Here is a 72,089-nt window from a genome sequence, read left to right as displayed (position 1 = left end):
TATAAACCACTGTGAATCATTATCTTCATCCTCCTGGTCAATGAGCACCCCACATCCTTCTCCAGAAGCACCTACCTCATGTGAACAGACATTTTCCAGAAGAATGGAATGGGAAAGGGTCAGGCAATACATTATTCATTACATGAGACTTATACAATTATTTTTTTATATATCATATATACACATTATATAATAATATAATTATATAATTATATATATACACATTATATAATAATGTGTATATAAGCCTATTATTATCTTTGCTCCTTCCTATCTAAAGATAATCTCTCTAGCAGATTGCATTTTAGCTTATTCACTTGAGGGAAATTGCTCTACCAATTTCCTTTTCTCTTTCTATATCGCCAATTTTCTCTTTATGGGATTTTTTCCCATCAGCCCACATACATGCTATTATTCTTCCATCTCAAAAATAAAACTTTCTTTTGATCCCATATTCCCCTTCAGCTATTGTCCTTCCTTGCTACCCTTCAAGATGAAATTTCTTGAAACAATTATCTTTACTCCGACTTCAATTTATCTGATTCTGTTCCCCCTTAAGCCCACTCTACTTAGGCTTCTGTCCTTCACCATTTTACCACTATAGCATTTACCAATTTTTCCAATGACCTTCCCATTGACAAACTCAGGGACCATTTCTTAGACCTCATTTTATTTGACCAATCAGCAATGTTTACGGCATAGGTCTCTCTCTCCTTCTTGCTACTTCTTATTTTTGTTTTGTGTTTTTTTTAACAACATTGAATTTTCTTCTTATAATCCTTCATCAGTTTTCTTTGATAGTTTCTGTTTATCATTGATTACTGACTGTTGGGGTGCTCAGTGGCTCCAACCTTGGACCTCTTTTTCATTTCTACTTAATCTTACTCCCTTCATGGTCTCAAGTCTTATGGCTTTAAACTCCACTTGCTGACAATACTAAAATTTCTATCTTTAGCTAGTATCTCTTCCCCAAATTCTAGGCTCATGTTTCATAAAGTCTATTCAACATCTCTATGTAGATGTCCAAAATATCTTAAATTAACATATACTTAATTAAACTCCTAATCTTCCGTCCCCAAACTTACTTACTTATTTTGGGCCCAATTGTGCCCCCTCCCCACCCCCCTTTTATATGTGGAAGTATTAAATTCCAATACCTTAAAATATGATTGTATTTGGAGACAGGGCCTTTAAAGAGGTAATCAAGGTAAAATGAGGTCATATTGGTGGGCTTCAATCCAATCTGGCTGGTGTCCTTATAAGAAAGGAGTATCACACACAGAGAGACATCAGACATGTGTGCACAAGGAAAGACCACAGGAACACGCAGAAAGAATGTGGCTTTCTGCAAGCCAAAGGGAGATACCCCAGAAGAAACCAAACTTGCTGGCATCCAGATCTCAGAATTTTAGCCACCAGAACTGTGAGAAAACAAATTTTCTGTGGTGAAATTTGGGTGAAATAGGCGTGCCACACATTGTGTGGTGTTCTGTTATGGTTATGTATTAGCCTAGTAGGCTAATACACCCACAGTCCTCCCTAAATCAGTTTATAAAAACTCCATTCTTTCAGCACATACCAAAAACTTTGGGGTTTTCTTAGACTCTTCTTATTCCTTCTTCTCACATTCTATGTTTTATCCATCCAGAATTCCTGTTAGCTCTAAATTCAGAATAAAATCTGACTGCTTCTCACCAGCTTTTACACTACCACCAGGGTCCAGATTACCATCAGTTTTTGTATTGATTACTGCAGTGGCCTTTTAATTGCTTATCCTGCCCAGTTTATTCTTTACTCTTCAGCTGGACTGAATGCTCCAGCCTACATTATTCAGAGTGAATGTTCTTTCTACCACCTGTACTACCAAACCTTCCTAATCCATTTGCCCCTTTTCATCTAACATATTTTATATTTTTTTAACATATAATATTTTAGGGGTTCCTGGGTTGGTCAGTCACTTAAGCATCTGACTCTTGATTTTGGCTCAGGTTATGATCTCATAGCTCGTGAGATCAAGCCCTGTGTCAGGCTCTGCACTGACAGTGTGGGGCCTGCTTGGTATTCTCTATCTCCCTCGCTCTGCCCTGCCCAACTCACACACTCCTTCTCTCTCAAATTAAATAAACTAAACTAAATGAACTCCACAAAGGCAATAATCATTCATGTTTGTCCACAGATGTACCAATTGCCTTGAACAGTGTCTGTCTCATAGTAGATCATTAACAAATCCTTGCAGAGTAAAGAAACAAATTGAACACAAGGTATAAACAGATGTGAACAACACCCAGCCTGAGAAATAAAACATTACTAAAATTTGAAGCCCTCTATGAATTCCTCACACTCATCTTTCCTCTCTATTTCCAAGGTTCAACACAGCAGAGTTTTGTATTTATCATTCCTTTGAACATCTTCATAGTATATACATATAGAAACATGCCTAGTCTATGATACATTTTTTTTTTGGTTTCCATGATTTTTAAATTGAAAATATGTACCTGTACTTACTCTTTTGTTCAACATTATGTTTGTGAAATTCATCTGTGTTGATAGTGATGCTGTAGTTAATTCATTCCTAATGCTATAGTTTTCTCTCAAATTAAGTTTACCACTTGTTTTAAAAATCCTAGACACTATTTATACATGACTTCTGGAACATGTATGCAATACAAGCATTTCTCTAGGCTATAGGGTTGGGAGTGAGATTGACTGGCCCAAAATTTTCCTATGAGCCCATTTAGCCACAAAATGGATTTTTTTTTAATTCCACACTTTTATTGAGGGGATAGCACTGAGAGATCTGGCTTTTTCTGTGGTCTAAGCTTAGGTTCCCCACCTTGTATGGGTGAAAGGTCATTTTGTTTTCTGATGTGGACAAATGATCCCATTTCTGTTTTCCATTGTGTTTCCCCATGGGTTTCAGTTCTCTCTTCATTTTAGCCCAGGAAGATTTAGCTTACTTTCTTTTAAGCCCCGCAATGCATTATCAGTGTGTTTTGTTGAACCTTCTCCAGAATTTCTACATATTTTAAATGGAGTGTTATTTCAGAATACCTTGTCTGCCATATTGCAAGAAGCAGCAGGAAACCTAAACTTTTATACTTAATTTTAAACCTGTCACATATTGGTGGTTTTAGTGTTGTTATTTAGGATAGGGTAAACGTTATATAATAACAACTGTGTTTTGGAATATTAATATGACAATAGCAGCTGGCGTCAAGGAGCTACTGATAATGAAAGATGACTTTATGTATCTAGTACTATATTAAAAATTATCAGATCATCTGGGACAAAGTTGGATGTTTTAATAAATGGTATTGTGACAAATGAACAGCCATTTGCATAAAGATAAAATTTGGCTCAGGCCTCACACCATACACAAAAATAAACTCTGAATGCATAGGAGATCTAATTATAAAAAATAAAAGCATACAAGTAGAAAAAGTAGACAAGCTCTTGTAGAGCCTGATAGATTTGAGAGAAAAGCTTTCTAACAATGACTTAAAATCCAATTATTCTATAATTAAATATTGATACATTTATGTATTTAAAAATAATTTTCTTAATGGCAAAACTCACCATAGGCAAATAAGAGACAAATAATACACTGGGAGAAAACATTTGCAATGTAAGTCACAAATGAAAGGCTAATATTCCTAATATATAAAGAACTCTTTAAAAATTAAGAAAGTAAAACATAAAATTAACCGAAAAGATATAAAAATAGCCTCTGAACATATGGAAAGATTTTCAACTTTACTCAAAATAAGAGAGCTGCAAATTAAAACTAGTAAGATGCCATTTTTACCCATCATTTGTAGGAAAATTCCAAAGTTTGACCATGCACTTTGTTGTCAAGGTTGTGAAGAAACTGACACTCATGTATTACAGATAGAAATGCAAAGTGGTATAATACCTACAAAATAGAATTTGGTAATATCTAATAAAACTACTGCACTACTTTTGTCCAGCAAACCTTAGGTATTCACCCCAAGGATACATTGCCATTCATGCAAAAAAATTGTACAATGTATTTATTACAGCATTGTACTAACATTGCTTTATATATAACTGCAAAATTTCAGAAAACAACCCTGTGTAGAAAAAAATAACTTCTCCTTTGTTTGTCCTTTACTCTCACATTACTACATTGCTCACAATACTTCTGACACCAGATATAGGTTTGTTTGTTTTTCCCACACCAAGCAATTCTGGGACACCAGGTTGGATATCCTACAATTTAACTCAATTCTGACACTATACCTGGAGATAGCATCAGCTCCCATGGGTTAAGGGCTCAGTCCCACAAGATTTCCCTTGACCTCTTCAGATGCCAATCACAAGGCCAGGTTGTTACCTGCTGCTTGATCAGCTATATATCAGAGGATCTCACAACCCTCCTGGCAGGTTCCATTAATTTGCTAGAGTTGCCCATAGAATTCAGGAAAACAGTTTACTTAGTATTTACCAGTTTATTAAAAAAGAATACGATAAAGGATACAGATGAATATTCAGATGGAATAGATGCATAGAGTAAGGTATGGGGGAAGCATGGAGCTTCCATTCCCTCTTCAGACATGCCACTCTCTCAGCACCTCCAGGTGTGCACCAAACTGGAAACTCTTCAACCCAATACTTTTGGGACTTTTATGGAGGTGTCATCATAACCAACATGATAGATCATTAGCTCAGTTTCCAGCCCCTCACCTTGCTATGGACAATCGGAGGTGGAGTTGAAAATTCCAACTTTCTAATTATGGCTTGGTCTTTCTGATGACCAGCCCCCACCCAGGAGCCCATAAAGTGTCACTTCATTAGAACAAAGGACACTGCTATTATTCAGGAAATTCCAAAGGATTTAAGAATTCTATGTCAGGAACTGGAATAAAAAAACAAATATTAGAACAAAAATGCTTCCAGTACTCTTATCAATGATGGAATTACCAGGGTTTTAGGAACGCTGTGCCAGGAACCAGGAAAGAGACCTTTATATGTGTTTTCTATTATCTCATAAACCCAAATACCCATATATATGAGATTGGTTGAATAAACTATGTACATCTACCTAATGGCATAGAATGAGAAAGATCTCTAGAAAACAATATGGAGTAATTTTCAGAATATAGTTTTAAATTAGAAAATCAACATGCAAAAGAGTATTAATAGTATGCTACTTGTTATGTAAAAAAGAAGAAATAAGATTGTGTGTGCAATGCTTGTCATTACCAAAAGAAACAGAAGCATACAGTAAAGATAAACCTTAAAGATAAACCAAAAACTGATGAAACTGATGATCTACAAGGGTTAGACAGGGATGAGATAGAAGGGATAAAAGCGAGAGCTATACTTCTCTTGGTATACCCTCTTTTATACTTTTCACATTTGAAACCACATTTATGTTCTACAGATTCAAAACATTTAAATTAACCAAGATAGATGAAACCTCCTAAAAATGAATACCAACAGAAACAAATGAACCTTACTCTATATAAAGTGGATAAAGATAACCAGAAAGAAAAGAATTATCCAAGCAACTTTTGAAGACAGTACTTTGTATACTGTCAGTGTAAAGTCACAAAGAACTATTCAAACAACAACAAAACCATACTGAGATATCACCTCATGCCAGTCAGAGTGGTTAAAATGACCAAATCAGGAGACTATAGATGCTGGCGAGGATGTGGAGAAATGGGAACCCTGTTCCACTGTTGGTGGGAATGTAAACTCGTGCAGCCACTCTGGAAAGCAGTGTGGAGGTTCCTCAAAAATATTAAAAATAGATCTACCCTATGACTCAGCAATAGCACTGCTAGGAATTTACCCAAGGGATACAGGAGTGCTGATGCATAGGGGCACTTGTACCCCAGTGTTTATAGCAGCACTCTCAACAATAGCCAAATTATGGAAAGAGCCTAAATGTCCATCAACTGATGAATGGATAAAAAAATTGTGGTTTATATACACAACGGAGTACTATGTGGCAATGAGAAAGAATGAAATATGGCCCTTTGTAGCAACGTGGATGGAACTGGAGAGTGTGATGCTAAGTGAAATAAGCCATACAGAGAAAGACAGATACCATATGTCTTCACTCTTATGTGAATCCTGAGAAGCTTAACAGAAGACCATGGAAAGAGATGAGGGAGCCAAAGCATAAGAGACTCTTAAAAACTGAGAATAAACTGAGGGTTGATGGGGGGTGGGAGGGAGGGGAGGTTGGGTGATGGGCATTGAGGAGGGCAAATTTTGGGATGATCACTGGGTGTTGTATGGAAACCAATTTGACAATAAATTTCATATTTAAAAAAAAGAATAAAAAAAACAAAATTTTGACTTTCCTTAGTAGGTTAGTTATTATTAGTGGTTATGGTATAGCAATTCTGAAATTATTTTTATGACTAGTGGAACTCAGGAAATGAGTAAATATGCTGGTATTGTTAACAGCTAGGTCTCTCACTATGGATGAAGGAAGACATAGTAAGGGATTGGGGAATGCATGGAAGAATCTGGTGGTGTTGGACTGGAATTATGGTTAGTAATATAAACCCATGATATACATTCATCTTACATATCATATCTTTATATTTCATGGTTTATATGTAAATCCTGATATTTATGTATATATGTATGCAACTCACTATATATAGTTTAGTTCTGGCCATTGAAATGTTCTGGTAACAATGATATCCCAGTAGCAAAGAGCTCACTTATTACCTAAATCTTGGTTCCTAATTACCCTTACCTACTAAAAAGAATAAGGGAAACTTACAGAAATGGCTGATTACAGAGCTAAGTAAAAGAAAGGGCAAATTGAGCCTGAAATACTTTATTGTACCACTAAGCAAAAAAAATGCTCAGACATTAAGGGAAAGCATATTAAAAGAACATAGGAGCAGTTTGATGGGACTCCCACTGGCCAAATTTCGGTCAGTTTGAGTAGCAAACAAAATGAATAAAGTCAGTAATGAATTGTTACACACTGATTTTTAAAAGAATCTAATCACAGTAGGATGGAGGAGAAAGATAACTGTGAAAGCTTTCCTGAGATAGAAAGTCAACCAACACTTGCCTGAAGGAATGACAGTTAGGAAATCAGTGTTTATAACCACAGAATAATTGATTCAAGAGAAATTATCAGTGCATGCTAAAGCAGTGGGCAGATGACTTTTGGGGAAGAGAATATTTTTAGGCAGTATCAACTCTTTGTCAACTAATATTTACTAATTTCAAAAAAGAAATAAATGTACCTTTAATGTACCAAATTTCACATCAACAATGATAGGACAAAGGGACATGTTGTGACTTCTGAAGTGATGTCTTCTTTTTTTAAGTTTATTTATTTATTTCGAGACAGAGAGAATGAGTAGAGGAGAGGCACACAGAGAGGGAGAGAGAGAATGCCAAGTAGTGTCCAGGCTGTCAGTGCAGAGCCCAATGTGGGGCTCAATCCCAGAAACTGTGAGATCATGACCTCATGACCTAAATCAAGAGTTGGACACTCAGCTGACTGAGCCTCCCAGGAGCTCCGGAGGTGATGTCTTGAGAAGGCATATAACATCAACATCACTCATGTAGAATTTCTTCCCAAAATACATGGCCTGAATCTAATCATGAGCAGTCAGATAAACCCAAATTGTGTGATACTTTATATCACTGTTATGTCACTGTTATATCACTTTATGTCACTGTTGTAAAAGAAAAAGGAGAGGAAGTATAATTTGTGAAGGAATTACTGTTATATGTAGGACTTCAGACATGTCTTAGGGTGTATGATTAATTTCACTTCAGGTAAAGTTTACTTCAAATGGACTCATCTCTTCAGAAACTGTAACAAGGAAAACTAATGCATGGTTATATCACTCAGAGCAGGGACTTGACAGGAAATACTTCTTTGTTCTTCTTTCTCATCTTCTTTCATATCTTCCCTTTTATTTATCTTGGAATGTTCGAGTAATTACAGTGCTAATGTCAGCCAACTTAATAAATGGTTAATAATAAATAAATGGAACTAATAAATAGGCAGTTCGTGGCAAAGTTTGAATCCCCAAGCTGCTTCACCTCTATGTGTCTTAGTTTTCTTATATATAGAAGGGGTATAATAATAACACTTGCAAAGGTTACAAGGATTAGATAAGTCAAACATATTTATTTTTTTTTTCAATGTTTATTTATTTTTGGGACAGAGAGAGACAGAGCATGAACGGGGGAGGGGCAGAGAGAGAGGGAGACACAGAATTGGAAACAGGCTCCAGGCTCTGAGCCATCAGCCCAGAGCCTGACGCGGGGCTCGAACTCACGGACCTCGAGATCGTGACCTGGCTGAAGTTGGACGCTTAACCGACTGTGCCACCCAGGCGCCCCAAGTCAAACATACTTAAGAAACCACTAGTGACATAGTGTAAGTATTCAACAAGTTGTGGCTATTAAAGAATAGAATAATTTATTGCCCAAACCAAGGCACTGTTGAGGGTGGAAGAGGACAACATGAGTAATTATTCTGGGAGAAACAGTATGAATAAAGATTCTTTTAGGACAACCAGGGTATATGGTGTATTTGTGAGGATTCTCTGAGAAACAAAACAAAGAGGATATATATAGATAAATATGAGGAAATTCATTATGGGAATTGGCTCACACAATTATGGAGGCCAAGGAAGTCCCATGATCTGCTCTCTGCAAATTGGAGAACCAGGAAAACTGGTGGTATAATTCAGTGAGTCCAAACACCTGAGAATAAGGGGAGCCAATGGTTTCAGTCCTAGTCCTGGTTTGCAGGCCCAGGAATTACAGGGCCAATAATGTAAGTCCCCATCTGAATCCAAAGGCCTGAGAACCAGACCACTGACGTCTTTGGCCAGGAAAAGATGGATGCCTCAACTCAAGCAGAGAGCACATTTGTCTTCCTCTGCCTTTTTGTTCTATCCAAGCCCTCGAGATATTGATTAGATGACACCCACCGATGCTGGTGAGGGAGATCTTTGCTCAGTGTACAGCTTCAACATTCTAATCTTTTCTGGAAATATCCTCACAAATGCACCCTGAGATAATGTTTTACCATCTATCTAGGGATCCCTTAGCTGTGTCAAATTGACGTGTCAAATTAACAATCATATATGGCCACTTCAGCTACTACTATTACCTCAAGGTAATTATTATGTCTATTTCATGAGAAGTTAGTATATTTCTGGCACTTACTAAGAATATTATGCTTTTCTTTAATGCTATTAAGATATATTTAGGGAAATGTTTATTATTCATATGTTTTTGATAGAGAAACCAAGTGAACAGAAGTTTTAACTGATTTTCTGTGGTCACACATCTAGAAAGGGCTAAACAGGGATTAAAAGAGGTTGTCTCTGATTTCAAGGTCAATGCTCTTAGTGAATGTTCTATGTCTTTGCCCCATTCACATGAATCCATAATCTCTCATCACACTCATGCATGGAGTAGATGAAGGCCTCCAGACTCCAGACCATCAACTTATTCTTGGTATTCAGAAACATGTGGTGTATTCCATAAATGTTTGATCCCTGCCTCCATCTGCCCATAGTACCCTCTAGTAAGTAATGGTATCTGATTTAGCATGGAGTTATATGCTGTAGTATTTTAAAAACACTATGATCAGTAGGCAGTGTAACATAGTGGTTCTGGGCCAGACAGCCTGGAAGAAAATCCTCGTTCCACACTTACTGTCCATCTAATCTTGGGCTTGGCACTATCTCAGTGCATGTGTTCAGCTTTAAGGAGATAAAGAGAAGATGATAGGCATCAGGAGTGTCAAGTTCAGGATATAGAGCCCTTATCAATCAAACCACCATCATCTCTGAATATGTTTACTGGAGCAACCTGCAAGTCAGCACAGCAATTCTAGAAGCTGCCCTCTGCCTCCTCACCAGGTTTGGATCTTCCAGAACCAAGCGCCCTGTGTGCAGTACTGCTCCCTCTCGCGCTTCTTCCTTCACCAATCTATTTTTAAAAACCATTCTAAAAGTTCATTTTTACTTCTGTACCCTATTTGCTCCCACCAAATCTCTCATACCATGCTATGCATGCTTCCACTATGAGTAACACATCAAATACCAAAATAATGGGTGATTTCACTAATATCCTATAATGCAATACCCATTAGTGCAATACAAAATAATATTATGAGATTTTATTAGCTCATATTAGTAAACACAGATTGCATTAAAAGCTGTTCTTGTTTTATTTTTGAAATGCTTGGATACGATAGACTAATATAAAATGCCCAAATTATGCTGTTCTGAAACTGTAAAGTTGAGTTTCCTGCTGAGCAGGTTATGTTAAATCTTTCCCTTTTTCTTTATTCTTATGAAAGATAAGGAACTGGTGGCTACAGGGTTTCTCTTTGTTCACCTTCCCTGCTGCATAGGAAACAGTTTAAGAGCACTTCCCAGGAAACTGTTTCTGACCTCCTGTCCCTTGCTTTCCACCAGATACTAGTAACAACATCAAATGCCACTTCTTAGCATTAAAAATCAGATATTATCTAACATTAGAGTCTACATACCACAAGGTAAAGGAGCTTTTTGGCAGATAGCCAGGTAATTAGCTCAATGCAGACCAAACAAGACCATTCGAAGCCTCATTGGAGAGTCCTGGCTCTGCTTCCAAAGTCTCTCGCTCTCATTCTTGCTATAGGAAAACCTGTCAAAGGATGAATTTAGTATTTCCACTTTAAGTATTCCCTTTTGAATTTTTACCACCCCCTACAAGTATGCCAGCTCTTTCATTTAACAAAGCCATTATCACACCAAGGTGAAGGCTACATAGGAAAAAAAAAAGTCTCACTCAAAATAATAATGCCACTTCTATATTTTCCTGTGCTAATAATTTTGAGGATAAGAATAGAGTGACACCAAATGACCACCTCTGAAGTCCATTAGTCAATATGCTTTTCTTCTATTAGGCAAGGGAAAGGATTGTGTGTTGGTAATAGAATCAAATTTGGTAAATCTAACTGGAATACTACAATTTTTACTCTGAGAGTAATGGATTTTTAATGTCCATAAGTAGGGTATGGAAAGTTTTAAAGGTTTGTTTGCTTAAATGACCGTGAATACCTCAGTGATACTCATAGATTATAGATCATAGAAAAACATTTTAAAACAACGGTAGGCTACATCTTGAGCATAACCAGAGTTATTTTTATCAGAAACATTAAGTAATCCATAAAGTATAAAAGGAGCATCCACTGATAACACGCAAGCTGTATATAAAATTTTCTGGTAAGCGTCTTGTTATCATGTCTTTCTGCTATGCTGAGTCCTTTGCATTGCTGCCTGCCCTCTCTCTTTGGCAATACGTTTCTCAGGAAAAGTTTTATAGTTATTGCCTCAGTGTACTCACCTTCTAAATTCTTCTCGGTCCATTGAAATCTAAATTTTACCCATGGCCTTTCCAAAACCATTCTTCTTAAGTTTGTTTATGACCACCTAATATAGGTGAATACTGTTTGGGTTGTGATGAGGGCAGGGAAGGAAGGATTACAATACTTTCCTGGTCAGTGGTTCATCTTGCTGGACGGCCTCGGTGCTGTGGCTCAGAACTCCCCTCTGGCCTCTTTTGGCAACTCCTGACCAAGTGAAGGAAACACTAGTTAGATACACCCAACTAGATGAAAGAAATGGATAAAGAGGGGCAAACAGTTGGAGATGTGTGCCCAGCACAGAGACTCTCCAGGGAAAAAGAAAAGTTTTTACATATTTTCAGTCATTGCAATTACTGACGAAGAAAGCATAACTGACCACATTGCTTATTTGTGATGTTTTTAAAACTTCTATCATTTTTCCAATAGTTTTCCTTTCAAAAAATTGCAGACATGACTCCTCCTCCCCGGTGATTATGTTCTTAACATTGGAATGTAATACTTTCCCTTGGTCTTCGTTTTCATCAGCCACCCTTCATCTTTAAACATTGATGACTCTCTTTCCTCTTTGGATGACTTTCCAACTTTTGCTCTGCTTTCCCTAGTATAGAGAACCATAATGGTTTTTCTTCCTCTTCATCTTTCATGTCTTCCTCTTTTCCATATTATGATTTTACAGTTTCTTCTGACTCTGCCATTGGAAAAACGTTACTTTCAGTGTAAGTACAACACCAACAACAAAAGAATCTTAATGAACTTTTGGATACTTTTTTAAAAAAACATGTTTATTTTTGAGAGAGAGAGAGAGAGAGAGAACGAGCAGGAGATGTGCAAAGAGAGAGGGGGACTGAGGATCCAGAGTGGGCTTTTCACTGACAGCAGAGAGCCCAATGCAGGGCTCGAACTCATGAACCATGAGGTCATGACCTGAGCTGAAGTCTGAGACTCAATCAACTGAGCCACCCAGGCACTCCACTCATGGATATTTTTCATATCACCTGATTAAATACCTCTCTAACTAGAACAGTGACACATTTTACTTTTAATATTTCATGTCCATATTGCTTAAGCTAAACAGAGTAAAGACAATCCAAGAGAGGGCACAAGGCTATTAAACTATTCAATCTCCAAGCCCCTTTATATCCAAATAGAACACACTGTATCATATTTCTATAATAAGTATGAGGATAGAGGAGAACAGTCCCAATTTTCCTAAAATAGAAGGTAGCAGCTTTAAAAAAAAAAAAAAATTAACAAAAAAAGGTGGGGGCGGGAGGTGCCTGGGTGGTTCAGTCGGTTGAGCGTCCGGCTTCAGCTCAGGTCATGATCACACGGTTTGTGATTTCCAGCCCTGGGTCAGGCTCTGTGCTGACAGCTCAGAGCCCGGAGCCTGCTTCAGATTCTGTGTCTCCCTCTCTCTTTGCCCCTCCCATGCTCGTGCTCTGTCTCTCTCTATCTGTCAATAATAAATAAACGTTAAAAAAAAAAGATTTTAGAAGGTAGCAGCAGAAAATAGGAGACCTTTGTATTTTTAAAGAGAATGAAGACGTGTACAAAGAAATCATTACTGATATGCATATTATTGATTTAATTATGTGAAATGAAAGTACTGGATTTTAAGGATGACATCCTGGGTGGCAATTATTAGGTAGCTTTTGGTGTCATAAAATCAGACTATCGGGTTGCTGGGGTTTGATCAAAAGTGGTTTTCTTGTGTTCTATGAACTTCAATTTCCTATTTAATTTTTTTAAATGTTTACTTATTTTTTTTTTTTTTTAATTTTTTTTTTTTTTAACGTTTATTTATTTTTGGGACAGAGAGAGACAGAGCATGAACGGGGGAGGGGCAGAGAGAGAGGGAGACACAGAATCGGAAACAGGCTCCAGGCTCTGAGCCATCAGCCCAGAGCCTGACACGGGGCTCGAACTCACGGACCGCAAGATCGTGACCTGGCTGAAGTCGGACGCTTAACCGACTGCGCCACCCAGGCGCCCCAAATGTTTACTTATTTTTGAGAGAGAGAGAGACAGAGCACGAGTGGAGGAGGAGCAGAGAGAGAGGGAGACACAGAATCTGAAACAGGCTCCAGGCTCTGAGCTGTCAGCACAAAGCCGGAGGCGGGGCTTGAACTCACAAACCATTAAATCATGACCTGAGCCAAAGCAGGACGCTCAACCGACTGAGCTACCCAGACGCCCCAAACTTCAATTTCCTATTTAAAATGAATTGCAGCTTTTTCTCTCAAGTTCAATCTGTCCATGAATAATTGAGGGAGGAATTTTTAGATTTTAAAACAATTTTTATTTACCTACATATTTCACCATTATTGAAAAAAAAGTTCTTGTAGCTGTGTCTTGTTACAAGGGAGAAAAATCCCTGAGAAAGAGAATATGTGTAACAATTGAATGAGGATTTCCATACTCCTAAAAGACATCTCAATTGAAATATGATGATCTTACTGCTCAGTGATCATGCTTTCCCACAGAACCATATTTCAACAGCTAATAACTGGCTCCTCTTGGGGAGCTATTTTACCCGGTGGTGTAAATGACAAGCTTTCCTTTTGTTGCAATTGATCACACTGCCTCAAACTGTGTTTCATTTTATGGAAACATACTTGTGCAAGAGGAATACTTTTGATTCTATAGCCTATGGAATGTGACAGCTAGCATCCAGTCATTCAATTTATTAAAACATGGCCATTCCTAATTCTGAAGTCATACATTTATGGGATTTCACAACATACAAGTAAATTTTTTTTTTCTTTGCTGGAACTTTGCTCACAAATGGATAGTTTTGTTTGTTTGTTTTTGAAAAGTCAGAGAGCACAGTACTTGATAAAGCTCCTTGATTCTTTAACAGCAAAATTGGATGCCAAAAGTTGCATCTCTATGGAGAAAAGCTACAGTGTTCAACAAGGAGGCATAGACAATGGCATTATGCACTTCTTTCTTACATTTTTTGGTAATATTTTCCTTAAACTGTTCACTTATTATTTTAATTGAAAGCATTATTCCTTCTCAAAGCTGAGGTTGTTGCAAATGAATCAGAGCAGCTTAACTTGTCAAAACATTTAGGGATCTGGATAAAATAATTAAAAATTGTATGAAAGACTACTACATGAGCAAATGCCAAACAGTGTCACACAGAGATATTGTGATCAAAAAGCAAGCAAATAAAGGCCCGATGTGTCAATACAATTCTGTAATTGATGTTTTGGTACCAAAAGAGGGAAATGCTATATAGACACAAAAAGACAATATTACCATGGGAATTTGTAAGAAAAAAAAATGTTAATGTAATCCATAGAAAGTTGTAAACAGAACAATTTCCGACTGAAGAGATGGCGTGTCTGGGAATTCAACAAAGCAGGGATTTCATGACTGACCTGCACTTGATCTCTTTCCGATGAATCGGACTTGTCTGCTTCTGTAACCTTGAGCTCTGTCAGTTAAGGTACAAAATAAAAGGTGAAAATATTTGGCATGTGAGCTGGCCCTTTATGTGGACCATGATGTGAACAATCCCACCTCAGTGTTCTCAAAGGAATCACATGTCAAAGTATCTATCTAGGGCATCAACAAAAGGAATTAACTTGAATTTTGCTTTACTTTTAATTTTCTCTATACATTTCTTCCTGATTGATGACTTTTTAGATGGACTCTCATCTAATCCCATTCTACCCAATAACAAAAATAATCAACACGTGTCCCTACTCAACATTTTAAATACCTTTACTCACATACAACAGAACAAAACAAAAACAAACAAAAAAACAAAGACAAAAAAGCTCATGAAGACAATCTTGCATGATCATGGATCTCTGTATTTGATCATAGGAAGATAAACCAGGTACAAGCAGTCAGAAGCAACTTGGCAAACATGAATCTTGAGTCCTAACAAAGCAAACAGATGCATCATTTTGACCCTGAGGTTGTTTTCAGTGATATTTTTTCCATCACTATCACAGCTGCAGAGTTGAGAATCAAAGCAAAGATCCTGATCTTTTCACCTTCCTGCATTGCCTTAATCTTACCTATCTATAAGAGATCATTGAAAATTAATTCCCCCTTATTCAAGATGCAGACATTTTTCATTCCTGCAATCTGGAAAGGACACTTTTGAGGTAGAAGCAGAGGCTAACAGGTCTGCTTTCAGTTAAGATTAGAACATCAACCTCTGAACTCTCTCTAAAACACAGAACATATTCCTTGAAATTATGATCCAACTTATTCATAAAACCAACATTCATACTTTGGAGTGCATATCTTAAACACTCATGTGGTATAATGACCCCTACATATATAGGGGGTTGTAAATTTTTCAGGCTGCCAACATATGACCTGAAAATTTAAAAATATTTATGGACTATTTCAGACAAAATAAAGAAGGAATAATATATTAAACAACTTTGCAGACATGAAGCTTGACATCAGTCCTAGAGTTGTAGTGTTTGTGTGCCCTTCACCAATGTCATTCAATGCCACGCCCCAAGGAAAGCATAATCCTGAATTTTGTGTATCAATTGCATAGATTTCATTTCATACATACATATATATATATTTATATTTCATATATAAATTTCATTTCATATATATTCATATATGTGAATTCATATATATATATATGAATATATATATTACCAAGTAAAGTATACAATTATTTTGCATTATTTAAAATTTCATTTGATTTTTCAACTGGCATATATTTTCTAATATTTGATTTCCACAATATATTAACCGCTCTACCCTTGGTGGATTTGAGTTGTTTCCAGATTTTTGCTATGTCATGCAGTACTATGTTCTTGTCCATGCTCCCTGGTGCCCGAGTTTGTAGGGGTTTCTTCAGAATATAAAACAATGGTGGAAAGGCAGTGCATCTTTAATTTGACTTATTAATATTGAATTGTTTTCCCAAATTGTGCTAACTTGTATTTCTACCAGCAACATATGGATATTCTAGTAGCTTCATATCTTTGCCAAAACTTGATTTTACCGGGATTTTTATTTTTTGGCCAATTTGGTAGGTGAGCAGCATTTTCTAGTTGTGATTGTAAATTGTAATTCCAAGATCAGTCATAAGGTTGCATATGTTTAGCATATTATAATTTTGGTTTGTTTATTGAGTTATAATTTACATGCAGTAAAGTACACTCTTTTTAGTTTTTTACAATTTTCATGGTGACTTGAGTCATTTCTTTTCTTTTTTTTTTTAATGTTTATTTCTGAGACAGAGAGACAGAGCATGAGTGGGGGAGGGGCAGAGAGAGAGGGAGACACAGAATCTGAAACAGGCTCCAGGCTCTGAGCTGTCAGCACAGAGCCTGATGCAGGGCTCGAACTCACAGACCTCGTGATCATGACCTGAGCTGAAGCTGGACGCTCAACCGACTGAGCCACACAGCCGCCCTGGGTCATTTCTTTTCTACTGTGTGTGATCATAAGTTTGCACACCCCCCCACGCCCCCACTTTTTTCTTCCTATTGAGTGAAACTGTCTTTTTCTTAAAGCTTCGTAGTTCTTAATAAATTTGGAAATTTTTAGTAGACCATCATGAAGAAGATCTCCTATAAGTTCTTGTAAACCTTTTTAGCTTCACTTTTCACAATTAAGTCTACTCCTTTTGGAATTGATGATTGTATGTGTGTGAAGTGTATGTCCACTTTTATTTATTTTCTATTATGAACAGCTAATTGCACAGCAATATACATTGAAAATGTTCTTTCTTAACTAATCTGCAGTGGGATCAAGATTATATTACATTTTTTTCATATTCTTGTGGCTCTGTTTCCTGCTTTTTTATCGTTTCTTTTGGTGAATTTGTTAATCTCTGCTCCAATACCACACAGACTAAGCTATTGTCCCTTCAAAATAATTTTTGATATATGAAGGAGAAAGCTTCCACCTTGTTCTTAATGAGTACCACCAAAAAAGATTGTTGGGATTTTGATGGAATTGCATTGAATCTCAGTTTTCATTCATCTTTTTATTTATTTTATTTTTTTAATGTTTATTTATTTTTGAGAGAGAGAGAGAGAGCGAGCAAGCAGGGGAGGGGCAGAGAGAGAGGGAGACACAGAATCCTAAGCAGGCTCCAGGCTCTGAGCTGTCAACACAGAGGCCCACCGGGGCTCTAGCCCACGGACCATGAGATCATAACATGAGCCAAAGTTGGACGCTTAACAGATGGAGTCACCCGGGCACCCCATTCTTTCATCTTTTTAAATGTGACTTGGGAAATTTTAGAAATTTCTCCATGGAGATTATTCTAGTTATCTATTGCTCGTGTAATACATTATCCCAAACATAGTGCTTTAAAGACAACAAAAATCATGTTACTACCTCTTATGGTTTCTGTGGTCAGGGTTTTGAGAAGGAAAGGGCTTATCTCAGCTGATCTAGCTCAAGATCTTTCCTGTTGTTGCAGAAAGTTGGTGACTGAAGATGGAATAGGGTAAAGGCCATGAAAAGGGGGCATCTGTGTAGCTAGGAGATAGAGATAGTTCTGTATCTTCTTCATATAGTCTCTGAGCCTCTGCATATAGTCTCTCCAAAAGGACCAGTTAAGCAGAGCACCTCTCAGCAAGGTGACCAAGTCCTAAGGGCCACCATTCTCAGAGATAAGAAATGGATTTAAGACTTGTGTCTGGAAAAAGGCACAGTGTCACTTCTACTAGATTTTATTGGTCAAGGAGTTACAAAACGCAGATTTCAGGGATGGGGCATAAATCCCACTTTGTGATGGAAGACTTGTCAAAGAATTTTGGGATCGTGTTTTAAAATTGTGCAACTTTTGTTAAGCCGATTGTGAAGACTGTTCTATTTTTTAATGTTACTGCAAATGGTGTCTCTTTTTTTAAAAAAGATTACATTTTCTAATGGTTGGTTGCTGATGTATAGAAATGGGCATTAAATTTTATATTTAGCAACATGGGCAAACTCTCTCTAAATTCTTCTGATGGATCTTTTGATTCTTCTGCATTTCTATGTAAAAAGTCTTATCATCCCTATATAATGACAATTTTATTTCTTTTTTTCTATCTGGTTTCTTTTATTTACTGTTCTTGCCTCACTGCAGTGCCTAGACCTCTAATCGAATTGAAAAAAAGCAAGAGCACTTGTCCCCAAGTTCAAAAGAATGATTTCACTCTTTTGCAATGAAATGAGATGATTGTTATATGTTATGTGTAGATATTCTTTTCCAGGTTAAAGAATTCCTTTCTATTTCTAGTTTGCTAAGATTAAAAACAAATAATGAATAGCTGTTGTATTATGTCTGCTGTTTCCCGCCCACCCCCCCCCCCCCCCGCCTCTCCCACCCTGCATCTGAGTTGATCATATGACTTTTCTCCTTTAGTCTGGTGAATTTCTAAGTCAATGTTACATTCCCAGGATATGACTGATTTGGTCATGACATACTGTCTTTTTATTCATTGCTATATTTGATTTGTTAATTTTTTTAGCATTTTTTCTTTCATCCATAATTGTTTATCAGTTGGAACCATACTCTTTCTTTCTCATATTGTCTTTGTCTGGATTTACTGTTAAGCTTATGTTAGGCTTCTCAAATGAGATAGGGATTATGCACTTTTTCTATACTCCAGTATAGGTTATAGTATGGATCAGAATAATCCATCCCTTGATTGTGTAGTAGAATTCATCCTTGCAAATTATCTGGGCCTGGTATTTTTCTCTTTTCTTTTGTGGCAAGATATTTTATTTTTAATTTATTGTATTTAATATTTATAAGTCCTTTTGGGATTTTCTATCTTTTCTTGAAATAGTTTTGGTAAGCTATTTTCTTTTTTCTTTCTCTCCCTTTCTTTCTACTGATGTTAAAAAACAAATGAACAAAAAAGTAATTTCTTGATTCCTCTTAAATGGTTACTGGTCTTTTTAAATTTTTTAAATCACATTGAGCTTTCTTTTGAATAATATTTTGGTTCTAAAAAGCAAATAATTTCAGAAAAATTATTATATTCATTATCATTATTAGTTTCTTTTTATTCTCATCCCCCTTCTTTCCATCCTCTTTTCTTCTCTCCCTCCCTCTCTCCTCTTCCTTTCCTTCTTCTCATAAGCAATCACCAAGAACTATGCCCTGGGCATTATTTCAGAACAGGGATATAGCACAAAACTTTACTGTCATATGGTGCTTACATTGTAGTAGCAAGGGACTGACAACCAAAAACAAACAATTACGTATTTTGGCAGATAATAAATGCTATGGAATAAAAAGAGAGCAAGGTAAAGGGAATAAGCATTTGATATCTATATTCATTTCTTATTGTTGCTATAACAAATTACATAAATTTGGGGTCTTAAAATAACAGAAATGAATTTTCATAATTCTGGAGGATGCAAGTCCAAAATCATGGTGTTAGCAGGCCTGCACATACACCAGTAGCTTTGGTGGAAAATCTGTTTCTTGCCGCTTTTAGCTTCTGGTGGCTACTGGCATTCCTCGGCTTGAGGCCCCATTGTTCCAATTTTTGCTCCCATCTTCACATTATCTTCTCCTCTGTGTATGTTTCATCTAACCCTGACTCCCTTTTATGAGAACACCCGTGACAGCATTTAAGGCCCACTGAGATAATCCAGGACAATCTCCTCAAATCCAGATCCTTAACTTAATTACACCTGCAAAGACCTTTTTCCAAATAAGGTAACAATCACAAACTCCAGAGAGAATTAAGAGAGGAACTGACTCATGAAAATGTTTTTGGGAAGAGCATCCTAGGCAGAAGAAACTCAATGCAAAGGCCCTGAAGTAAAGATCAGTTTATCAGGCTTGTTAGAGGAACCACAGAAAGGCTGCAGTGACTGGAGCAGAGGGAGAGAGAAGAAGAGTATCAGGTGATGAATAAGATAGACAGCAGGAGTGGGGCACCTGGGTGGCTTAGTTGAACATCTGACTTCGGCTCAGGTCATCATCTTGTGGTCAGTCCATGGGTTTGAGCCCCGCATCAGGGTCTGTGCTGACAGCTCAGAGCCTGGAGCCAGCTTCAGATTGTATATCTCCCTCTCTCTCTGTGCCCCCTGCCCCTGCATTCTGTCTCTTTCTCTCTTAAAAATGAATAAACATTAAAAAAAAAAAAAAGATAGACAACAGGAGACTCAGCTTGTAAATGCTCTCACTGACCATCATAAGGACCTTGGCTGTTACTCTGAATGAGAGGAAAGACATGAGGATTCTAATCAGCATAATGAAAAGGTATGACTATGAGTTAAAGAATCATTCTGGATCTTATTTGGGGTAGAGACTGAAGAGGTCAATAGTGGAGGTGGAAAGAAGTCCTGAGACTATTGTAATAATTTATGTGAGAAGTGATGATAGCTTGACCCACCTTTGATAAGCCTTCTACTTAGTAAATGTTTCTCTTCCCTTATTACATCCGCACCAAACAGTATTATATAATTCTTTACCTTTCTTCCCATTGCACAAGAACTATGACCAATTCATCTTTAATACTTCCTTCAGTAAGAAATCTTTTCATTTCACTTCAATCAAAGTGTACTTCTTTTTGGGGCGCCTGGGTGGCGCAGTCGGTTAAGCGTCCGACTTCAGCCAGGTCACGATCTCGCGGTCCGAGAGTTCGAGCCCCGCGTCGGGCTCTGGGCTGATGGCTCGGAGCCTGGAGCCTGTTTCCGATGCTGTGTCTCCCTCTCTCTCTGCCCCTCCCCCGTTCATGCTCTGTCTCTCTCTGTCCTAAAAATAAATAAATGTTGAAAAAAAAATTTAAAAAAAAAAAGTGTACTTCTTTTTTAAAAAATGCTTATTGATTTTTGAAAGAGAGAGAGCACAAGTGGGGAAGGGGCAGAGAGAGAGGAAGACACAGAATCTGAAGCAGGCTCCAGACTCTGAGCTGTCAGCCCAGAGCCTGACCCAGGGCTCGAATCCACAACCTGCGAGATCATAACCTGAGCCAAAGTTGGACACTTAACTGAGTCACCCAGGAGCAGCACTTTTCATAATTAATGAATTATGATTATTATGATTATCTTAATTAATTACTCAAGGCTCTCCTGCCTCTAGCCTCTAACTTTTGTTCACTTCTTCAACTTTTGTAACTCTTCCCTCTTCTATGCTCCTTCCCTCCCCTCAGCCCCATTAGCCATTTTCAGCCATACTAGGTGAACCTTAGTCACTAAATCTGCAGATTTTTCTTACCTTAGTGAGTTTGGCCCACCTATTGGAAATGAATCCCTTTCTTTCTGTACTGACCACACTTCCTTTTTTAATTGAAAAAATGTTTTTAGGTTTATTTATTTATTTTTAGAGAGACACAGAGACAGTGTGAGTGAGGGAGTGGCAGAGACAGAAGGAGACAGAGAATCCCAGGCAGTCTCTGCACTATCAGCGTGGAACTGGATGCAGGGGGCTCAAACTCACAAAACAGTGAGATCATGACTTGAGCCAAAACCAAGAGTCAGACACTTAAGCAACTGAGCCACCCAGGTGCTCCTGACCACACTTCCATTTATGTATGTATGTATGTATGTATGTTTATTCATTTCTGAGAGACAGAAAGAGACAGAGCACGAGTGGTGGAGGGGCAGAGAGAGAGGGACACACAGAATCCGAAGCAGGCTCCAGGCCCTGAGCTGTCAGCACAGAAATGATGAACCGTGAGATCTGACCTGAGCTGAAGTCAGACACTTAACCAACTAAGCCACCCAGGCACCCGGTCCCTGACCACAATTCTACTTGTCCTTGGAGTTTAAATTTAGACATCATTTACTTTGTCAGATATTAAACACACCCTAGGTGTCAAGGAAGACAATGGTATACAAAATAGGTGCGGTCCTGGTCTCTTGGAGCCTCATATCTAATTGAGGAAACTGAACAGAAAACCTCCCAAATAGACACTATGTTTCAAGCTGTAAAATCTAGTCTCAAGGAAAGATGAAGAGTGTGCCCGTATCTGAGTGAGGTACGTCGTGTGGTCTAGAAAAGTATCCAGAGGAAGTGATCTCTTCAACAAAAATCCTTCCCCGACCCTTCAAAAGTTAGTTGGGTGCCCTTCTTTATGTTCTTATAACACACAGTGCTGAACGACATCATAGCTTTATGGCTTCTGGCTTATCACTGTGGTTTTTAAATTGTCCATGTATTTGGGAACTATGGACAATGCTTATTCATTATTGTATTGCAGGAATTATCGCAGGTCCTATTCCATAGTAGATGGTTTCTCCATAAATGTGTGCTGAGAAATATTGAATAAATGACAACCCATAACTTTTCAAAAATATAACAACAATTTCTAGAATGAATGATTGAGCACAGTACTCCACATATAGGCTTGAGGATCACGTAGAGTGGGATTCATTTGCATACAGTGGACCCTCTGATGCTAATGTCACCTGAGAATATACTAGCTTTTCTTAGGAGCCATGTCACACTATAGTGATAAAGTCATAAACAGGGGGAAAAAATCATGTTACCATCTTGCAACACTTACATCAAAATTTATAGTAACATGTATTTATGTCATGTAAGTATGAATAATCTTGCCTTCCACTTTCAAAGCATAATTTGGATCATAGGAGATGCTGAACCTCACTTAAAATTTCTTAGAATTTCCTGTTTTATATATCAACTTTTATATTGTTTAAAATTTTTTTTCATGCTTAATTTGCTTCTTCATTTGGATAATGCTAATGGACTGTTGTTGACTAGTGTCTCCAGTTCAGCTCATCGCACACTGGGCAGTATTCATAAAATGCTCCTTATATGCCAGCTGAAATTGGTAGTGGTTTGAAGGCAGAGAGCCAAATTCATCAAAAGGATAATGGCTAAATATATTTTGTTTTGTTTTCTGAATTTTAATGACTGAATGGAAGACTTATTCATTATTTATCTATTTTTGAATTTTATCAAATAGTTCTAGTGGTAATTACCCTATCTCTGTATTTATAGAAAAGTGGCACATTATCAAGATAATAGCCTGATTCCATATTTATGAAGTATCTGTTAAAATTATAAATATAGATTCATGGAACTATGTGATTAATGCCAAAGAAAGCCACTTGTAGGTTAAAAATGGGGGGAAAACTACAACTAGCTAGCACCTTTGGCGAAATTAGTATTCTGTATTTGATTTCCGTGTGGAAAAAATCATTCTCCTTTAAAGTGCAATTTATTTTAAAGGGAAATGTTCACTTATCCTTATTAAACAACAATATAAAAGTAAAAAATATATATACAATAGATATTTCATTGTAGTCTACATTGCAGATTAAATTACATAGGACCTCAATTTCTTTTCATTTGGTATAAAAAACACTAAATGAAACTGTGAGTATGGACATAAGTGACTTCATAGATCTACACTTTTAGTTGTCCTATTTCTGAAAGCTCATATCAATGTTTATCTCTTTAAAGAGAAACATCAAGAGTACTCCATTTTTATAGAGAAAGAATTTGAAAATGAAAACAAAAAGGCAAATCAACTTAAATTTTTTTTTTACGTTTATTTATTTATTTTGAGAGAGAGAGAGAGAGCACATACACAGGGGAGGGGCAGAGAGACAGAGAGAGGGAGAATCCCAAGCTGGCTCCACACTGCCAGGACAGAGTCCAAAGCAGGATCTGAGCTCAGGAACTGGTAGATCATGACCTGAGCCGAAACTGAGTTGGACGCTTAACCAACTGAGCCACCCAGGCGGCCCAAGGCAAATCAACGTTTAAAGAACAATTTATTATTAATAAATTTCTAAGATATCTGGATTTTCTGTATTAGAAATAAAATTATATAAAATTATTACTTTTAATTGGTGAAATGTTTGCAAATTAGAAATTTGCAAAATGATCTATTTTGATTTTCTGACTTAAATTTGACAGATTTAGGTAACTCAAGAGTCTCTCAACTCCTTTTCTTCTGAATATATAGAACAGTAAATATATATAGAAGTGTATATATGAATGTGTGTATTGCATTTTTCCACTGATTAAAAGTAGACTGAGTTAGAAGTGAATTGCTTTTTCTCCCCCAAAATGAATGGAATTGCACTTCATTTAAACTCCACATAGGTTTCATGAATAAGGCAGACTGGGATTCCACCAAATTCAATGGCTTGAGCTCCTGACAATAATTATCCCTACTAAGAGACCATTCTGTGAAGGCACACACCCAGTTGCTCACCAGAAAAACAAAGATCCCTGAATCTCTGCAATTTGACATCTTCTAAATACAGCATGTAAAAAATTCAGCAAAAGGAATAAATTGAGAAGAATAAATCTACACTATTAAAAAATTTTAACAGTTTATTTAACTATATTCTTATAGGACAAATACCAGTAACTATAAACCCCTGTCCATTAGAATATCAGTAGGAAAAACAAAAACAAAAACAAAAAAACATGCTTAGCTCAGAGCACCCTGACTTGTGTCTGTTGGAATTCTGATTTAGGCCCTCTCTTTGCTTTGTTTCCTCATGCTCTGATCTGATTCTGTGTCCTACAATAGGTCCATCCTAAGCTCTTGATAACCCTGTGTCAGAGTTGACAGAGTAATTACAGAGGTGATTGTAATAAAAACTTCACTTTAAAATATTTCATTGAAGTTTGAAAGGCTCGGAAACTTGCAAAAATTACAAATATAATGCAAAGATGATTTCTTTTTTTCCAAAACCACTGAAGAGTAAGATGTTGATCTAAGCCCCATTATCTTTGAATACTTCTGTGTGTGTTTCCTACAAAGGCCACTCTGCTAGGTAACCGCAGTATAACCATCAAAATCAGGAAATTAACACGGATGCATTGATGCCAGACCCCATTCAAAATTTGACAGTTATCCCAGTAATGTCCTTTATAACAAAAGGATTTAACCCAGAATCTCCAGTTGCATTTATTTGTCACGTCTCTTTAGCTCTTTCATGCTAAAACATTCCGTCTTAAGTTTCATGCCCTTGATACGTTTGAATATGAAAGGCCAGATAGACTTTTTCTTAAACTGAATTTGTCTGATGTTCCTCATGATTAGAAATGGATTATATATTTTTGACAAGTGACAAAACTAATGCTATGTTTTTATTACAGCCTATTGTGCATGATTTTGATGGGTCCACTATTGATGTTGCTCATTTAGGTCACTTTTTTGAGGTGGTGCCTGCCAGTTTTCTGTTACTTTAAAATTACTTTTCCCCTTTTCACTTTTTTTTTTTTTTAATTTTTTTTTTTTCAACGTTTATTTTTGGGACAGAGAGAGACAGAGCATGAACGGGGGAGGGGCAGAGAGAGAGGGAGACACAGAATCGGAAACAGGCTCCAGGCTCTGAGCCATCAGCCCAGAGCCTGACGCGGGGCTCGAACTCACGGACCGCGAGATCGTGACCTGGCTGAAGTCGGACGCTTAACCGGCTGCGCCACCCAGGCGCCCCTCCCCTTTTCACTTTTAAGTATTTTTGTGACTACGTACTTTGAAGCTATGTAGATAGCTCATTCCCTGTTAAATTTTAAATTTATTCATTTATATAATTTCAACTTATTCATTAACTTTGAACTGTTTGGATTCACGGTTTGCAATTTTATTTGTTGAGTTAACAATTAGTTACAAGCATTGCTTATTTTGATGTCAAATTGTCCCAGATTTGATCAAGAGTAGCCCCTTCGAACTGCCTTCCATGTCTTTTGACATGTCTCTGTGATTCTTTGAGTAGTTACTTGATTTCTGGCACAAGATGTTCCAGACCTATCCTGTATTTCCTTTATTACAGCCCTAGAATAAACCATTTCTTCAAAAATCCTTGGTCCACTTAGTGGGAATGGTATTTAGAAGCCAAGATCTGGGATATAAATGTATTCATTGCTATTGAGATGTGCTACTCCCTCATCCTCCCAGCCAAAAAAGATACAGAGATAGATATTGTATCTATATTGTGTGTGTATATATAAGTATGTGTGTGTATATATATGTATGTATGTGTACATATATATATACACACATACACATATACACACACATATATATACATACATACATATATATGTATATGTATATATGTATATATTTGTGGGTATAACACATTATCTATCCATACATCCATCTATTCATCTATTTACCCATCCCATGTTTTCACACAGATCTTTCCAATTCTAATCTGAAAACACAGGGTTTATTCTATTATCTCACTTTCAATATTTGTAACACTCTTTTCTAACAATGAGAAACCCATTATCATTCACATATTTACTTTTTTGGTCAACCCCCTGTATTTAACCAATCCCCTCTCTCTGCTGCTAGACCTGCCCCTGTATGCTTGCTCTCCTCACTATGTGCTAGGCTAGGATGTGTGGAGTGGACACCTTTCTCACTTTACTTGATTTCGTGCCAGGCCAGTCCCATGCATAAATGTTTTCTTCATCCTGCCTGGTGTCCAACATGCATTAGACCACTCCTCACTACAAGGAAGCCCTCTTCACCTTATTTGGGCTCAAACATTGCAATCTGGTCTACCCAGGCTCCCTTATCTCTATTGCCCCAGGACATCTACCTTGTTCTGACATGTCTTTAGGGTTGACCTAATCAGTAAGGGAAGAAAACAGGGCAAGATATAATAAAAAACTTTAAAGTGCAGAGAATTTACTCCTTGTACTTTATAAACTTCTAAATTGAAATAGGTCTTATTTGAGCCTGAACAAAGCAGGGTAGATAAGGTTATTGCAGAGGAAGGCATTTTCTCCAAAGTGAAATTGGTCACAAAATGGCCTTAGTAAACTATTTGCTATTTGACTATCAACTACTTGCATATTCTCTTCTGGAATAAAGTAGAAGTTAAACCTTTCTTACTTTATAGGAGAAAGGCACAGCTTATGGTCTGAGGCCTACTTAGAAAATTGCCTTCAATTATTCGGAAGTATTCCCTTTTATTCTGTTTTCTTTTCTTTTCTTTTCTTTTCTTTTCTTTTCTTTTTTTCTTCGCTTCGCTTCGCTTCTCTTCTCTTCCTTCCTTCCTTTTTTTGACAAAGAGACAGAGAGGAAGCCATGCAGACTGGGGAGGGACAGAGGGAGAGGAAAAGAGAGAATCTTAAGCAGACTTCATGCCCAGAGCAGAGCCCAAAGTGGGACATGTGGGTCTTGTGGCTGGATGAGGGGCTGGGCTCAGGGCTCCATCTCATGACTGCGAGATCAACACCTGAGCCGAAATCAAGAATTGGACACTTAACCAAATGTGCCACCCAGACACCCCTACTCTGTTTCTTATGTTGCATCCTCACGACTCCTGAAACAGAATGCCATGGACATCAGTGACAGTCACAACAAAGTTTATTGCAATGGGAGGCAAGGCCAACCAATTGGGACTGATACTCTTGACCAGAGTGGGTCTCAAACAGCCGGGGTACAGAGTTTTTATAGCCGACCACATCCTCTTATCATCACCTGGGAACAGAACAAATAGTTCCCAGATGGGGGTGGAAACAGTTCAGACACACCCTTGCCCAATCCAATCAAACACTAAACCAGTTGATTTTCCTTAAACTTTTGTTCCCTTGATTGATAGGACAAGGCTGTTATCTCTTAATCTACAGTGTTAAAACAAAGCTGTTATTTTTTAAGGCTACAGGTTACCCCACACTACAATTAACACTTACACTTATTTTTGTCTTTAGAAAAGAACCCTGTTTCAGCAGCTCCACTAAAAATAAATAAATAAATAAATAAATAAATAAACAAACAAATAAATAAATAAATAAAAGTTTATGACTTCATTGGAGTTTTAGTACTTATCTATTTGAGTAGAAGGTAGTATTAAAGAGAGTCAGTTCTGTCAACAGACACTTGTATCCATCTTTTGTCTCTACTTCTTATTAGCTGTGTGAACTAGCATAGTTCAATCTTTTCATGGCTCAGTTTACTTATCTATAAAATGGGGGTGATCCACCTTATAAGATTAAATGAGATAATGCATGAAAACTATTTAATGCCCTAGAAGTAAGTAACCAATAATGTTATTTATTATTAAATATTGTAATTGTCCTAATTCAAGTATTGTTTAATCAGTTTTTACCCTCAAACTAACCAGTAGCAAAAATATCAAATTGATTTCTCCTTTTTTGAACAAGTTTCAATGTTTCTTTTTTTTCTCTTTTACTTTTTTTAATGTTTATTTTTGAGAGACACAGAGAGAGAGAGAGCAAGAGAGAGACAGAGCCTGAACAGAGGAGTGGCATAGAGAGAGGAAGACACAGAATCCAGAGCAGGCTCCAGGCTCTGAGCTGTCAGCATAGAGCCCGACGCAGGGCTCACAAGTCGTGAGATCATGACCTAAGCAGAAGTCGGACACTTAATCGATTGAGCCACCCAGGTGCCCTAAGTCTCAATGTTTCTTTCTTTTTTTTTTAAATTTTTTAACATTTTTATTTATTTTTGAGAGACAGAGAGAGACAGAGCTCAAGCAGGGGAGGGGCAGAGAGAGGGAGACACAGAATCTGAAGCAGGCTCTAGGCTCTGAGCTGCCGGACACAGGCACCGTGAACCACAAACCATGAGACCACTACCTGAGCTGAAGTCAGACGCTCAACTGACTGAGCCACCCAGGTGCCCTTCAATGTTTCGTAATGAATAATTTCTCTTGCTCATTCTATCTATCACTGTGCTGGAGCTGCTTGTAGTGTTTCAAGAAGGCAGTTATTTGATGTGTGTTACACACGAAAGAAAGAACACTGCTCACAGAACAGAATTCAGAAAAACATTTAGATACGTTCTCTATCAAAGATTCACACTGGCCTGTGCTCAAGAGATTTCAGCTAGATTGACCCACATCAGGCTGTGCTACATCAGCATTTCTTAGAATGGAGTCCACATTAGGCAGGATAGATATTCAGCCCTTAGGTAAAGTAAGTGACTCAAGAAAGTTAATACATATATGAACACAACAATGTGGCATATTTCATTTCACATAGCCTTAAAACAACTTAAAATTGCTCAAGTTCTCACTACTTTCTTTCACAACATACCCACTCAGTGGGCAAGCTGTAATAGTTGTATCCTAGAGAAACTTTAAAAATTTTTATTTACATAAAGTATGGAACAATTCATTACAAGAAAAGAAATCCACTTTTAACACAAAGTCCATTTTATGCCCATATGGTTTTCCTTTTCTTTAAGTTTGAGGATTCCACCCACCAGTAAGCGTATATATCATTTGTTACTTACTTTCTCTGACGCATGTAAAAGTTACAGGGTAAATTTAGAGAGGCGTTTTGCCCACCTGGCAATCTGTAAGCAAATCTGATTGTGAGCAATTCCATTCAAATCCTAGCATGCTCCTTGAGAAGACTGGGATTGTCTTTGGCTTCTGGACATCCTGGACACTGCTTCTATGCCATGAACAAAATTGAGGAAATAATACAGGTTGTAATTACCATGATTACCACTCTCTTTTCTAATTCTTTTTTTTTAATTTTATTTATTTATTTATTTATTTATTTATTTATTTATTTTGGAGAGAGAGTGAGGGAAGGGCAGAGCAAGAAAGAGAAAGAGAATCTCAAGCAGGTTTGCACCACCAGCCCAGAGGCCAACATGGGCTCAAACTCATGAACTGTGAGATCATTAGCCAAAATCAAGAGTTGGACGCTTACCTAACTGAGACAACCAGGTGCCCCTCTTTTCAAATTCTTGACTATGTTTGACAAGGATAATATATTGGAGAATAAGTAAATGCCAGTATTACTATTTAGAAACTTCTTTAATGATTTAAAGTCAAATATGGTCTCTAAGACAATAACAGACACAAGAGAAAAAGAAACTGTAGTCAACAAAATAAAGGAGAAGTATGCAGCAATAATTGCATTTTCAATCATACTTTGAGAAATAACACATTAGTAACTCATATGGCAAGGCAATAGAGAATAGTTTCCTGGTATGCCTGTAATGGAGGGATTTTCCAGGATATGGGACTTTAATAAAACTGGGATGTGTTAATGTGCTAGGCAAACTAGGTTTGTGAGAGAGATAATATTAGGAATTTGGCTTATCATAAGGGATGGGTGGGTAAGATGCTGTCACACTCTCTTTAGTCAAACCATGTGACCTATAAATGTAACCTATTGGACATTGCAGGGTCTCTAATAGAGATTTGTTTGCTAGAATGAGTAAGCAAGAAGCATAATTAACGAAGACTGACATCAGACATTGCATTGACTCTAATACTATAGTTTCTTAATACACAACTAAGAGTCTTAATTAATTTCCTTCAATTACCTGAAAGAATTATTCCATTTTGGAATCCTGACAGCCTAAGGCACCATCTTCAGACAGCTCCCAGTTATCTCTGCAATAGTTGCTTTGTCTTGGAGACATTTTTCTCCTTCAGTCAGTCCCTGTCATTTCTACTGACCAGATGGGTCCAATTCTTCTTTTGGAAAACATGTCCTCTTTTCCAAGTCATCCTTTGGTACCCCTGACTGTGGTAGAAAAAAAATTTCAGAAATTTGTTTCTTTCAATTCACTCATTCGTTCATTCAATTTAACAAATACTTATTAAACACCCATTATGTGCCAGACTGTGTGTGAGTTGCTGAGGATACAACCATGTACTGTATAGCATAGTCTCCACTGTCATTGAATTTTCAGTCTAAAGAAGGATATAAACAATAAAAAGGCTTAACTTAAATGACCCCAGTGATAGCCTGTGTGTATGAATGTGATTGCATTAACATTAAATGATGAGATTTCCCATTGCCTCTGCAGACCCACTCTTCATCTTTGTCCATCCTGCTCTCCATCCTGGAGACTGAAAGGTTTAGAGTAACAGTTTCCATGCCTTCTGCCTCTGCTTTTCTTATGCCTACGTCTTTGTAAATACTACCTTTGTAAATAAACCCTCCATGAATTCTCCCATTTGAGTATGCCATCTGTTTCTTGTTGGGACACTGATGATTCTACAACATAACCCTTTTATATTTCTAGGGTCCATAAGAGATCATCTCACATGCCTTCAAGAACATATTCATACCCTTTGGGCTACTATTGTCCTACCAGGTTCCGTTTGGCATCTCTAGTGTCCACCATCTATTTGGAGACTCTGCTTTCTCTCATTGATATCCCAGCGCTACTTTAGCCACTACTCCATCCAGAGTATCTAAGAGCTGCAAAATATTGTAGTTCTCAAGCTAATTTTGAAAGAAAGTAAAGGATTTTTGTGGGGCTGTGAAGGAAAAAAAATAACTTTTAGGATGAAAAAAATAATTATATAATATTAATATATTTGTCTTTATGCCAACTCACCCCAACTTATTTCTCTCTCTCTCTCTCTCTCTCTCTCTCTCTCTCTCTGTGTGTGTGTGTGTGTGTGTGTGTGTAGGAAGGGGCTCATTGAGACAAAAATACCTAGCGCCCTCAAAAGTCATCATGAGACCCTGCCTTCAGTCTTCAAGGCATGCATAAATCCTGTAGGATGCTGTAATGCCCCCCCCTTAATTTCCTACTCTTATTCAAACATTTATGTACCTTCCTTTTTTCATTCTTCAGCAGAAAATCACTCATGCTCAACTCATACATAAAGATGTTTTACAGAGCTAACAATGATGTTACTTCATCCGATTTATCCAGCCAAATCAAGCCAAGACTACCTTTATTACACAGCAACTGAATACTGTATGAAAAGAACTGTAATATTGAGGAAATTAATAGATGTTCTGACATAAACTGACTCAGAGTCTGGTGATCAAAATCTGGCAGAGGTGGCGTCCAAGTAAAGACCTGAAATACGGGCAGGAAAGAGATCTAGGAAGAGAGGGAGAGGGACGGGCACATTTAAGCCCCAATAAGTGAGAGCTAGGTCAGCTGGGAATCTGTGGTGGAAAGAGTGGAGAGATGGGGTGGAACGAATAGGGTTGACTCATTAAAGGAGTTGGAATTCGTTTGGAGGGCAGCCTGAGTACAAATTGGGGAGCCAGTTAGTTTTGCACTTTAGAGAGGTAACTCTGGATACATTAGAGGGAACTAGAGAACCAATAAGAATAGGGCCAACCATGGCCATGGGGAGAGCTGATTGCAGATGGTGGCAAGAGAAGCTTAGTTGGTTGTCTAAACTCAGTAGTGGCAAAAGAATTACTTGATGCTAAGTAGAGGAAATCAGTATAAATTGTTAATGGTTGAAAAGGAAAATTAAGTGAGAGGTGAGTTTTAATTTCTTACAGACCTACAAGGTCTTAGACTGTGGGTCAGAAGCAGTTTTACAGGTTAGTGAAGTAGAGAGTGAGGAAGACGGTCACTTCATCCAGACAACAATTTTATATCCTGGGGCAAGAACTTCCTCATTTTTGAGTGCCTACTCAAATGGATATTTTTGAGTACTTACTATATACTAGGTATTGAGGATGTAGTAAGGAATTTAGGCAGATAAGACTCCTGCTCTTTGGAGCTTACAGTAGAGCAGGAGAGAGAAACCTTAATCAGATGTACAACATCCACTATTGTGAGGGCTACACAAGGTGGGTGTGTGGCTCTATGATGTAGTATTATAGGGATATTTGCAATAGTTAAGGAGGTGAGGAATTCCTTTGGTAAAGCAATGGTTGAGCTGACCTATGAAGAACATATTAGTGTTCGTAGCATAGAGGGTGCATAAGTCTTTTCAAGCAGATGGAACATTGCATATAAAGGTCCCTGGAAAGTTAGAGCATGATGTCCTCATGAAACTGAAAGGCATCCAGTATGGCAGGCTCATAGAGTGTAGGGGAAACATAACACAGGATTAAGCTAGAGAAGAACCCAGAAACAAGCATAGGCAGAATATAGACCAGTTAGTTAGAGCATCCAAAGTCACAGTAAGGAGTTTTGTTCTTCCAAGTTTACCTTAAACACTGCCAGTGGTGGGGACGTGCCAATTTGTATTTCTCAAGCTCTCTCGGACTGCTGGATAAAGAACAAACTTAAGGGCTGAGTAATTGACAGGGAATATCCATTAGTAGGCTGTTATAGGTCCAGGCAAGAGATGATAATAGCTTGAACTGTGTGGTGATAGTGGAGATGCAGGGATTTTGACAGATTTGAGGGATGGCTAGGAAGTAAAATAAGCAGGACTTGGTGATGGATTGGTTCTGGGTGGTGAGAGACAGGAAAGTATCGGTGCTGATATCTAGGATTGATAGAGGTGCCAGGCATTGAGATAAGAACACTGGGAGGGCCCAGATGGACACAGGTGGTGATGGGAGGGTGGGAGACAAGGATGGGTAGGTTCTGTGTTAGGCAGATTGAACTTGAGGTGACTTTGAGAATCCAAGTGAAGGTGTCTAGTGTGCTGCTAGTTATGCTCTTGCTATGTGGCGCTGTGGCCTGGTCCTTAATCAGCGCATCACTCCTCTGAGGGCACATTCCATGTTTTTCTCAGTCATAAGGGAGTGATCTCATAACATTTCAAACAGTTGAAACTGTAGCTGTTGGCGACAAATAGAGTGGGCTTGCCCTGAAGGGAACTGTCAATAATTCTAGTCTGTAAGGATGAGTGACAAACTTTTCCTCCTCTGGGCTCTCCACTAGCATTAACTCAATTAATCTCTCATCCAGGATCCCCTAAGAAGAAAGCTTCTTGTTACTCCAAAGGTAATGTGTCTGTTCCTGGAACTTTCTTTCAACATTCATTAACCCTCTGATGGCTTCCCAATGCACTTCCAATAAAACCCAAAGTCTCTGTCATTTGGTCTTGCCTGTCCCTCAGGCCTTTCCACATTTTACTCCCCTTGCTCATTCCATTTTTAGCTGTGCTGACCTATTTACAATTTCTTTCACAAGCTTGTTCCCATTATGAGACCTTCACACATGCTTTTTCTCACTCTTTTCTTGACTACTTTCTACCCACCCTGCAGATCCCAATTTAAATGCCACACTCTCAGAGATTTTTTTACCCTCTCCCTCCCCCCATCTAAATTAGCTCTTCCAACCATTCCTTTTTTTTTATGTTCTTTTCTATCAAAGAATATATCAGAAACACTAATTGTATATTCATTTGTGTATTTGTCTAGTGTCTCTCTCCCTAAGTAAATTATAATCCATGAAATCAGGAGCCATGCATGTTTAATAGTTTTGCAATACACCCCGGCAACAACACCATGTATATTCGATGAATGTATGAATGAATGAATGAATGAGTGAATGAATGAAGTGCTTTCTCTGGGCCAGGCACTAATCTAGATAGAAAGACATATGAGATACAACTTTCATGCTTGGTGCCCAATAGGGAAGGATAAATGCAGTGTGGCATGTGCTATAGTAGATATCCATGCAAGGCAATATTGAATATTACTGGAATACTGCCAATATACAGTAGCTATATTGAATATTGAATATTGCCAATATACAGTAGCTATACTCTAACTCTCCTTGTGAGTATTGGGAAAGGCTCCACAGAAAGGTAACATTTAATTTAGGTCTTTAGAGATAAGCAGAAGTTCATTGGGAAGAGAAGGAGATTATAGTTTGTGCAGAGGTCAAAAGGTATGAAAGAACATGACCCTTTTTGGGTGACAGTGAAACAAACATCTGACCTGTCTGAACATGAAATAGAAGGGAAGGCATAGAGATGAGACTGGTGAGGGTTGTTGGAACAGACCAGAAAGCCCATGCTGTTTTATTTAGACTTCATCCAACAGGGATGGCAAATTACTGGAGATTTCTAAGCCAGGGAATAATTTGGTCAGGCTTATGTCTCAGTAAGATTACTCTGGCAACAGAGTTGTGTATGTGTGTGCACAGGGCGTGGGGGTGGGCGGGGAGTGATGCCTGGAGTTAGGGAAGTGGGTCAGGAATCAGCAGCCCACATGGGAGATGCCTCCACAGAGAGGCAGTGGCAATGGAGAAAGACAGTGGAGGATGGATTTTGAGGGATCTTGAAGAGAAAGAATTATTAGAACTCGGACTTAAAACTCCCTGAAGTCATTTCCAGCCTAAATTCTCAATATATTAACTTCTTTTTGGGCTTCAGAATTTAGGTGAAATGTATTCCTAAAGTATGTTTTTCCAAAAATAAACTCAAGAAACATCTATCTCTTTGATTAAAACACAACCTAATTATGCATTATACAGAAGTAAGACTGGTAGGTCTCCTGGGGATGAGGCCAGAGATGTCATGAGAAAAATGCTCTGACTAGGTCATTTGGGGTAGGGTAGTAAAGTGGACAATTTGTGCTGGACCTCAAACCAAAACATCCTAGTAACGTTTTTCTGCTCTCCACTCATGGCACAGCCTTAGATGAATATATTGCAAGGGGAAAACATGCTCTGTACTTAATTAGGGGCAGTGGGGGAATTGATATTTCCATATCCCTCCCTTTTCTTTGTTACTAACATATATTTTGACACGTAAACTTATAGGAGTTTAGTAGCAATCAATAGATGAATTTAGATGTAGTAGACTTATGAATTGCCAGAGCAGGAGGTAATACAAACCAAATGGTATTTATATTAAGCCTGGATGAAACTGGGAACCACAGAAAGAAGGCAGATCTGAGGAATGTTTACTAATCAAATTAACCAATCCTTGAGTGCAATGAGCACACTTGAATTTGTGGAGGCTGCTTAGATCAGTGCTTATTGGGTCTGTGTGAAGTCCCTTCTTAATTGTCTCTAATGTGTGTTGTCAGGAAACAACAAAGATGGAAGAAATTCCTTCCCAGTCTCAAGGGACAGTCCCTTAGGGTACTGTCAAACAGCATCCAGAAGGCCAGAAAGGAGAGAGAGCAACCAGCCAAACTATAACTATTCAGTGGCTTCAAAGAAAATGTCCATATCCTTGCCAATGTGGTATTTTTCTTTTTGCAGTGAAAATTAGTGGAAAAAAATATCCAAAGCCATAACAAGAAATTTGAAAGACTTGGGGGAAGGGGATTATTCACATGCTTTAAATAGCAATTTGTTGATTTATTTCACTCTTAGGAGAAAAAAACATTTCCATGAATAGTTTCCCTTATTTCCAGAAAAGCCTTTATATATACTTCAAGTGTTTCAAAGACCTTATCTTGTACTCCCAACACAAACATTGTATTAAAAATAGTTTCAAAACTATTTAGTTGGTTAAAGTTTGTAGTACATGATCCTTGTCTACCATTTCTCATTTCTCTGCAGAGATTTTAACTAAAACAGATACAGAGTAACAGATTAATCCTGTTATTGAGAGGCTGACCTCAGATTCATGGCCTTCTGAATAATTTTAACCTGTGCCATATGTCCAGTTCCCTCAGCTAATTAGTTATTAGCTACTCATTGCTAGTAGTGTCTACACTGGAGGCTAGTGCCAACTCCCTTGGGCTGTCATTTAATATGAACGTCTTAGTCTTCCTCGCCCATAAAACAGAATTTATGTTACAGCTCTCCATAGAATTTATGCTGTAAGAGTTAACTAAATATAAAAATGTGTTTTTCAATGTGTGTGTGTGTGTGTGTGTGTGTGTGTGATGACAGGGCTGCAAACTATTGTTAAGATGGCCAACTTACCCTGGCCCTAAAGCCATTTTCCTAGAGCTACACTATTACAAAAAATTTTTACGAGTTTACAAATGATCTATCACACAAGCAATTCAAAGGCTTATATTGTACTTTCAAAAAAAAAAAAACATGTCTTTGTAAGCATTCAGTCTAAGTTCAGATCTCTTTATACTTTTTGGAGCCAAGGATCATTGCTCCTAGTGTAGCATCATGATTAAAAACATGGGCTCCTCCGCTTACCAGTTCTGTGATATTGGGCAGGTTATAACCTCTCTATGTCTTACTTTCTCCATTTGAAAAATGGAGATAACAATATTACTTTCCTCACAGTATTGTTATGACTTATTGATTGGTGGATATCACTGACAAAAGGAGGCAAGAATAATTTCCAGATTTTTGCCAAGAAGAACCATAAATATGGAATGCCATCAATTGAAATAGAAACCACAGGGATAAGAGAAAGCATAAAAGGAAGATCATAGTTAATTTACTAAGTTAGAGCTGCCTGTCAATTCTATTTGACATGAGGAAAGTTTAGTATGGATTTGAAAATAAGCCCACAATTGAATAGGTTTTGGAGTCCATGTCCCTGAAATATTATACTGCATTGAATGACTCAGGGAATTTTGGCTTATTAAAGGTAGACTTTACTCTAGTACAACTTCTTAATTTGACAGTTGAGAAAATGATTCTTTAGGTCACACTACCTGCGATAAAGTATCCTATTACATTGGTGACCCTCAATTAACCACACCCCCTGACAGTCACACATTTGTGTGGTCCGTCCCTTTGAATCTATGATTCACTATAATGAACAGATTTCAGCAAAAGCGACATTGTCCTACTTTCAGTTCTAAGCCTTATGATGACTTGGCGGCTTCTGCTTTGTGCTCTTGGAATCCCTAACCTCCACTAAGAAGTCTGGCTGTTCTGTAGGAGAGACTACATAAAGATGCTACATGGAGAAAGAAATGCAATGAGACAGCATGGAGAGAGAGAGAGTCCAGCTGACCCAGTGTCCCAATTTCAGATGACTTCTCCACCCCACCTCCCAATGAATGTGGCACACAAGTACCACCTGTAAGACTGGGCTTGACTGAGCGCAGCCAACCTACAGAATTATAAGAGATACATAATTTTTTAAGTCACTAAGTTTTACCACTAAGTTTTAGGATGTTTATGTTATACAACAATAGCTTATCAAAACAATAGCAGAATCAGGACAAAAGTCTAAGTCTTCTGAGCTCTAAAACTAAGGACTTCTAGGGCAAGAAAATCATACTGTTAGATTTTACTCTTCCTTTTTTTTTAACTTCTTATTTTAGAGAGAGAAATAGTGTGAGCCAGAGAGACGGGCAGAGGGAAAGGGGGGGGGGGGGGAGAGAGAGAGAGAGAGAGAGAGAGAGAGAGAGAGAGAGTCTTAAGCAGGCTCCACACTCAGCATGGAGCCTGACACAGGGCTGGATCTCACAACCCTGGGATCGTGACCTGAGGCAAAATCCAGAGTCAGATGCTCAACAGACTGAGCCACCCAGGTGCCCATTAACTTTCAAAAGCTTAATAAAAAATGCAGAGTGAATAACTCTACTTTTTTTATTCCCAGTTTGCTCAACTGCAAATTTGTATAATAGTTAACTTATTGACCAAAACATACTGTATATCCTGAGATTAATGAAAGTTATTTGTTATTCAGTCATAAGACAAGTCTATTTATCCATCCATCCACACATCCATTTATCTATTATCTATCCATCTATGGTTGGCTACCAAAGAAGTACACCGCAATCCCACATCAAATATCCATTTTATTCTGTTTCTTTCTGGGCCACAGGAAGTATAGAGGAGGTAGAACAAAAAAAGCCAAAGTTTTGTCTTTTTTATCAGCACAAATTTAAATCTTTATAATTCTCATTGGGGGGATATCAATGGCAGTAGTGTTTACTTTCACTGATGAATGTCAAAATTTTTTTATTGAATTTTAACTGTGTAGTGAATATAGTTGCTTGAGAAAAATCACCGGGACTTCAAGACGATATTCGCAGTCTCCTGAAAATAAAGTACTCTATGAGTAGGCAGAGTTTAGACAATGACAACATGCCAGGAGGCAACATTTATCTGGTATGCATCTTTAAGGTAAACCATCTTCTCCTATTTATTTATTTATTTATTTATTTATTTATTTATTTATGGTGTGCAGTTCTATATGTTTGTAGGTCCAATATTAGATATTACTGTAGAACAGCAGGATTCTTATTCATTCCTATATTAGAATTATATTTGTTTGGGAACTGCTCAGAAGTCTGTCTCGTGGCATCTGACAGCTTGACAAGGCTTGTTGCCATGGAAAACGTTTGTGATGTTATATAAATATATTCCTAGGTCATGAGTTGCCATGTATTTTTTGGACATTGAGGCTAAGACGGAAATGACTAAACACCTTTTTTAGAAGGGAAGAATAACATAGTAAACAAACAATAATAACAAATAATAAATATATGTGTATCCAGTAAACTGGTGTTCTATTTTCTTAAGAATTAGACTTATGTTCTAACAACCATTTTAGCTATAAAAGTTCATTTATTGCAAAGGCTTTTTCCCCCTTAAAATATTCTTATTACCAGTCATTTTGCAATATGAATGGTTCCACTATTAATAGACTGAGAGACAAGGGAGCTATTATTCTTGCTCTCTATCTGTTATTCCATTAAGTAAGACTGCCAACCTCTGACTGCTAGCAGCTCTATAATGAACCGTGTGCTCAAGCCACCGGGTATATCCTAAGTAAAAATTGTCCTCACATGTTGTTTTTGGTGCATATTATGACTAGACAGGAAAAAAGTACAACAACAAGATGCAAGGGGGAAACACTCAATTTAGGTTAGGATCTAAAATAGTCGTTTTCTTTGGAATTGATGGCAGGTGAAGAAGTGTTAGGGAAATGATGTGGAAAGTCATGGGTGAATGTCTCTGTAATTTGTCCCCTTCTTATGACTGATGCCCTTTGTGAGAGCTCCAGTGGTACCTACAATCTGACATCCACAAGCCTGTTATCCATCCCTGCTTTCTCTAACACACTATCATTTATTCAGCCAGTAATGAGACCTGCCAGATTCTTATGCCTGGGCAAACACTGACCTACCGTAGGAGTCACTGTTAGCTATCTTTACGATCACCACTGTAGCCTCTGCTGCTGTTCACCCCTCAAGTCAATAATGGATTTACAAATACCACCTTTGTATGCCACAACATAGAGGGTATATGACCCTCTGAACCATAAGCATGGCATCTTTCCTTAAATGAATGCAAACGTGGCTTTCTACCAGAGTCTGGATCCCATGATGGGTTGCAATCTATTGTGAGATATGCCACAAATGTTGTTACTACACACAGGTCCATACCTTTGCAAATGATTTTCTTTTGAAATGAATTTACAGGAATCCAGTTTGTTCTCTTAACAATATCACTCCTATTCACTTGAATGCCATTGTGCTTTCTTGAGTAGGAAGAAAAGAATGAAATTCAGCTATCTATCACCCTGAGTGTTGGATCTCATACTTACATTGTGCCACACAAAGCGACATCATCTTATGTGTATAAGAAGAAAAATAAACAAAGGTTGAGGGCAGAATGGTCGAGAAAATATAATCAGACACATATTTGATGTTTACCATTGCAGATCATTTTTACAAACATCATCTCCTTTGATTTTCCCCTAAACCCGGCAAGAGTGTAGGCAAGTGATATTTTAACCATTTTACAGATGAGGAAATGGAGATTTAGAGAGATTTAAGGATTCTCTTAAGTTGCACATCATGTAAGTGATAGAGGTATGCTTCACACTAATAGTAACACTTTGTTAGCAGTGCATGCAGGACCTAATATGCACAAAATTTGCTTTGGCATGCTTTCTCCATACTCGGCTGAGGACACGTTTTCATTAAGAAGTCCTCAACCCAGGATGGAGCCAGGAGAGGACTGACTGGGTGAAGACTAACTTCTCCCTGGCTTCTCTGGCTTCCTTCACCTCCTGCCGATGTTGCTGTCTGTGGGTGAGATGCCCTGCTGTTTTTTCTCTCTACATGCTTGGAACTTTCTTTGCACTGGAAACTGAAGGGACAGAAATAGGAGGAATCTGATGTCTTCCAAGCTAAGGAAAGCAACTCATTTTCTCTTTAAACACTGCACCTCTGACTAATTTTTGCTGTAATTTATCCAGGTAATGCTGTCTGCAGGAAAATGAAGCAAAAGTAGCATTCTCTGGAATTAACTCCATTCTCTAATTTACATCACAGATACAAACACAACTCATAAGGAGATGAAACAAATAGGTCCACATACACAATGAAATTCGAGAAAAATTTTTCTCACTTTTTCCACTTTAGTTAACATTGATGGTTTTGGCTTTCATTAAATATTGTTTTTAATTTTGTGAATTAAAAAGTCTAACTTATTTTTAGAAACTGAACAGTCCCAAGTATCCCCAGAGTCTTTGTGAAGAAGAACATTGTAAAATTATAATAAAATCTGAATTTACCCTGTGATTAAGCATATCGAAGTATTCTACCTCAGATGATACTACCCTTAAAATATTTGGTTTCTTCTACTTTAAACATACGTACAAACAACATATAGTCATTGATTAAACATACTGTATTTTCCAAAAAGCATTTCCTTTTCAGATAAGTAATTCCACTTATTCCAGACAGCAATAAAACTATTTATAAATAATCTAGTTTTTCTCCTTTCAGGAATGTCGTAGATTTGTACTCCCCACTCCTTTGAAGTTAAACATAGCCACGTGACTTGCTTTAAGTCAGAGGCTGATGTGGCATATATCATTGCCAGGCAGAAACATCTAACTGCTGGAGCAACGTTTCTTCTCGTAGCAATCGTGAAAGCATGAAAGTATGGCTTCCATCAGTATGAGGCCTCGAGTAAGAATCACTATGTTTTGATGATGATTTGGTACTACTGTAGCAGAGCCCAGCCTAGCCTGATCCATAGCATTTTACAGATGAGGACACGAAGGCTAAGAGAAATGAAGCGACTCACTTGAATTGACATAGCAAAGTTGCAGACCAACTTTTCTGCTTCTTCTATTCTAGGTTTACAACTTCAAGCCAAGCTCACATAGTAAGTCATCCAAATAATCTCAACATTTAGCAACACCTGATTTAATGTACATGCATTATTTGCCCACATACAACGGAACTGATTTTTTATTCAATTGGAAAATTAGATTAGTTAAAGGAATAGTGGTGTTGGATGTTAAAAGGAACAAAGACTAAATCAACTAACACAAGTCGTTTTATGAATAAGCAAATATGCTAAGTTGTGATGTTCTAAATATCTAGAATAGTGAGGTCTCTGGGTTAATTAAACCTTCTAGCTGTTTTGTTCAGGCAATCAGTAGGTGACCCCAAATACATAGTTCTACCTAAATACTTATGAAAGATTGAGAAGGAAATATCAGCCAAGAAGACAGTTCCTAGAAATATCGGTGACTAGATGAGACTTCTAACATAGTTGGTAAGAAGCTTAGAAATTTCACTTGTCGTTTACATTAATACCCATGGATCCCTGTCATATGGACATGCTGATCTATGTTCAAGTGAAAATGTGCTTTGCAAACAGGCTTTTGGTTGAAATATATTTTTGCAAGATTTTATGACTTGGCAGCCCGATTTCTTCTTTTATATTAAAGACATTTAAAAAAATGAATTTAATATCTTGGCCACTTCAAAGTCACACAAATTTCACACTCAGTTTTCACTTTGTGTTCGCTCTTGCTGGTGATGTTTTAATATCCCTTGTTTAACTACTTTTTATGTCGTTTATTTTTTGTATTTTTGCCAGCCTGTGTCCCATTTCCTTTAAGCTTTAATTAATGCCAATTACTTTATTTCTTTACCCGATGTTTTGCTCATTTCCTCCATAAGCTAATCTTTCAGGATTTATGGGAAATATATGATTTCTTATTCAAAATAGTCTTAGGAGCAATACTACTCAAACTTCATAGGAAGGAGGAAGCATTTTTTTTATAATATTCATTTTACTTATAAGTGGCAGAGTGGTCTTTCATGAGTCACTTAAACCTTCAATTCCTTAGTTTATCCATCTACTGAATATGAATAACTTCCATCTTCCTCATTTTAAACTCAAAGAATATTTTGAGAGAAATGAAATTGTTTTTCTAAAACCCTTTCTGTCTTATAAAAAGAACTAGATATATTTAAGACATATGAATTGGATCCATATATATTTGGAACAATTGCATTTAAAACAATTACACTATAACATTTGGAATGAGCTATCATGTTCAATAGAGTTAGAATTTCCAGGTATCACAATAAATCACAGGTTGGCTTAAAAAACAACTTTATCAGACCCACATCGTTTTAGACATTCTGTCTGAAAACAAAAACAAAAACAACAAGCCCAGATATTCTGTTTTTTTTTTTCAGATAATCAGAACAAAAAAAAAAAAAAAAAGGAACTTGATTAACTGAATTATGTATCATGTTATTCACTGTTTCTGGAAGTATTCTTGGTATTAAAAAGAGCTAATAGCTCTTACAGTGCTTACTGTATTTCAATTCCTATATGGATGTTTATTACCTTATCTCATTTATTGCAATTTTCTCACAACAACCAAGTGAAGGAGGTGTTTTCTTTTTCTTATCCCCATCTAACACACTCAGAAACAGCCTTAAGAAGTTAATCAATTAGTTCAAGGTTACAGAGCTAGTAATCAGCAGAACTCAGATTTGAAGATGGAAGTCTAACTCCAGAGTCCATACTTGAGCCACTACTATGTAACCTTTTGTGATTATTGATCAAATTATTTTACAAAACTCGTGGAAAGACTCCAGATTAATAGACAAAATAGAAAGCAATATGGAAGATCTCTACCTCAGAAATTTCATCCACCAGACTAGAAGAATGTGGAGGTGGAGGAACCTGAATTAGATCAGGAAGAAGTGAGTGATGAGACTATCAGGAAATCTCTGAACCACATCTGGTTTCATGGAGTGAAGATTCGTAGGAACATTACAATTTAGTTAGAACACTTTAAAAACTGTCATGTGACAAGGCAAAGAGGCTGACTCTGAGTTGATCCAAAGATACAAATAAGGGCCCTTCAATAAAAGTTACAGTGTGGAGACAGATTTGGGGTTAATCTGTTAATCAGCATTATTCTATGAATGTTGTATCATGCATAGTTCTCCTGGAGTATAGTTTATAAACAGAGCACCAGAAGATAACCTCTATTAGAAGTCTCCCTGATTTGTTTCCAGTGAACAATTGTGCCTCTGGTAGTGGTTGTTGGGGGAACTTTTAAAGAGCTATGAGCAACACTGGCAGTGGGAAGAAATCACAACTGAAATCTATCAGAAAGGCTTCCATAGAACTTTACACATCCAGCACCCTTGATGTGCATATGCAGATAAAACATGCAGTGAACTGTCACTCCCTCTAATTCAAATAACATTATTTTATGTGTTCTCAATTACAGATGAATGTTGATGAATTGTTTCAAATAAGAAAGCTGATGTCAGCCTTCTATCAGATTTACTGAAACAGACAAGCATAAATTATTTATATATATATATAAATATGTATAAGTATATATTACTTTTTTTCCCCTCCAAAATCATCTAATCATTTGGAAGTTGAAAGTTTTTAGACTGGAAATCCTATGCAGTCAGGAGGAATTCTGTATTTATTGTTGAATTTTCAACACCTACCATGGAATCTCCCACGAAACAAGTCCACAATAAATAAATAGTTATCGAGTGAATCACAGTAAACGCAATAATCGTTTCCAGGAATTGTGTTAAAATGATTACGAATGAGTTGTAATTATTTCAGTTTCAGGACTTCTGGAAATATAGTTAATCATTCCTGTTGCAATATGCTTTGACTCCAAAGACTTGAGATTAGAATTTAAGAAAATTGGAGGGGCTCCTGAGTGGCTCAGTTGGTTAAGCGTCCTACTCTTCCACTCAGGTCATGATCTCACCATTCATGAGACTGAGATCCACATCAGATTCTCTCTCTCTCTCCCTCTCTTGTCCCTCCCCACCCCCTTCTCGAAATTAATAAACTTAAAACATTTTAAGAAAATTGGAGATAAGTGGTCTAGACAGTTTTAGTTATAACAGTGGAGTAACTCATCTATTCTAAAGAAAGACTTCTTTTACAGTTAGACTTGAGCTTAGTTGTATTTCCAGAAAGCTCTATTTTCATAAAAAGAGGTTTGTATGCACTGAGACTGAAACAGAGCATGGCAATACCAGTGAGCAGACTTCTGGATTTAGCAGCTTTCTGAAAAATTAAGAACACAGAACCAGACAGCCTGCAGGATATACCACTGAGAAAACTTTCATTATATTTAAACAATTGAATGTCAATGCTAATAACTGATTCCTGCTGGGTTCCATTCTTTCCAAACAAAAAGGAAACCATTTATTCACACTATAATGTGTCCTTCATGCATTGTGTTAATGTGTTGCAGATGATGTTGTCAAGAAAGGTTTCTGACCCTGGAACAACTACTGAAGGACTTGGAGTTGGTTATCCTCCATTTATTCTATTCCTTTCCTGGAACGCTTGCTGTGTTCCTCACCACTGAATAAAGCATGTGCATAATAGAATGAAACCTACTGCCATAAAGGGAAGTGAAGGGCTGTAGTTGGTGGTGTAACTGCTAATGGTACGAAAAGTTCTCCTCACTCTCTCTTCCATCTCACTTGTGGACACATTCTGTGTTAGAAAATGAAACATTCTATGTCTCATTCATATGAAAGCACGATAATTATAAATGAAAATATTCCTTAACTCGCATTATTTCTGCTTTAAATGTTATAAATAAGAAAACTCTGCAAAAAATCCCAAGAGCGTTAAATACTGCCTCGTACGTTGTTCGGTTGGTTGCAAACTTTTTCATAGTTTAATATATTTAGCCACTGAATGGTAAAAAGCTAAAAGAAAAAATTCAAGTCAAGCAACTAGAGCAGTTTAGACCCCTATGACCTACCGCCTATATTGTGAAAGGGACAGAACATCCTCATGAAACCCCAAGACTTCCCCCTTTATTTCTTTGAGAAAATAAACAAATTAATCAGTCAAAACTGAATTATTGAATTCTCTACCAGCCTCATAGATGCGTAGCACCACACCAAATCTGGGCAAGCCATGCCAAGATAAACACCTTCATTTGTTTTAAAATTAACCCCACTGCTCTAATAATGTAATTTTACAGAATACATAAACCCAAATCAGTGATTGATTTTCAAGCACGTGAATTTAAAAGCTTTGATTGAAAATGTTCTAAAGATTTTTAATCTCTTTTTCTTTCTGCCTATAACAGTAAAACTGAAAATAAGCACTTATACAACCTGGCCAAATATTTAGATAAAGAATGAGTTCGTAACCAGCAATATCTTAAAATGTGTTTGAGTTATTCTATATGCTACTTAAATAGTTAAACTGTCAGCCTGGGATTTTGTATATATTCCTCATTAGGTTGCCTCAAAGACCCCAGGGTAGGTATATCTGCATTTTAAAATTTTGTATTTTTCCATGGTTTATATACCCCATAAAATGCCTTGAGAACTTTATGAGGGATGTTACATTAATATGTGTTATTATAAATATGATTTAAATATCTAAAGCATTACAGAGTGATTACTGTTCAATAAGGCAGCGTGCATAAAAGGGTTATCTCCACACTGTGCTTAGGTTTCTACAATATAATATAATGAATTGTTCAATATAGTTTGCATGCTATTTGTCTCTGTTTCTTCGTAGGCTCGAGGGAAGCTGATGTGCAATCCTCTAACAAGGCGATCATAAATTGCAGAACAATAAACAGCCCTTGAGATTTTTAGATAGTATGTGGTTAGCATGCAATCCATCTTGGGAAACTTGATTTAATACCTCAAAGGAACATCTCTGACAATGCTCAACATTGTTTTAAACTGCTGCTAAATCAATTAGTACATCTGAGAATCCTAATGTCTCTGCCTCTTTCATAGCCCATCCCAAGAACTCTGGCTGGTGATTTTGTAAAGCAAAAGATTTAGGGAGCCACTGCCTGGATGCACTTGGGTTCCCTGGAAAACATTAAAGATAATCCTGCATGAAAGGAGGGATGAGCCAGCCTCCCTAAATCATCATGATCAATGAGGGTGTCACCTTCAAAATTCATTTCAATTTTTCTGAATTACCTGTAGCCAAGAAGAATAAATTTCGATAAAAGGTAACTATTATTCTAAAGTCAAGACTATGAAGTTAAATACCCCCATGTACAAAAAAAGATTTTCTTTTGCCTTAATTTACACATTTCCTTTGGTGTATGCAATGCATCTTGTAACTATATTTGTATTATATTGGAAGATCTTCAGACATTCATAGATATTATCTAATCCTCACACATTTATTAACTTGTAAAGTAGAAACAAAGTTAAAAATCAACAATAAACAAAACCCTCCCAGTGGAAAAAGAGATAACGTTGACAATTTCTTAGTTCATGATAGACTACTCAATCTTTTTTTTTTTTTTACTGCACTAAATGTAATAATCAATTACATTTACAATTGCTTGACAAGGAGGCAGATTATGACCTGCTCTCAAATTTTGTGGTACTTTCTCCTTTTCTTAAATGGTTTCTTTTTATTGTTTCACATTAATTTATTTAAGACAATTCTCAGGCGATCCCTTGTCTTTCTTTCCATCTTTTGTAATGGTGCAATAGTCTTGCCTTTTCAGTATCTCGCAGACCAGTCTGGTTCCTGTCCCCTGCAGGGTGAAATCACAGACTGTGGGCTAAGAGAGCCCTTCACCATACCCCTCAACCATGCTACTAGCTCTTTTCTTCTAAAGCAAGTTCACTCATGCCAACAAGACACAAAGTAAAATGAAACAAAGCAGGTAATCTGTCCAACTAAAACTTCTTTCCTTTTTCCTTACACAATGCTAACTCGGTGTTTTACTTGATTTTTTTTAATCAGCAGCCTGTTGTGATGATGTATAAACACAACCAATGTTTTCCTCAGCCGAAGGTTAGTTTCTTCCAACAAAGCAGAAATTTATATATATATATATATATATATATATATATATATATTATTTCCTTCAAAGATGCACAGGGTGTGATTTTCTGGAAGTCGTCTAAACTTAATATTGACTCCCCTGTATGATGGTAATTTTTCCACATCATATGCAATGGGAACCCAAGGGTGAAGGCTTTTTTCTCCCCTCTCGAAATAACTGAACTAGTATTTAAATAGCTTGATTCATAATTTACAGCCAGGATGATGCCCATTTTCCTAACCCATAAGAGCTATGGACATTGTTACATTTCACTGTTTTAGAATGTTATTTCTAGAGAAAGTGAGAAATAATTAAATAATTTCTAAATTACTTACATCTCTTGCTTTGTTCTATTGCTCCTTTTTGGTGTCATTAGCATCTTTGAATAATAGATGACAATATAACTGACAATAATTGTTTGTGTGTCTTTAAAATTTATTACTCTCATATGTATATTTGTTTGGTCTCACTATAATGCTATATTGCAGTTTGGCAGATATTATCTTCATTTTATGTAAGTAAAAATGGAGGTCTAAAGTGAAAAGGCAGCCAAAGGAATGGGGAAAAGCCAATGCCAAAATCAAGCAATTTAAATATTTTAATAACTTTTGTAGTGTTTTGATTGGAAAAGAGACTTATAGTAAAAATTAAGAGACCGTTTTGGTATTAGGTGTCACCAAAAAAATTATCCAAGAGTTCATTCTCACACTTTCTCTCTTTGTCCTCTTAGGTATCAATGAAACTTTACTTTATTACATATTGGCGCTTGACAAACACAGCTGTATTTAGTTTAGTATTTAGTATAAGACGCAATTCTGATCACAGAATTGGTTTCAGTAAGCCCTACTCCCATGTTATCTTTCATGGAACCTAAATAATATGCTCCTTTCAGTCAAACTTTACACTGATTTCAACATCTAACAGATTCGCCACACAGCATGGCCTCAGTAGTTAGTACCTGTTTCGTTGATTATTACAGAAACCCCTCCTGTTCAAAACATGAATTCCCAAGATAAAAGGGGGGAAATGACATGGTAGAGCTTCATTTGTCCTTCCCTTGTATAGTGATTCTATTCAACTGTCTTTTCTACAATTTTCTCCTTTCTCCTCATTCAGACATACCTCTGTACCACAGTCTGACCACATTTTTAGGTAATCAGAGGTTTATGGCTCAGTTTTAAGGTTATTCTGGTCCAGTATTATAGTTTCCCAAAGATTCAGGACACCATATGACTATTCCTTTTCTTATTAGTGTCTTTATCATAAACTGAAAGCAAAAAGGTGTTGAATTGAAATAAGACTGTGACTTCTAAAGAGCTTTCCCAAAAAGCATGGTTGAAAGATATAGTCCAAACTCTATACACCATTAACACTAGCAGTCAAGAGTTTTATGTACTCATATCTTTAAAAACGCTTGATATCTACTCATTTACAGGAGGCTATTACTAAACAAACATTTCTTGGGCATTTTGTATGTGCTAGTTGCACTTAGCAATAAAAAGTGGAGACAACACAGAATGCTCTAATATAAGGTAACATATTATATTAAGTATTATAAAAGGCATTAGTTCAAAGTAAGTAGCTATGCTAAGAAAAACAGAGAAAATTAATTATCTGGGAGAATCTAGGGAGGCCTTATAGGATGAGCAGCTTTTGAGCTTTGTGTTGATTGTATTAGATTGTAGAGAGATGTGAATACTAAGCTAAGACATTGACTTTATTCTATAAAGGAGTCATCATTCACTTTTAAAGCCAGACAATGACAGGATCCAAAACCTTGATTCATAATTTTTAGATTATTCTTTAATTGCTTTCTGGCTCTTCCAACCATTTGATATTTACATGATGATCTTTTATTATCCCATAAAGGGAAATTTCTGATTCCTTGACTTACCTTTCAAGTAAAAACTGGAACTTGAGGGGTGCCTGGGTGGCTCAGTCGGTTGAGCATCCAACTCTTGATTTTGACTCAGGCAATGATCCCAGAGTCATGGGATTGAGACCTGTGTCAGGCTCTGCTGAGAGTAAAGACTGCTTGGGATTTTTTCTCTCTCCTTCTGTCCCTCTCACCCACTTGTGCTCTCTTTATAATATAATAAATAATATAATATAATATAATATATAATATAAATCTCTTTATATATAATTATAACTATAACTATATATATAACTATACCATATATATAACTATATATATAACTATATATATAACTATACCAGATATATAACTATATATATAACTATATATATAACTATATATATAACTATATGTAAACTGGAACTTGAAAATCAAAGTAACCTCAGGATGCTTTAAAAAAGCAATCCCTTCAGGGGTACCTGGATGGCTCAGTCGGTTAAGCATCTGACTTTGGCTCAGGTCATGATCTCACAGTTCATGAGTTCAAGCCCCGCATCGGGCCTGTGCTGACAGCTCAGAGCCTGGAGCCTGTTTCAGATTCTGTGTCTCCCTCTCTCTCTGCTCCTCCCCTCCTCATGTTCTGTCTCTCTTTCTTTCCTTCAAAAATAAATAAAACCATTAAAAAAAATTTTTTTAAAGAAAGCAATGTCTTCAAAAGCATTTAAAATTAGTTCCATTTAAGTAAATGGTTTTAAAAAATGGGCCTCAATAAAAGTTTTGAAAACAATAGATATATTGATCTTAAAATTTCTTGTCATCTTCATTGACCTCCACATGGAAACCTTTCACCAGTTCATTTTTCTCAGGTACTTGACACTCTTCTCAGGATGTTGTTATATTAATTACTTTATTCTTACTCCAAATATTTTCTGAACTTTTTAGGTTCCAAGTCCTATGCCAGGTGTGGAGGATAGAATAAAGAATGTGCATGACTAGTCTTATATGATCACAGTTTTTAAGTAGGATTTTCCTAAAATGAAAATTCTTGAAGGCAAGAAACTTGTCTTATACATTTGTCTACCCCAAACAATTATGAGTTCTATGATAAGTTACCTAACTTCTCTGAGTCTCATATTGACCTTTCATAGGGTCATTTTGGGGATTAAATGAGTTAGTGTACCTAAAACTCATCATAAACACTCAAATCCTATATTTATTGCACAAAATAGATATTCTATTGAAATTTAGTGAATGAATAACTAATTTAATTGGGGCTTTTCTTTGCATTTTCCAGATTGAAAATTAACTTCTTACTTACCAAACTCACTTTATAATAAAAGACAACTCGATGATCTGATATTTCATTGATCTAAAATGCAGATATGTTGCAATCATTGCAGAAGTTGACTTGGCTTAAAAACAGTTATGTTGTCTTCATGAAATCATACTTTGTGGCTTTATCTCCATATGTCACTTCTAAGCTCCAGCAAGAAAATAATGATGGGTAACATCACAGTAAAAGTGACTGTCTCTTCTATTCCTTATCTTATTTTCAAGAATTCTACTTGTAGCAGGATTTGATGCCATATGGAGATATGCTTCCTTGCTATCAGAATATGGACCTGTGGTATTGTACAAAACTCTTTTCCTCATTAAGGACATACAAAAATCTAAAAGTAAATCTTCTGATCTTTCATCCTTCACTTTTTAGCAAACCTCTGGAGACAATTGGCCAGCCATCCAGTTCAGGTGTGGAAAGTGAAATGGAAGTTTTCAGAGGGCAAAGCAGAAAGGCAGAAAGTCATGTTTATAGGATTGGAGTCAAAGCCAGAGGGAGGCCAAGAACTTGTTAGTAAGATTTGATCTTCATCTTTTTACATTATGGGTTAGTCCTGGAGTCCTGGACCTCCACCCCTAACCTCTAAGAGTAGTGAGATAGCTGGTCACAGTCAACTGGTCTGTTGCTGTGGTATAAGAACTTGGAATAGCAGCAAAAGCAAGAGGCAGGAAGTGGTGTAGATTGGCAAGTCTTGCCCTTCCTCAAAGCCCGGCATCTATACAAATATGTGACTCCTTGGAAGAATAGTCTTTTTTATAGTTTTTTATTTCATTGGCACTGAAACTCATGCTCCCAGATACCTCTTCACTTGTCTTGCCATCATGCCGAAAAACTACATGGTACTTATATTCTTAACATAATGGACAGGTAGTCTGAGCAGAACATCAGATAAAGACATTTAGAACCACTCAAATTTTAAATCCAGTCAATTTGTCAGTTTAGTTTTGTTTTCCAGTAGAATTCTAAAAGTTTTAGACATGAAACTGACAAGTTCTGATGTGGGGCGCTCTCCTTGAGGAAGATAAGAACAATATCTGGATCACTAAACTGTCCATGAAGAATACTCTAAGAGTGATCACTAAGCGGGAAGAGTGTGCACAGGAAGTGATGGGAGATGCTGAAGACAAACTTCATCACTTTACCAAATTGCCCAGAGGTTTCCTCTGCTCTTTAGCTTACTGACAGAAATGATGGTGGAACTGTATTATTTTAGCACTATGGCTTCAAGCTTTTAATGGACAGTAAATAATTCTGGGATTCTTAATTTTATGAGATGGCTCATGTCTTTGTGCTATTCAGATAAAAAGATTCAATTCCAAAATAGAAATATTAAATATCTATCTCTTAAAATGAAACCCAATTAAGATTATCATTTGATTTTTCCTAATTTTGTCCATATAACCTAAGGAATATTCTAGGAAAAAAAGGCAACTCTATCTTCAACGTAAAAGCACAGATCCTTGCAATTCTCAATACTGTTATTCATTTTCTATTTTTTTTTTGAGTCCTTAGAAGCCTTGGTTGGTTTTTGTTTGTTTTTGTTGTTTAAAACATTTTCAGAATATTCTCTAAGTGGTGAGACTTGATTAAGGCAAACTCTGCCTCCATTCTCATTGGGTTCTGGTAGATTTGATAAAAGCAAATGTTGTTATTGCAGAGAAAATTCATAGCTTAATTTCAGAAGATACAAAACTTATCACCCTTTTGACCAAGTTTTATCAAATGAAGAATGGAGCTGTAGGCTGACTTGAGAGTAACATTTATATCTGAGCTTGGATTTTTAGAGAGCCTACAGATATTGTGAGTTAAATCAAATAATTTATCTGCAGTCTGAATATTCTATTTATAAGAGTTCCAGAATATTTTTTTTCCCTGTACTCTTCTTTTCCCTTCAGAAATCCATATGGTCATGATCTCAAGAAATATAGATGGATAGACAGACATAAATAGAGATAATTTTCTTTTGCATATATAATTTTTTTCCTCAAAATATCTTGATCTGATTTAACTGGTATTGGGAGAGGGCTGAGACACTTCCCATCCCCAGACAGCTGTGAAATAATTGTTAATGTTTTGTTAAATTTGAAATATTTCCTTGTTTTCACTCTTTCTTTCAGATTGTTTGATCTTTCACCTATATCAAATATCTTGTTAGATTTAAGGTTTTAGAAAGAGCTTTTACCTCTTCCATTTTTAAACTAACATGAATCCATTTATTCAAGGGAATTTTATAGAATACAGAAGTTGAAAGAATACTTATAAAACAGCATTGTGAAATAAGAGCAGGGACATTAAACTGTTAACTTTATTGATTGACTATGTAAAGCATTATAAGCTCACTCAGAGAGAAGCACTGAGGGGCTAAGTTCATCGCAGGGCAATTAAACAGAAATTTCATGCAATGTGAACTCAGCTTTCAACATAGAATTAAAGGGCTTCACAATCATACATAGCAGCTTGCACTAAGGGTATAAAATATAGAAATACGTGCATCTGCAAAAATAAAAAAAAACAATATGCTTAAATTAAATCTGATATCTCATTTAGAATTTTCCAACTCTGGGTCTCAGGAAGGAATTATAACATTCAGAAAACATAAAATACAGGTATACATAATCACCACTCTATGAACACCTACATAAAATCATATTGCAATCTCTTCTATTAATTACCAAAATGATTAGTTTCCTTATTTTAAGAAAGAAGTTGATAGCAGATTTCCAAAAACAAAAACAAATACCCCCCCCCAAACTAGACACATAGAAAAAAATCAACATAAGTTCTTACACATTAACACATAATTATAAGCACATAAGGATTCTAACAACATAAGATATAGAATATATAAATATAGTAAGCTTCTCTGTCTTGATAAGAAGCTGGAAGTATCGTTTCAAAGACAACACATATCCATGAGACATTGAGATAACATGTCCAAGGGTTAAATTAAGGACTAAGCTCATAAATGGGGTAGAAACTATGCATTCCAACAATAAAGATTCTACTATAGATGATTTTTTTCCTCGTTTCTTCTTTCTATCATGACATATCCCTGTTGCATATTTTCCTGCTTTTTTTTCTTTCCGTGTAGCCTTTCTCACTTGATATATTTGGGGGTTTACACTCTCCCTCCTCCTCTCTCCCTTTTGGTTACATGTGGTATCTGCAGATGCAGCCCACACCGTTCTCTCTATGAACATCCACTGATAGACAGGTGCAGAGATTGATCACGGCTCCGTAACAGTGCTGGAAATGGCCGCCAGTTGTGAAGAAGAATAACAACTGGCAGCCATTCTGATTGGTGCTGGCACTGAGTCTTTCTTATGAGATCCAAATGCCTTGAGAACCAAATGTTCCTGGGATTCAGGCTTTCTGCAGCCAACAAAGCTTAGGTCAAAAAGCTAATTGGCTACCTGAAACTTTACTTAGATATCTTCAAGAGAAACAAAAAGTGTTGTTTCTGCTAACTCACATATGCATATACCAAGGAGCGATGGCTAAACAGATAGATGATAAAAAGCCAATGCTTCTTTGAAAGAGCTTTTCTTTCAAGGTAGGGTGAGGAAAGGTATTTGAAATAACAATGCAAAACACATTTTCTATAGAAATCTGCACCAAACTGTTATTTCTTACATTCACCATGTAATTATGCCTTTGGTGATATAAAATCTTCTCCATTATAATTGTTTAAAGCTGAATGGGTCTAAAAAAGAAGAAAGAAAGAAAGAAAGAAAGAAAGAAAGAAAGAAAGAAAGAAGCTCTCTTTTTTAGAGGAGAGTTAGTGTGATTCAAATAGAATCACAACTCCACTCCAATAAAACACTAAGTCCTAAGCCTTCTATATCATTGACTATGTGAATACATTGGTATTCTCTCTCCTTTGCCCCTCGCTCAAATGCCAGGGCCACTGTAGGGCACAGCACAAAGAGTGAGACGGTACTGTGGCATTCTGATTACACTGTAACAAAAACATTTTCCTAAACAGTCTTTTACTAGTGGACAGTTCAGTGAGAGAGGGAACTGGGAGGCAGAACCTCCTGGACACTGTCATTAATGAACATCCAGTCGACATTGACCTCTGTGTAGTGCTGCTCTGGACACCATACAGAGCAGTTCACAGAGGCACACCCTGCTGCTCTTTAAAGTTTACAATTGAAAACAGATGACAATAGACTAGGAAAACTGATAACAAGCCACTGTAAGATTATATGCTGAAATTAAATCATAAAGGGAACAGAAAGGAAAAAAATTAAGCATTATAATGTACAATAGATTAAGACACAGAGTTATTCTATGCCATTCATTGGAAAGAATCTTCCTTTTTATTTAACAAGGAAAAAATGTGTTATCAGGAGCTAGAGCTTGAACAGGTCTTTATGTAAAGGAATCAGATGAATGATGTTGGCAAACAGTGCACTAGATGCCGGGATCATAAACTCACCATGTTAAGCATTGTATAAGGGGACAGTAGACAAACTGACATTGGCCAAATGGAGGGCATGGACTAAAGCCCTGGGGGGAAAAGAGACTATAGCTACATACCACTTGATGCAAAATTAAAGCTCAATCTTTGTTTGCTCCAGAGTTTTATTATACTGTAACATGAATGAGTATGTCTGTAGCATATGGTTATTTCGCACCTTGAAGCTAGGCAACTGTCTGGTGCTGATTTGCCATTCTGCCTCAGGGTGGCATATGTAAGGGTGGATACTCGGAATTGAATTGGACCACTCTCTTTAGCAGTGCTTCCGTGCTAGGCCACAGAAGTGAGAAGGAAAGAATATAAAAACCACAAGAGGAAAGAACATTGATTCCTTTGATTTCTTTTTTCTATTTTTATTCTTAGAGTTAATTGCAGTTTCATTAATGCTTTGTTTCTGTATATGAATAACACTAGGATCCCCTGAACTCATTTCTATTTATTTTCAGTGTGACTTGATTTGAGCTAATGTGAATTTTTATTCTGAAAAGGGAATCCTTTTCCCCAGATAACCAACCATTATGAATATTATCCAGCACATTTTAAGACAATTCAGTTTGACCAGCAACAGTACAACTCCTGAATAAACGAAACCCAAATGCATAATTGTAGGAAGCCATTTACCTAGTTAATAGTGCCTTGAACCCTATCACAGCACGAGATCATCGTTTGTAAAAGTCTGTTTCCAAGTTCTGAGACCCCGTGAACACCGAAGCAGTCTAGACAAGAATGCTCAAAGACAGGTTAAAGGGATTCCGAAAAAAGGTTACAGAAAATATTTCACTATTTTACCTGGAAAGAGAAAATTAAAGAGAAACTGCAAAGTCCAGCCTGTATCTAATTGAGAAATATGGTTGGTTTGTACATGTAAGCATGTCAGTTTGCATGTCAGTTTACATGTAAGGGAGGACCTTACAGTAGGAATGCACTACTGAGGAGTTTAGATTTGCAACAAGGGCACTCTTTAACACTGGACTGGAGCAACTTGGTTAATGCAGAAATGCACCGGTCTGAGAAGGCAGGGGCTTGATTCAGATGGTCTCTTCCAAGCCTGTCATTAGATGGAACTTTTTGACTAACGCATGTGTAAGATGACATGAAACGATGAGGTGTTGCTGTAAATCTTTATTAGTGAAAGCACATTTATTATAAAGAACCAAGTGGGTGAATAAGTCACCCCCTTCTGACTCAAATCTGGTATTATCTCTTCTACCACAAATTCAGATTCACTTTTCTTTCATCAGAATTTTCTCGGGAAAATTCAAGGATAATAAAGAACTGTGTATTTGGTTCACTACTCATATCTTTTCTCATTATTGTGCTTCTTTCACTTGGTTAGTAGAATCTTTTTTTTTATCAATATAAACAGGACTTTTTTTTTAAGATTTCCATTTTCATAGTGTCATTACTGACAGTGACAGCTGCCTAACAGTCATGTGAAATATATAATTGCCTAAGGAAGAACATTCCACAACCAATTCTTTCCCTTTTTATATTAAAAAGAAGTTAGACAGGCTTGCTAAGCCTCAGGCTTCTGAACTTTATGTCAGTTCAGGAATTCTTTTTATTTTCCAGATATTGTATTCATATATTTTTCTGCATATATCAAATGATTTTCTCTGGAATAAGTTTAGCAATATATTTTTCTGCTTTGTCCCAGAAATCTCCTTTGGCACTTGTTCTAGATCTTTCTCTATAGCACCACTCACAGGTCCAAAAGACAGAAATAATTTACACCTTACTTAATGTGTCTCTGTTAATAGTATAAACTTCTTCTCAAATTTTAAATATTATCTAATCTGCTTTCCAAATTTTGAGTTTCAATTTAATAGAGGGTTTTAAATTAAAAAAAGATGAATTACAGCACCTATACTTTTTTCTTCTGTTGATGTTTTATTTTCTCACTGTTTGCTAATAAGAACCATCCTTCAAGGCACACTCCCAATTACATTAACATTCCTTCACTGCCCCTCTCTGTACCCCTTTTATCTTATCAAAAAACTCTCATTCGGGACTAAAAAAAATAGCTGAACTTTTTATGAAGGCATCCTTACTTTTTTTTTCTCAAGGACACATCACTCTGATTCCTTTAACATTTTCTAATTGCTCATTTTAACAGCCCTGATCATTTTTGTTACGATCTTTTGGACCCTCTCCAAGTAATCTGTAAGTATGACATTCCTTTTTCTTTGCAAACTGGAAGGGAAAAGATATTATATCATGGCAGAGGGTGATTCCCTAAGGAATAAAATCTTGAGGAGAGTTAGAGAATCGAGGGCTGAGAAATTAATATAGGATGTGCAATTTATGTCAAACTTCATCTCAATTATAGACTTCAGGCTACTGTCACTTTAAGTTATTTTCTTTATGTCTTTGTACATTTTTCCATACTATGGCTGACTGTGAGTAAAAATGAGATAGACGGGAGTATTTCCCTTGCTCTTTCTTACCACTCTGTAAATACCACACGTCTCCAAGGCCCTGCTCTGCACCCTCCTTCATTTATTTCTTGGGGTCCTGGGAACTCGTGTCACATATACACATGAACAAATTCATGTGGCTACTCTTCATTTTCTCCACTAAGTACCAATATGCAAACATGAATACTGTCACTCCCACTGTTGCTGATTCCTGTTACCAAGAGAAAGGAGGCTACTTCAGAGCAGTGAAGCTACCGCCCTGTCTAGTTTCATGGACACTGTGCTGAGATCCCCTGACATGGCAATGCCAATGCTACCATCCGTGGCTGGTGACACTGGTTTACTGGAGCATCTGATGGCTCCAGAGTTTCTATGTAGGAGGTATCTGGACACAGGAGCTAGGGAGGAGAGGGAGCTTGGCAGAATTTGTTCTGAGGCTTTATTTGTATTTTTTATCTAAGTTTCGTGTTTCCTTGCATACTTTTAGAGGAGAGGGCCTTGATAGGCACGAGCTAACTCAGCAGCCCTCATCCAAGCCTGTTTGGGCTGTGTGCAGCTGCAGGAATATTTCAGGGCTGCTGTTAACTCCAGGACACCGTATTTAGGGTTTGAGATTACCCCTCAACAGTAAGCCATTTATCAGAACTCTTTCGCAAACATATATGCCTCAAAATTCACTACATTCCTAGGAAAAAGTGTGGAAAAAAGATGGGGACATAGGAGTCAGCACTTCATTTGCAGTGGCAAATCCTTCTTGGCAATGACACGTGGTTGTCTCCCAAGGGGTACCTTAGTAAGGACTTGCTTTTTCTGCTCCATCCTCTACTTTCATCTAAAATCTGAAGGTTGGTGGGAGCCAGGAGAGATAAAGCAGAGGGAGCAGGCTGGGGTGCTCAATTTGAGCAGAGACTTTTGTTTTTTCAGGAACGTCTGTGCAAACTAGAGAGTCACTGTGACAAATCCCCTTGTGCACCTGAGCCTAACGAGATCCCTGGAAAGAAGAGAAGTTACGTGTAATGATAGCATAAGAATACAATAGTCTTCCCTACACTAAAACATTACCAAGCAAAGAAAGACATTATGACCCAGGAGATGGAGAACAAAGGAGGAAGTACCTAAAGGGGCTTTGTGTGCTGAAAACCAACCTCTGCTTTTTAAAATGCTTTGCAGGGCGCCTCTGTGGCTCAGTTGCTTAAGGGTCAGACTCTTGACTTCAGTTCATTCAGGTCATGGTCTCGCGGTTTGTGACTTCGAACCCCACATCGGGCTCTGTGAGAAGGGCGCAAAGTCTACTTGAGATTCTCTGTCTCCTCTCTCTGCCCCTCCTACACTTTCTCTCTATCTCTCTCTCAAAAATAAATAAGCATTAAAAATAAATAAATAAAGTGCTTTGCTACTCTATTTTTTGTTTGCAATCTTGTAGTTTGTGCTTTTGTGGGTTTTTTTTTGTTTTATTATGAATTTTATTATCTATTAAAAATTATTGTTAATGTGTATCCTTTTAAACTATTTTCCAATATTTTATACTAAAGTAAAAAGTAGATTTTTCTCTGGAATAAAATTATGTTTTTACAATTTTGCTATTTTAGTTTGTTTTGTTCCTCAAGCTTTAAAAATTTTTACTACGTCTTCTATTATTTTACTTTTATAATAAGTTACACTTATTTTCTTTTCTGGTGTCAATTTTATTTTAATCATCTTAATTTTTTTACCTTGTTTATTTCTTTTTCATTTAGATACTTCACTTTTAAAATTATTTTTACATCTCCCTTATAGAAATCAGGGAGGAGACATGGTCCTGGAGGCAAAGAAAAAGTCACTAAAAACAGGGACACTTGAGCACTTCTGTACTCCCTTAATAGTTCCCAAATCCCTTTTAATGTTGAATCTGCTAAAACTTTAACTTGAATGACTCAAGAGACCACCAAGTTTCAAATTTCCTCCCAGGATAATGCTAATATTACCTGCACTAACAGCACATTCAAACTGCTTGAATGGTGTTGTTTTCCCAGTCCCCTTATGAAGGGAAACATTATTTAAAATCCATAGCCTCTGCCATATATGACTGTAGACATTGGGCAAAGCTCCAGGTCAGAGCTGGGCAAAGTTACACAAAACAGAGGGAGGTAAGTAAGAGATTCCTTTCAGGCAAAGGACATTAACATATTCCTAGTTTGACTTTAACAAGGATTTACACTGCCTTTATATTTTCACAAAGACACTCCGGAAGGTAGAGGCTTCTTGACAGGTACATCACAGGAAGTTATCAAGGGTGAACAAAAGCTTACATGCATTTTGGTTTTTGGCTGCTATAGACTTTTAAGGAAAAATAAAGCACCTTCTCGTCCAGAAGAAGAAACTTACATTGGTTGTAAAGGTTTGAATGTGAAAAACAAAAACAAAAAACAAACAAAAATCCAAACTAATTAAGCTTACAAAAAAAAGAAAAATCACCCTCAAGGAGGCGGTTTTGGAAAAAGTGGAAACGCCTTCAGAAGGAGGAGAGGATTCACACTCAGTCCTGGGGAACGGTAAGAGTTGAAGAGGTCTCCAAAGGTGGTGAGACCCATGCCCTGTGCCCTGACTCTTTGATGAAGTATGAAATGTTTGGGGAAAATAGCCCTAAACGCTGATGCCTTGAAAACAGCAGCTACTGGTCACTCAAGCCTGTGTTCAAAATCCAAGAGAGAACAGGATGCCATTTTGGTAGGCAAGAATACCATGAATTTGTAGAACTCGCTGTGTTGTATTTAAAAGATCATCTTGATTTGTCTTCATGGCTTCACTCATCATACTGTCTTCCTAAATTTAATGGTGCTCATCTATACTTAATTCTCTTATTTCTTTTTGTCTGAGAGAGAAAAATATTCCATTAGTGGTACTGGAGGCATTCCTCACTAAATTTAATCCTGCTTTCCCATACTGTCCTGAATCTTTTCCCTACTAAGGACCTACATTTCCAGGCTCTCCCATTTCAATATCTAACTCTATTTTATCCAGAAAAACAACAACAGCGACAACAACAACAACAAACATTGTATCTGAAATTATTAAAGCATTAACTTTAACAATAAAAAACTTAAAACAAGCTGAAGACTAATGCCAGGAGGATGATTATATAAATTATGGAACATTGGTATTATGGGATATTACATGACCAAATTATGATTATGATTATGTCAAATGTTCATGTGTTTTTGAAGAAAACACATTAATGAACCACTAAGACTACCAGTTTAGAAACTAAAAAGCACATCTATAAATAACTTCTGATTAAAAAGAAAGCTTAAATTGAAATGATAAATGTTTACAACTGAAGACCACAAAAACACCATATATCAAACTTTTAAATAAATTAGAAAGGTGAAAAATAAATTTGTCGTATTCAAATCAAGACACTGTCAGAAGGAAAATAAATCCAAATAAAGTGGAAGGAAGCAAATATAAAACAGAAATAATGAAACAAAATACTAAAACCAATGGTGATAACTAACAAACCCAAAAGACCGTTCTTTAAAAGGACTAACAGAGTACACCAACCCCTGGAAAATTAATCAAGAACAGAAAGTAAAAATAATATTAGGAATAGGAAAGAGAAAATAACTACAGAGAGAATAGAGATTTAAAATCCATAAGAAACTATTGGAGATAAATTTACTCAAAAAATTTGGGGAGTCTGATAAATGGAAAATAATTAGGGAGATATAAATTAATAAAAAAAATGGTTTGTACAGTACTGGCACAGAAATAGACACCTAGATCAATAGAACAGAGAGCCCAGATATAAACCCATGCTCATATGGCCAATTAATCTATGACAAAGGAGGTAAGAATATGCAATGGGGGAAAAGATAGTCTTTTTAATAACTGTCACTGGGAAAACTGCACAGCTACATGAAAAATAATGAAACTGGGCCGTTTTCTCACACCGTACACAAAAAAATAAACTCAAAATGCATTAAGGACCTAAACATGAAACGTGAAATCACAAAACTGCTAGAAGAAAACATAGGTATTAATTTCTTTGACATCAGCCTTAGCAACATTTTTCTAAATATGTCTCCTCAGGCAAGAAAGACAAAAGCAGAAATAAACTATTGGGACTACATTAAAATAAAAAGCTTCTACACAGTAAAGGAAACCATCAACAAAACAGAGAGGGAACCTACTAAAGGAGAAGATATTTGCAAATGATATATCCAATAAGAGGTTTTATTCAAAATATATATAAAAAATTTTACAACTCAACACTAAAAAAACAAACAATCCAATTCAAAACTGGGCAGAGGCCCTGAATAGACATCCAACAAGAAGAATAGAGATGGCCAACAGACACATGAAAAGGTACACATCACTAATCAGAGAAATGTAAATCAAAAGCACAATGAGATATCACCTGACACCTGTCAGAATGGTTAGAATAAAAAAGAAATAAAAAGTGTCTGGGAGAATGTGGAGAAATAGGAACCCTCATGCACTGTTGGGAGGAATGCAAGCTGGTGCAGCCATTGTGGAAAATAGTACTGAGGTTCCTCAAAAAAATTAAAAAATAGAATTGCCATATGATACAGTAATTCCACTCCTGGGCATTTACCCAAAGAAAACAAAAACACTAAAAAGAAAGAAAGAAAGAAAGAAAGAAAGAAAGAAAGAAAGAAAGAAAGACAAAAATACTAATTTGAAAAGACATATCCACCCTTATGTTTATTGGAGCATTATTTACAATAGCCACGATGTGGAAGCAACCAAAGTGTCCATCAATAGATGAATGGATAAAGAAGAGGTGTATATATTTATAAATGGAATATTACTAAGCCACCAAAAAGAATGAGATCTTGCCATCTGTGACAACATGGGTGGACCTAGAGGATATTATGCTAAGTGAAATAGTCAAACAGAAAGTCAAATACTATATGATTTCACTCATATGTGGAATCTAAGACACAAAACAAAGAAGCCCACCAATAAACATACTCTTAAATGTAGAGAACATACTGATGGTTTCCAGAGGGAAGGTGGGCATGGGGATTGGTGAATTAGATAAAGGAGATTAAGAGGTACAAACTTGAAGAAGAAGAAGGAGGCAGAAGAGGAGGAGGAGGAGGTGGAGGAGGAGGAAGGGGAGAAGGAGAAGGAGAAGGAGGAGAAGGAAAAGAAGAAGAAGAAGAAGAAGAAGAAGAAGAAGAAGAAGAAGAAGAAGGGGAAGAAGAAGAAGAAGAAGAAGAGGAAGAGGAAGAAGAAGAAGAAGAAGAAGAAGAAGAAGAAGAAGAAGAAGAAGAAAATGTTTTGAATGGACCAATTACAGTAGGAGACAGTAAAATGGTAGTAAAGATATCCTCTGGCAAATGATATCAGACACAGGTAGTTTTATAGGAGAAATCTACTAAACCATCAAGGAACTGATCATCCTTATTTTGTATAATTTTTTTCACAATATGAAAAATTGTGGTAAATTATGCAACTAACTTTCTGAGGGTAGTAATTTTTTGAAACAAAACCAGGCAAAAAGTCACAGAAAAGATCAAATGGTAGAAAATTTCATTATGGAGATATATATATATATTTGTCCTGAAATAAATGAAAATTTTCCATAATTATACTGGAACAAAAACTGAGATGAACATTGTTTTCTGGGGCCAAAAGAGAGTACCTCCTGCACTTTTTGTGTGGAGAAAACTGGACATCCTGATGGTGGGTAGGAGGTGTCTCTTGTTGGGGGAAGATCTACCAGTGGTAATGCAAGGGCTCAAAATTTTGCTTTGAACATGGGAGTCCTGAGAAGAGACAGTTTAAAGTGGGTATTATATGTCTTATTTCTTCAAGCTTTCAGCAAGTCTTGTATACTTTCTCCCTTTTGTCTAAGTTATGAAAAATTGAAAGATCAGTCAGAGTTCCCTCTCAAGGCCAGACTGGTGCCATCACCAGCAGCAGGGAGTGTGGTCCATCAGAGCACCCATCCCATGAGGGTCAGTGGCAGTGGCCACAGTGTGACATTGAGACAAAAAGTAGTGGAGTAGTGTAAACTGAGGGGTTTACACTAGGGCTGGAGTAGTGTAAACTGAGGGGTATAGTTTGGGGGTAAGGAGTCTAACAAATATATCAGTGGGGATTATAACCATTAATTTATGTATTTAATGGTGATCAGGGATACCTGCGTGGCTCAGTCATTTGGGCATCTGGCTCTTGATTTCAGCTCAGGTTGTAATCTTGTGTTTCATGGGATCAAGCCCCACCTTGAATAACAATGAGAGAGAGAGAGAGAGAGAGAGAGAGAGAGAGAGCATGAACAAGGGAGAGGCAAAGAGAGGGGGAGGGACAGAATCCCAAGCAGGCTCTGCCCTGTCAGTGCAGAGCCCAATGCAGGGCCTGATCTCACAAACTGTGAGACCATGACCTGAGTCAGAACCAAGAGTTGCATGCTTAACCAACTGACCCACCCAGGGACCTCAAGAAGGAAGAGTTTTAATAGAGAAATTAGGAATTTACAAAATTATTGGAAGAGAAGGAAGGGGGCAGTCTTTAGGCCAGTCCTCCAGAGTAAAACCAGAGTAAAGCAGACCTGCCCTTTAAGGGGGACTACCAATTCTGAAGCTACTTATGGAAATTATGAGTTGAAATCATTCACTCCATAGCTGCCGATAAGTGACCAGAAAGTCATAACCAAAAAGTCCCTTCTACTGGTGTATCTACTGCAAATACTTTTCACAACCCATCCAGCTAGAAAATGGTTACTACAAGCCTGTTGCAGGCAACATCACATTTATTTCCACCCTGTGTGCCTGCAAAAACAGCTGAACGGGACAGAAAAAAATGGCTTCCTCTTCTCTCTGCCTTGTGAAACTCCCTGAGTATACCAAATAGACAGGGCCTAATTTCCATCTGGAATCCTCAGTGCTAGAGAATCTAGAAATATATTTTTACTTTCTTCACTTCCAAATAGGAAGGGAAGGATGGAAGTGGAGTTAGGGAATCTACATTCTCCACTGCACCTGATGAACACCGTAGGTCCTTCCAAATGCTTGTAGGGCCCATGAATTTTTTCTCTTGTGAACTGAATGTTCATATCTATTGCCGAGTTTTCTTTTCAACTGATTGCCTTTGCCTTATGATTTACAGACATTGATTTATTAATTTATTCTGAGCATAAATCATTGTTGGTTGTATGCACCGCAGGTATCTTCTTTAAGTCTGTTTTGTTTTTTTTTTTTTGGTCATAAAGAAACTTTTATTGTAATGTCATCAAATTTATCAGTGGACTTTATGAACTGTGTTTTTGTGCCTTTTTAAAAAGTTATTCTTTATCATGAGGTCATATGCTAAGTATGTACATTTTTTCCTAAATGTTTTAAAAGTTTCACTCTTCACATTTAAGTATTCATCCATCTGGAATGTATTTTTGAGAATTGTAAGAGAGAGAAATGTAATTTTATTCTTCCATAATGAGAGACAAATAACCACACAATTTCACCATTATTAACTCATCCTTTCTCTCACTGATATGGAATGCCCTTCCTATCATGAGTCTATTCCCTTTTATACTTCCAGCTCTTTCACAGCTCTTTAACTTGGTCCATTTATCTTTTTGTCTGTTTTTATTGCAATACCACACAGTTTTAATTACCATAATTTCATAATATATTTTTATGACTCTTAGAGTGAATGCTAAGTCCTTCTTTTTCTTTTAAATCACTGGTTTGTCTTGACCCTCTACCATCCCATAAGAATTTGATATCTATAAATTTCCATTAAAAAAGTTGGGGTTGTATTACACTTACAGATGAATTTGGAGATACGTGCACTGTTAAAACACTCACTATTTACATCATCACACATACACTTTACTTGTGTGGATCTTCTTTAATGTCTTTCAATAAATTTTTCAAATTTCTCCATAAAGACCTTATACATATTTTACTAAACTTATTCCTAAGTGTGTTACTGCTTTTGAATAGAAACATCTTATAGTATTAGTTTTTATCTTTGTTTGTTTCTGGTTTATAGGAATACCATTAATTCTAAAACCTTGCTAAACTTTGGAATTATTCTTATAGATTCATTTGAAATTTTTTTTTGTTTAGCTAATCATAGCATCTGAGAATACTGACAATTTTGTTTTTCCCTTTCCAATCCTTACACCTCCTATTTCTTGTCTCATGTGCTAAGAAGTCCAGCACAATGTTGAATAGCAAATACACTCTGAATGAGGGACAAGCTGGATTAAGGGCCAGCTGGTTCTCACCAGGGGTGCTAATCTGTAAGGGGCGCTAAAACTTCAGTGGAATAAATCAAATATATGGTGCCAAAAAACTCAGGTTTCCACAAGCAATTCCTTATATTATTGGCAAAATGAATATTGGTTCTGCTCCCACCAAAGTGGTGATGCCCTGAATGGAAATTTATTAAAAAAAAATGCTCCTTGCCAGCCAACTCTGAAGCTAGCTAGTAGACACTCACCTGAACTTGGCAGTCACCAGCTGCTAAGGTTCAGAAACAAAGTACTGATAGCATACTGCTATATACTGGGAACAAGCGATTTTCCTTATTATCTAAATTTTAATCACTCTACTGAGCTACTTCTCAAACACACCTGGTTCAGGAAAGTAAATTGAAAGTGGGTTGTAAACCTCAAGAATTAGAAAACATGTTGTCTTTTTTACTTTCGTCGCTGGAAGCAAATTAATAAGCAACTTTATATGTGAAAAGTAGAAAATTGGTGTCTCTCTATCTTCACTAACTCAATTTCAATGAAAATTGTTCAAGGATTATTTTGAAAGGGCACCAAATTATTAGCTTGCTTGACGTAGGTCCTGAGTTAGGGCCTAACAATTGCCCCATGAAAAGGAAGTTTAATACATCTCTGAGAACATTTGAATACTTAAATTCACTATTTTCCTGATAGTAGAAATTGTCAGAAAGTTAAGCATAATTGTGTGCACACATACACACACAGACAAACTTAAATATATAAACTCAGAGCAAAGGTTATAGACATTTGTCCATCTGTCTTTTGGGTAGAGACGGCGCTATTGATATACATTTGACATATCCTTGATTTTTCCTTCCTCCTTTAATTCACAGCCAAACATTTATATTATTTCGGTCTTTGTGCTTTGGACAGTTTTTTGGATCTATGCCAACATCTTGTACTTCAGCCCTGCCACTCACTCATTTCATTTTTGCTTGAAGTTGTTCTTTTTCCTTTTTTCTATCTCCATGTCATACTTTCTTTTGGTCTTTGTTAGTTTTTTTATTTTCCTGTCACTCACTCTGTAGCAGCTCAGAAGCTCTGCAACAGAGTGAAGAGATACTAACCAAGACTTGTGTGTGTGTGTGTGTGTGTGTGTGTGTGCATGTGTGTGTGCGTGTGCGTGTGTGTGTGTGTGTGTGTGTGTGTGTGTGTGTGTGTAAAGAGAGAGAGAGAGAGATCTGAAGAACAAAAAAGAGACTTTCCTGATGATAAACAAATCTTGTGCAGATCAGTTACAGTGTGGGTCTGAAGTATGTATAACAGGTAACAAATTTCAAGCAGGCTACTGTGCAGGTTGCTAAGTATTAAGTATACTTGTTCAATTTTAAATGCAAGAAAGGTTTAAAAACACACACAGTGTGTTTATTAAAGATGAAAGTAAAGTAATAACAATTAGAATAAGTATGAATATGAAGAGGAGTAAACAAATAGCAGAGGAAATCTCTAGTTGAGCATAATATATACATAGAATCATTTTATTCCTAAGAGAGCAAATATTTATCATCTGACTCCACTTAAATGTTTATTTGAATACCTGACACAGGCCCCCTACCTCCCGTGATGTTTAAAGATATGTATTTGTTCAGAGGACCTCTTTGGACCACTCCCAGCTGTTGTTGAATATTCACGCCCAAAGTGATCACTTCCAAACTGTCCTGCATTTCTCCCTTGAAATCATCTCAAGGATGGAAACAGAAGCAGAAACAGAAGTGCTACCAACTGTGCTGCTTTTCCACAGGAGCTTGTTTTCTAGTGGAGAGATGCAGACATAAAAACAAGCCGGTGCAGTGCAGTGTTGGTAGAAGACTGGAGAGAACACAGGGGTAGGGAGGAGGTCTGGGAGTTCTGTGCGATTTCAAAATCGCATAAGACATTAGGGTGATTCTGCAATCAGAACTGTGGGGCTGGCGGGCTGCACGATAGGAAATGGATATGGACAGGTAGGAAGGGCTCACTTAGGGTACTTCTGACTTGATAAAGAATTTGGAATTTTGCCTGTATGAAATGGGAAGCCCTTGGAGGCTGATGAAGGAGGGATTCAGGAGAACTAGATTCTGGATGTCTGGAAATAAATTACCTAACTTTATGGATTTCAGTTTCTCACCTATGAGAAGAAAGGGAGCAGAGAGCCAGTGAAGTTCTTGCCAATTTCATCCATCCTATTGATAATAGCTATCATTTATGAGTGCTTATGATGTACCATATACCTTATTTGCTTTGTCTCATTTAATCCTTGCAATAACCCTAAGATAGATCTGACTACCCCCATTTATTACTAAGACATTGAGTAATATTAATATATCCAATAACTTAAGAACTGAGATTTGAACCCATATATATTTTCTGAACGGCGATGATGTTCTAATGGGGTTTTTTGTGTGTACTTCCTAAATTCTAATTTTTGTTTTATAAACTGTGAGGTGCCATACAGATATTATTTGAAAACTCATGGCCAATTAAGAAATTTCCGTCTTCTGTGAGGAGAGAATAAATAGAAATAGGCTGTAAATGCAGTCTATCAACAGTGATTGCACTTAAGTATAAGGAGAAATTTTAGATAGTGGAAGCTGTTAGCCATAGTTGAGGTTATAGGTATATTTCTCTAGAGTCTTTCATTAATCAGAGTCTCACCTAGTTCAGTCACTTAAAGCATTGCTCTAACCAAATGTAAGCAGTTGATAGGACAGGTACTCCCCGGTTCTTTTTAATTCGTGGTCTGATCTGGAAACATCTTCTAATAACCAGACATACTTTCCCATATGTTTGTCAAACATATTCATAAATGATCATAAAATGATAGCATATACTATAGGAAATGTCTTATGAAAAATAGAAAGACGAGTTGTTTAAAATTAATTTTAAGAATCCTTTCTCAAATTATTACTGTGATAAAAATATGTCTATGTATACATGTATATCTTATGCATAAATATGCTTGAAAGAAAACAAAAATTAAAGCTTACAATATTCACAAAGAGGCAAGTTATTTAAATCAGTGTTTCTGAACTTTTGAAAACATTTGTTCCTTTAGATAAAACTGAGAATTCCATATACACACCACCCAGTATTCTAATCTAAAGGTATTTTCTTGGCGAAAGCTCCTAATATCGCCTAAGTGTGGCCCCTAGTCAGTAAGGCATTGCTAAACTTTATTCTATATAGTTTCTCTTACAAGAAAAGTATTTTTCTTTTTTAATATAAAATTATAACATATTATGTATTTTAAAATTATAACTCATCTGTCTAAGTCTTCTAAAAATTCTGATTTGCCATTATAGTCTAACCTCTTTCTGAATCTCAAATTTAAATATATCCTCGAGTGCTTTCACATAATCTCTGCCCACTATCCAGGGGAGCTGGGTGAGGACACGAAAGAAAGACAGAAAGCTGAAATGTGAGAAAAAATTCCTAAATAACTAGGCACGAAGATTTCTTTGAAATTGTGATCTGCTCCACAACAATGCAGTTAGCATTAACGTTTTAGCTCCCAGTCTTGTCGGTGTTCCCTTTTTGATTATTAGCTGCTCTTTCGAACACATACCAAACAACTTTGCTAGACTTCATTTGAATAATACTTGTACTCTTCAGGCAAGTTAATTAAAACACGGTTGAAACTCTATTAATAAGGTCTTCAGAATTTCTACTTAGAGGGAAGCATTCCTATGAGGACCTTCTACCGTGTTACTCAACTGACATTTCAGATGCACCTACTGCTCTTAAAAACTGTCCTTGAGGAAACAGCATACCACAAACAAATGCAAAATCCTAGCTTCCCCATTATCATAAAAAACAAATTACTTTGTGTTTAATTACTTTTTTAGATACAGTTGCACATTGGTAAACAGTCATAAATAAAAAGGAAGAATGATTATGCTTGAAATTTGGTCACTGAAGTTACTGGTAATTTGGTTTATTCCATGTTCTCTATATCCCAGCATCATTTGCCAAATATCTCACTCATTGGGTTATTATCAAAGCATAGAAAACCCTAAGAATATTAGAAGAATTGTTAAGTTATTACTATTGCTATTACTCCTTCTCTTCTACTCTCTTCTGCTCTTTCCCCTCCCCAGATAGGCATATTGTCTGCAAATGGGTCAAGCATCTTGCCCAGCTTTAGGCTACCATTAAGACACTTTCAAAGCCAACTGAAATAGCAAAGCCTACAGAAAAGTTAACTATTAACAATGAACATGTAACAATTGCAACTATGATAAATGCAATAAAAAATACTCAGAAATATTGAGTAAGACATCCAAGGTTTGAAAAAAAAATTACTTTGATGACTTAGCAAAGGGAAGAAAGTTAACCAAGTCTTTGTTTTCATGTTCTTGCCACTCTCTGATAGCTCTTATCTATTCTCTTGTGGTACAAATGCCTATCAAATTAATATTTACAGCTACAAACTTAGCATCTTCATTTGGATATTCAAGGAACTTCTACTTCAATATTTTTAACAGCTTTACTGAAATATAATTCACATATTATACAATTCATCCACTTGAAGAGTGTAGCTCATTGTTTTTAGTAAGTTAACTGGGTTGTGCAACCATTATCATAATCTAATTTTACATTTCTCTTTCTCCTCCAAAAACTCTATACCCATAAGCAATCACCTCCCACCCTACCCCTTAGCTCTAAGCAACCATTAATCCATTTTGTCTCTATATAGATTTGCTTATTCTGGACATCTTATGTAAGTGGATCGTATAATATATGGTCTTTTGTGACTGGCTTCTTTCACTTTAGGATAATGTTTTTAAAGGCCCATCCATGTTATAGCATTTTGTTTCTTTAGATGGCTGAATACTATTCCTTTTTATGGCTGTATCATGCTGTTTTCCTGTTTAACAATTGATACAGACATTTGAGTTATTTCCATCTTTTGGATATTATGAATAATGCTTCTATTAACATTCACATACAAATTGTAATGTGAATATATGTTTTCATTTCTTTTGGGTATATCTCTATAGTTGATAGATAGATAGATAGATAGATAGATAGATAATTTTTAGGAATTGTCAGATTGTTTTCTATAGTGGCCATACCATTTTATATTCCCACCAACTATGTTTAAGAATTCCAATTTCTTCACATCCTAGGAACACTTGTTATTATGTGCTTTTGGTTATGAACATCCTAGTGGATATGAGATAGTATCTCATTATGGTTTTGATTTGTATTTGTCTAATGACTGATAATGTTGGACAACCTTTCATGTGTTTATTGAACATTTTTATATCTTCTGGGAGATATATCAATTCAAATTATCTGTCTTAAAATATATTTCATTAATAGAATTTTGAGGAATAGTAAGGCTCTCAGATCAGGAGATAATTGTCATAAAGAAAGAAAGAAAGAAAGAAAGAAAGAAAGAAAGAAGAAAGAAAGAGAAAGAAAGAAAGAAAGAAAGAAAGAAAGAAAGAAAGAAAGAAAGAAAGAAAGAAAAAACAGTTTATTACTTACAGTCTCCAAGAAAAGGCTGGGAGGGGCCACATGGGGAAACACCAAGGTTAGTCATGAAATAGAGAAAACCATTTATTGCAGTTTCCACCAGAAGGAACAGATGAGGTAGGGCAAGCAAGTTTAGGATTGGCTAGTTTGAATAATTTCAGCAGGCTCTGGGGCATAGGGGCTGTCTCTAGTTGTCTAGGGCTAGGGTGATTAGGGTAGGGGGATAATGGTTCAGAGTCTGAGAATATGATAAAGGAAGTAGTTGAAGGTGTGGACTCTAGATTGATTGGTATGTATTTGAAAGTGCATTCCTGAGAGAAAAAGCCCTCTGGGGACAGGGTTGGGGAGTGAGGGTGGGGGTGGGGTGGGAGGG

This window comes from Prionailurus viverrinus, chromosome B4 (assembly GCF_022837055.1).
Source record: "Prionailurus viverrinus isolate Anna chromosome B4, UM_Priviv_1.0, whole genome shotgun sequence".
NCBI classification, from domain to species: domain Eukaryota; kingdom Metazoa; phylum Chordata; class Mammalia; order Carnivora; family Felidae; genus Prionailurus; species Prionailurus viverrinus.
This window is presented reverse-complemented; position numbering follows the sequence as displayed.